The 72,089-nt window shown below is 35.1% G+C and overlaps 1 protein-coding gene and 2 long non-coding RNA genes across 3 annotated transcripts in view; 1 reads left to right on the top strand and 2 right to left on the bottom strand.

Annotated features, from left to right (window-relative positions):
• The first annotated feature begins 31,532 nt into the window (after positions 1-31,532).
• LOC136030224 (uncharacterized) lies at positions 31,533-49,625 on the top strand. The gene is made up of 2 exons (XR_010618214.1): positions 31,533-31,632; positions 49,027-49,625. It is a non-coding gene; the product is annotated as an uncharacterized LOC136030224 (long non-coding RNA).
• LOC136030223 (transcription factor HES-4-like) lies at positions 46,709-51,671 on the bottom strand. Its single transcript, XM_065709038.1, has 3 exons — positions 51,506-51,671; positions 49,360-49,455; positions 46,709-47,663 (listed from the first exon to the last, which is right to left on the bottom strand). Exons 1-3 carry the CDS (start codon positions 51,650-51,652, stop codon positions 47,010-47,012), a joined length of 897 nt encoding a protein of 298 aa, XP_065565110.1. The 5' UTR covers positions 51,653-51,671; the 3' UTR covers positions 46,709-47,009.
• A 20,121-nt stretch (positions 51,672-71,792) lies between these two features.
• The window catches only part of LOC136029820 (uncharacterized), a 12,554-nt gene continuing 12,257 nt past the window's right edge, over positions 71,793-72,089 (bottom strand). Inside the window, exon 3 of the long non-coding RNA XR_010618119.1 lies at positions 71,793-72,089. This exon is cut by the window's right edge and continues 291 nt beyond it. This is a non-coding gene — a long non-coding RNA (uncharacterized LOC136029820).

Raw genomic sequence — 72,089 nt, 5'->3', positions numbered from 1 at the left:
TGCAATCTTGATCACACCCCGTATATGCTATTAAAATACTATAAATGAATAGAAACTATGAAATTAAGAAAATATGAAATTTCCATTTTTCAAAAGCCATTCCGACACGTGGTGTCACCTTCGTTCCTAACCATATTAAGCAAGAACAAAGAATAACATAAAAAGTTAAAACGAACAGAAATTTGAAGTATTTAAGGGAGGCTTCCACTCCTTAACCCCCTTATTGCATGCTAAACTTTCATAGTGCTTTGCTGAAAGCATTTATGAATGCGATAAGTATAGTTAATGGGTAATAGCCAGTGCTTAGTTGCCAATCACCTTCCGAAATATTTAAACTAAAACACTGTTTTTAAAGGGTACACATCAGTAAGCTCTTCCATTGATGAAATATTGTCTGAAATATTCTGTAAAATACCTTGTATCCTATTCGAATCACCTTAGTACCAGAGTAGTCGCTCATAAAGAACCGGGGACAAAAAGCGAAACTTTAGCATAAAGAGAGGACAGTTAAAAAGGAGGGAGTCCCCCTGATAGACGGAATAACTCCTATTCGTTTCAAGTTTTATTGCCACTCTTTATTTTCAATTTAAAAGCTCCTTTTAAAGCTTAATTTCTATCTGTTTTTAATATGACACATAGGGTTGCCCTATTTACGAGGAAGACTGGCAACCTCCCCCCAAACCACACTCTTTAAATTAAATTTTAAATTTTGAAGAACAAAGCTTCGAGAAAGCGCTCATTTGGTGTATTTGTTACCGGGAAGGCTGAAATCTGGTGATTTCTGACATGCATAGGTAAAAGTTCGAAATTAAGGATATTTAACAAATACTTCGGATATACACCAAGCGATTAAGTGTTTGTTGACCATTCAGCTTTGTCAGTCTTATGCACGGTTTGATGGTGATAGGTTAGGTTAGGCTATAAGCCTCGGAAGTGGGTAAGAAATTAGGCTAGAATCTCAGAAACACAAAACTCAGAAATCAATAAACACAGAGTCGCTTGGCATATGTCCGAAATATTTATTAAATGTCCTTGCATTCAGTTCATCTGAAGAGACTCTCGCAGAAAATTTGAAAATATGAATCTGAAATACTTTTTTGGACTTAGTTACCGCCTTCTTCGTAAGAGAATCCGTCAAAACAAAAGTACATAATATACAAGTATGAGGTACTATATAGCCGTTTTGTTTATTGGCGAAACGGTCTACACTAAGGGTTCATTTTTATGGACTGCATTAATGTTTAGGAGCGAATGGTGTTCTGCACATCTATATAGTCTCTGAGACTGGGAGGCTGTATAAATAAACTTTTAATAGTAACAGTTTTCAGAGTTTTTATTGGATGTAATTTTTTGGCCTTATTTGGGCCAAAATGCTGAAATACGGTATTTTTCTGCAGCAATTTCATCGCATAATTTCCGCCAAGACATCACTCCTTTTTGAGGAGTTTAATTCCTTTTTTTACAATTATTTAAGTTTTCATGTGCTAATAGCAATGAGGGGTAACTTCAGAATCAATAATAAATATCAAAAGACAATATGTGCATCTGGTTTGTCAAAAAGATCTACCTGATATATCTCAGGAACGGCTAATAGTATTAGGTTGAAACTGTCAAGGAATGTTAAGAGCGGTGTTGAACTAAATTAAAATACACTAAGTTGTTTTAAATCAAAAGATTCCAGGTTGTCAAAAGGGCGTACCTGCAGTATCTCAGGAACTAAATTAACAATTTTAGAGGTTGATAGGGATATTGAGCTAATCCAAAATGCACCAAGTGCATTCAGGTTGTCCAAATGGCATTTTTTCGGCTAAGCTGAAACGGCTAAGCTGATTAAATTGAAACTTCCTTGAATGTTAAGTAATCAAAAGTCACTATGTGGATCCAGGTTGTAAGAAGGACCTATATCCAATATGTTAGGAGCATCTAACGGTATTGAGATGGAACATCTAGGGAATGTTGAGGCGGATGTTAAACTAAATCAAAAGACTATGTACATCCTGGCTGTCCGAAGTACGTGTCCTTTAACTTTAAGACACTAATAGTTCTTTATACTAAACCAAATCAAAAGAAACTAAGTGTATTCAGGTTTTTAACATCCCACTCAGCATTCTCTGAAAGTTTTGCCTTAATACCCTTAGCCTGAGAAGTAGTAGCAGTAGCAGCATTGGTAATAGTAGTAAGAATAGCTGTATTAGTTTTTTATTAGTAGTAATAGTTGTAGTAATAGTAATAGCATTAGTAGTAGCGGTAGTAGTAGTTGCAGTAGTGTTAGTAGTAGTAGTAGTAGTAATAGTAGTAGTAGCGATAGTAGTAGTAGTAGTAGTAGTAATAGTAGTAGTAGTAGTAGTAGTAATAACAGTAGTAGCAGTATTAGTAGTAGTAGGTGTAGTTGTCGTAGTATTAGCAATAGTAGAAGCAGTAAATAACTTATGAGACTGCACTGGCTAATCATGGCAAGACAAAAAAAAATCGCAAAAAAGAGTGAAACGAGGAGCCAGTGAAAAACAGAAGAAAAATTATGCAAACACTTTGGTCGAGACCTTCACTCTCTAAAGGACGACATAAAAACCAATCCTCAAAATAAACATCGAGCTTTGGACTTTATCTGTGTTTTTTTTTTTCTGCACTGAGGACGGTTGAGCGGAGGTCTAAACCAAAATATTTGCATAATTTTTCTTCTCTTTTCACTGACAGTTATTGTCCTCATTTCACTTTCCTTTGACATTGTTTCGTTTTATCAGTAGTAGTAGTAGTAATGCAGTAGTAGTAGTCGTAGTAGTAGTAGTAGTAGCTGCAGTAGCAGTAGTAGTAGCAATAGTAGTAATAGCATTCAAATTGTGCCAGTTGTTCAGCTAAACCTTTCCCTCAACATGCCTTGAAAGTTTCAACTCAATTCCCTAATCCGCTCTTGAAATATTGCTGATACGGCCTTTTAACAATCTCCATGCATATTGTGTGTTTTCATTAAGTTCAATATACCCATAAACATTCACCTTAATACCCTTTTCTTTTTGGAGACCCAGGATCAAACATGCCCCCCTTCCTGTTAACAAATCCTATGTGTAAACAATGGGTATGTTGCATAGCTTACAGCGCTAACCCCAAGGGTTATTGGGGGGTCAAATCGTCCTTAGAGGCTGGCTATTGAACCTTTCAACTATGCTGAACAAAATGGCTATCTCAAAATCTTGTTCGGATGTTTTTTGGAGGACAGTAGCGAAATGGGACAGGGGAGAAGGGGAATGGCTGCCATCTAATAGCTTTCGACCCACAAAAAAGGCAGTAGGACTTTATTTCCTTTTGACTATTAGAAATCTGTTGAGCCCCTTTTAAATTTATACGATAATTCCTTCCATACGAAGTAGCTCAGTAAAAATAAAATAAAAGACAAATGCTTTGAACCCACTCCACTCTTTATTTTGGTAGCACTGTGACGCTGTCTATGATTTCAAATATGTTGAGAATGGCTCAAATGACTGAGTTGAAACTTTGAGGAGTATTTGATGGTCATAAAGATTCAAATTTCAGACTTGGGGAGGGGTGTTGAGGAAAAAATGACCTTATGTGTATTATTGTGCTTGAAACAGCATGTCTGCAACATCTTGAAAACGCCTTGTGGGATAAAGTCGAAGCTTTCTGGCACTATTAGAGAGAGGATGGGGAGAGTTAAGAAAGTGGATCTGAAGTTTATCCTCGAGGAAGGGGGGATATGGTTGGCCAGGTTTTGTCTCCAATCTATATGTAAATAATGTTTTTGCATTATAGGTTCCAATAAGACTAATTATTTGAACACGGCTAAGCAGCTAGATAGGTCAAAAGACTGCCAGGTTGTTAGTATGATGTATGTACGATATCTCAGTAACGGCTTTGGGTATTAAATTGTAATTTTTAGGAAATGTTGGGGAATGGCAAATGGACACTGAATTTCGGCTTGGTGGAAAAGCTAGAGCTAAAACAAAACACACTATATGAATCCATTTCATCAAAATACCGCGTTTGCAGTATTTGAGGAACGAAAATTAACGGCTTGAAAGACTAAATCGAAACTATCAGGAAACATTTGACGAAGGGGGTCAGATGAATTTTAAATTTTCACTTGAGGTGACAAGGTGAGCTTATCGAGGACAAAAGATTTTCGAAGAAAATTGTGGTTCTTTTGAGTCTTAGCGTGAAATGTTCCTTTTTTATGCTGATCTGCTCTACTTTCAGACCCTGAAGACCCCTCCTACTATCAAAATTTCAGAACCAAGGGAGCCTCAAAGATGCGACAAATGTGGTTGCATCATTCTTGATGTCCTGTGTTTATTTTGATTTTTTTTAAACAACAAATATAATTTTTTAAATAAATTAGCTCAAATGTATTTATTACAACAAACAAGCAGTTAAAACAAAAAAATAATACAAGAAGATTCTTATAATATAATGAATCAAGTTGGTCTATATTCGTGGATGTAACACGATGGGGCTCGGGATGGTGTCAGCCCTATAGAAGGCTGAAAAATTATATAGCAACTCAATCAATTTGAATGGCATACCCCTTCCCATTCCATCCAAATTCTTTTGTAAAACTATTATTAAATGCGTCAAAAACTTTTATTCTAAATATGAATAGCAAGGCAAATCCCCAATTCTTCAGCAGAAAATCCAAAGCAAAGATCCCTTTTTTAAACCAATTCCTTTTCTTTACAAAAACTCATTTAATTAACCAATACGAAGAAAAATTCCTTCTGTCTTTTTTTTCTGTGTTTGTGCTGTTGCATTGGTGATTTCTCTTTTCATGATATAGTAATGGCTATTGGGAAGTGTACAGACGTTTTCAGGGGATTTTATTTTGTTTGGGGGTGGGGCTGAGGGGAGGGGGCTATGTTGGAGGATCTTTCCTTGGAGGAATCTGTCATGGGGGAAGAAAAATTCAATGAAAAGGGCGCAGGATTTTCTAGCATTACTATAAAAAAACAATGAAAAATAAACATGAAAACGTTTTTTCAAATGAAAGGAAGGAGTAGCATTGAAACTTAAAACGAACAGAGATTATTACGCATATGAGGGGTTCTAAAAATACTTTAGCATAAAGAGCGAGGTATTTAGGAGGAGATATATACCTCGCTCTTTATGCTAAAGTATTTTTAGTAATTTCAACTATTTATTCTACGGCCTTTCTGATTCAGGGGTCATTCTTAAAGAATTGGGACAAAACTTACGATTTAGTGTAAAGAGCGAGGTATTAACGAGGGTACAAACCCCCTCGTATACATAATAAAAATATAAGATTATGAAAGTTTGTTACGTAAGTTAATTCTTAAGTTACGTATATTTTTTACTAATAAAAACGTTCGTTAAAAATTAAAAGTTCTAGTTGCCTTTTTAAGTAACCGAAAAATTGGAGGGCAACTAGGCCTCCTTCTCCACCCCTTATTTCTCAAAATCGTCTGATCAAAACTAAGAGAAAGCTATTTAGCCAAAAAAGAATCAATATACAAGTTTCATTTTAATAATTTATGTACGGAGAGCCAAAACCAAAGATGCATTAATTCAAAAACGTTCAGAAATCAAATAAAAAAAACTAATTTTTTTAGCTGAAAGTAAGGAGCGACATTAAAACTTAAAACGAACAGAAATTACTCCGTATATGAAATGGGTTCTCCCCTCCGCAATCCCTCGCTCTTTACGCTAAAGTTTGACTATTTGCCACAATTCTACTTTTTAAAACAATTAAAAGCTTTAGCGTAAAGAGCGAGGGATTGCGGAGGGGACAACCCATTTCATATACGGAGTAATTTCTGTTCGTTTTAATTTTTAATGTCGCTCCTTACTTTCAGCTAAAAAAATTAGTTTTTTTTTATTTAATATATACTAGAGGCATCACACAACTCCCTTTGCATCTTTCTTGAAACTCATTTATTTGTGACTTTGACGTTTTTGTATGATTAGTGAAAAAGGTGTTATTTTGACCACTTGGTCTCAGTATACGTCTTTTGATTGAGTTCAACACACCCTCCCCGTAAAAAACAAAAAAGAATCCTGAAAATTTTAACTGAATACCCTTAACTTTCTGAGATATTACAGATACATCTTTTTGACGACCTGGATGTACATAATGTCTTTTGAGTTGGTTGAGCATCACCCTCAACATTCGTCAAATGTTCCAACTTAACACCCTTAGTCATTTCCGAGGAGTTTTATCTTAATACCTTTAGCCGTCCCTGAGACGTTGATGAAACACCATTTGAACAACCTAAATACATATAGTTTGTTTGGATTTAGTTAATTCTCTTTTTCAAAACTCCATTGAAGTTTCACCTTGATACCCTTAATTATTCTGAAGATATTGCAGCTGCGGCATCTTGACAACCTGGATGTACATAGCGTATGTCGATACATTTTAGTATTCCCCTTTATGTCCTCTGAAAGTTTCAACTTAATACCCTTAGCTATTCCTGGGATATCGGAGACATGCCTTTTTGACAAACTATTTGAACAAAGCATCTTTTCATTTAATTCAACAGCCCTTCAACATTCCCTAGAGTTTTCAGTATAATATCCATAGCGGTTCCTTATTAGTTGTAGTAGCCGCAAGTAGTAGTAATAGTGCCGAGCAGGAGTAGGAGTCGCAAGTAGTAGTAATAGTCCCAAGTAGTAGAAATAGCCTATTCAAAGTGGCAGTAGTAGTCAAAAGTAACAATAGTAGTCGCAAGCGGTAATAGCAGTCGCAAGTTGTAGAAGTAGTAGTACCACTGTGTGATGGTATTATGCAGATAGTTTCTTTTGGTTATTTCAGAATGAAAGTAAATAGGGTATTAAAGGCATTTTCTGTATTTACAAGTTTGAGCCTTTTGCCAGTGAATGTTGATAAAACTAATTTTATGATTTATAGGAGAGTTGGTAAGCCTCTATGTGTTGATAGAAAGATATTTTTTAATGGTAAACATTTGTCACGGGTGCCTGAAGTGCGTTATTTGGGATTTCAGCTTGATTGGAATCTATCTTGGAAGAACCATAGTGATCTTGTTGCAGCTAAAGTTACTAGAGGCTTGGGAATTTTGCATCGATAAAAGCATGTTTTACCATTATCAGTTATTTTATCATTGTATCACACCATTGTTGCGCCTTATACTTCTTATGGTTGGATCCTTTGGTCTAGTAATTTTTATGCAAATTTTAAAAGAATACAGATCCTACAAAATAAAACAGTACGTCTTCTTGGTAATTATGTAGAAAATGTGAATGATACCGCGTCATGTTGTAAGAAATTACGAGTGCTTAACATTGGTCAGATTCGAGATTATCAAGCTGCTGTTCTTGCGTATCGATATAGCGATGATGTATGTCCTCCAGTTTTTACCATTTTTTTTTTCGAGTAAATCGTTCACTCCACAGGTATGAGACTAGAGAGGCGGATAATTTTATTGTTGAGTACCGAGACACCACACGTGCAGCTTTCGGAATTAGGTATTTAGCTCCGGCTACTTGGAATTATATCCCAGCTGGCATTTGGAAGGCGGAACACATTGGGTCATTTAAAGTAAAAATTAAAAAAAAATATTGGGAGCGGGGAGATTTTTTTCTTTCTTATTGTTCTGGTGTTAAGGGGTAGCTGAGGGAAAGTGTTTTTGTCCTTCTTTATTTTTTGTTTTTTAAATAAATAGGTTGAGAATCAGAGGATTGCAGCCGTACAACATCAGGCTGTTTGAGCCTTCCCTGGGCCGTTGTGTGTATGTATAGTTTTTGTAATTTAGTAGTTAATAAAGCATTCATTCATTCAAACATAGTTTCTTTTGGTTATTTCAAAATCTCCCCGACTTATCCTGAAAGTTTCATTGTAATACCCTCAGCAGTTCTATAGATATTGCTGAAACATCCTTTTGGCTACCTGCATGCACATAGTTTTGGGTTGATTTAGTTTTCCCCTCAACATTCCCTGAAAGTTCGACCTGAATACTTTTAGCCTTTCGGAGACCCAGAAACAAACATGCCTCCCTTCCTAACAGCAAGCCTTATACGTAAACAATGGGCAACTTATGTAACATGCAGCCCTTGGCTTAGAGGGTACGGATGGTCGTGTCATCTTCAGAGACATCAGTCAAATCACACATAATTTTCAGTAAAATGTAAATGATATTCAAGCCGTTTTGAGGTTTCGAAAGAGAAGGAAGGTGACAGGTAGCACCATTTTTATGTGTAAACCTTCATTAACCTTGAGATGTAACTTTTTGTTTTTATTGATACCGTGAAAAATAAAAACACACTGCTCGAAATAGAAATTGTTTTCAGTAAAGTGCAAATGACGCTGTCGCCTTTAGAAGCCTTAGAGTGAGTTAGCCCCATTTCTGTCTGTGGTAATGTTTGTTAGTTCTATGTTTGAGTTGATTATTCATGGCAAGTTCGGTTCCTTCGAGTCTTGTTTATTCATTGATAGTTTTCATTTCTTGTTCGTTTTACATTTAAACTTTTATATGACTTTATTTTTGCTAGTATTTTTCTGCTCTTTAAATTAGATTTTGTCTTTTCTTTGAATATTTTTGGTGGGAAAGTTTTTTTTTAGTTCATGAAAAATAAATAGCACACTGTTCAAAATACGAATTGTTTTCAGCAAAGCCCAAATTATACTATGGCTGTTAGAAAGTTTAGGGAATGGTAGCTCTACTTCTATTGTGGTAATCTCTTTTCGTTTTAAGTTTAAGCAAATTATTCACTTTAATTTATATTCGTTTAAGGATTCATTTATTCATACATAGCAGTATCTTATATCTTAATGTTTGATGGGATGATTTTATTTTAAATTCTGTTCATACCGAGAATAATGAGGACTTTTTTTCCCAAGATAGTGAACCAACAAAACCTATTTGAATATTTCGGCCCTATATCTAAGGGCCGTCTTCAGCAAAGAAACTAATAAACAATAAAACACTTACAATAAAAGTTTTCGGTTAAAGATCCATTCTTTTTTAAGATAGCCTTGGCGTCATTACTTCTTAACGAAAAGTTCAGCTAAGACTGTGTGATAAAAGCTAACATTTCTCAAGCTAAAAAGGTTCATTCATTGAACTAACTGTATTTATTAAAAATTGGAATAATTTCTTATTGCGATATTTGCCTTCTCTGCAGCCAATCTTGTAGTTCTTTTGGGATTGGGCTTGTTTTTATTCGCTCCTATTTTTGTTTTATTTTGAATTAGATTATTTTCTGTAATTAATTTTGTGTAAATAGGGTTGAGTGTGTATTCACACAAGTCTCTATTTAGGGATGTATTATTATTTAAGTTTCGTTTGATTACGATTGCCTCGCGGACAGTTTGTTTGATTCCTAGGTCATTGCTAATTAGAATTGTTTCGTCAAAATAATGGTTTGAATTTTCAAAAATATGATTGCTTAAAGCTGAATCGAAAGATATGAAGTTATTTCTAGATTTTAATGCTTTTTCAATACTTTCTTTGTGTTGCTGTAATCTTGTTCCTAAGCTTTGGTGGGTTCGACCAGTTACGTATATTTTTTACTAATGAAAACGTTCGTAAAAATTAAAAGTTCTAGTTGCCTTTTTAAGTAATCAAAAAATTGGAGGGCAACTAAGCCTCCTCCCCCGCTCCTTTTTTTTCATAATCTTCAGATTAAAACTATGAGAAAGCCTTTAAGCCAAAAAAAAATTAATATGCAAATTTAGTTTTAATTATTTATGTGCAGAGAGTCAAAATCAAAACATGCATTAATTCAAAAACGTTCAGAAATTAAATAAAAAAAAAACAAGTTTCTTTTAGCTGAAAGTATGGGGCGACATTAAAATTTAAAACGAACAGAAATTATTCCGTGTAGTAAAGGGGTTGTCCCTTCCTCAACACCTCACTCTTTACGCTAAAGTTTTTTTATGGTTTTAAAAAGTAGAGTTGTAACAAAGAGTCAAACTTTAGCGTAAAGAGTGAGGTGTTGAGGAAGGGACAACCCCTTTACTATACGGAATAATTTCTGTTCGTTTTACGTTTTATGTCGCTCCTTATTTTCAGTTAAAAAAAACTTGTTTTTTTTTTATTTAATAACCAACAAGCTCAGAAAAAGATACATTGGTGAAAATCCACCATTTTTAAAAATACTGAAGTTATTCTTTTAAGGGCTGTCACCCAGAGATTGACAATCATTTTTGCAACGTATAACTAGTGTTTTTGAAATGGGATAAACGAAGTGTGATCTAAGTACTATTTAACTTTTACAGTTAATCAATTAGGACCGTTTCTCAAATAATCCCTCAATGGTCATGAGTCGAAAGTGGCACAACATGTAGATGTATATGAGGTAGCAGTTGCTTTAGCTCTCATAATCTGGGGGGTGGAGCAGGGTACACCTAGGTACACTAAAGTATGTAAAATAAAAGGAATTTAATATAAGATGTCAGAAAAATTGGGAGGCTGCCCTTCCCCCTTTTCCAGGCCTGGGACCGCCACTGGTATGAAGTCAGGATGGGGACGAAGTGTTAAAAAGACCACATGACAACTCTGTTCTCTTTAGTCATACAGATTGAAAATAATTGCAAGTCTCCGATTTCAACAAGTTATAAATTGTCCACCTTTCTACAAATCAAATGTTTTTGAAAAAATAGGTTGCAAAAAAAGTAAAGAGCCTTATTAAAACCCAAGACGAGTGCAAATAAAATACTATAATAATTAAATAATGACGAAGACCACACTGCCTTTCCATAATACAAATACAGAAGAGAGAATATTGAGGACTTTTTCCCAAGACAGTGAACCAACAAAACCTATTTGAATATTTCAGCCCTATATCTAAGGGCCGTCTTCAGCAAAGAAAATAATAAACAATAAAACACTTACAATAAAAGTTTTCGGTTAAAAATCCATTCATTTTTTAAGATAGCCTTGCCATCATTGCTTCTTAACGAAAAGTTCAGCAAAGACTGTGTGATAAAAGCTACCATTTTTCAAGCTAAAAAGGTTCATTCATTGAACTAACTGTATTTATCAAAAATTGGAATAATTTCTTATTGCGATATTTGCCTTCTCTGCAGCTAATCTTGTAGTTCTTTTGGGATTGGGCTTGTTTATTCGTTCCTATTTTTGTTTTATTTTAAATTAGATTATTTTCTGCATTTAATTTTGTGTACATAGGGTTGAGTGTGCATTCACCCAAGTCTCTATTTAGAGATGTATTATTATTTAAGTTTCGTTTGATCTCGATTGCCTCGCAGACAGTTTGTTTGATTCCTAGGTCATTGCTAATTAGAATTAAATATAAAAAAAACAAGTTTTTTAACTGAAAGTAAGGAGCGACATTAAAACTTAAACGAACAGAAATTACTCCGTATATGAAAAGGGCTGCTTCCCCATCAACGCCCCACTCTTTACGCTAATTTTTTTTTACTGTTTTAAAAAGAAGAGCTGAGAGAAAGAGTCAAACTTTAGCGTAAAGAGCTTGGCGTTGATGAGGAAGCAGCCCCTTTCATATACGAAGTAATTTCTGTTCGTTTTAAGTTTTAATGTCGCTCCTTAATTTCAGTTAAAAAACTTGTTTTTTTATATTTAATTTCTGAACGTTTTTGAATCAATGCATGTTTTGATTTTGGCTCTCCGCAGAGGAATAATTAAAACGAAATTTGCATATTTATTTTTGTGGCTAAATGGCTTTCTCATAGTTTTGATTGAAGGATTTTGAGAAAAAAAGGAGCGGGGGAGGAAGCCTAGTTACCCTCCAATTTTTTGGTTACTTAAAAAGTCAACTAGAACTTTTAATTTTTTACGAAAGTTTTTATTAGTTAAAGATATACGTAACTTATCAATTAGCTTACGTAACGAACTTCTACGCACTCTTTGCCACAATTCTACTTTTTAAAACAATTAAAAGCTTTATCGTAAAGATCGAGGGATTGTGGAGGGGACAACCCATTTCATATACGGAGTAATTTCTGTTCGTTTTAAGTTTTAATGTCGCTCCTTACTTTCAGTTAAAAAAACTAGTTTTTTTTTATTTAATGGCTATAGGAAATTATTCCAACTTTTAATAAATACAGTTAGTTTAATGAATGAACCTTTTTAGCTTGAAAAATGTTAGCTTTTATGACACAGTCATGGCTGAACTTTTCGTTAAGAAGTAATGATGGCAGGGCTATCTTAAAAAATGAATGGATTTTTAACCGAAAACTTTTATTGTAAGTTTTTTATTGTTTATTATTGTCTTTGCAGAAGACGGCCCTTAGATATAGGGCCGAAATATTCAAATAGGTTTTGTTGGTTCACTGTCTTTGGAAAAAGTCATCATTATTCTCTCTTCTGTAGTTGTATTATGGAAAGGCAGTGTAGTCTTCGTCATTATTTAATTATTATAGTATTTTATTTGCGCTTGTCTTGGGTTTTAATAAGGCTCTTTACTTTTTTTGCAACCTATTCTTTCAAAAACATTTGATTTGTAGAAAGGGGGACAATTTATAACTTGTTGAAATCGGAGACTTGCAATTATTTTCAATCTGTATGACTAAAGAGAGCAGAGCTGTCATGTGGTCTTTTTAACACTTCGTCCCAACGCCGACTTCATACCAGTGGCGGTCCTAGGCCTGAAAAAGGGGGAAGGGCAGCCTCCCCCAATTTTTCTGACATCTTACATTAAATTCCTTTTATTTTACATACTTTAGTGTACCTAGGTGTACCCTGCTCCACCCCCCAGACTATGAGAGCTAAACCCGCTACTACCTCATATACATCTACATGTTGTGCCACTTTCGACTAATGACCATTGAGGGTTTATTTGAGAAACGGTCCTAATTGATTAACTGTAAAAATTAAATAGTATTTAGATCGCACTTCATTTATCCCATTTAAAAAAAAAAACTAGTTATACGTTGCAAAAATGATTATCAGTCTCTGGGTGACAGCCCTTAAAAGAATAACGTCAATATTTAATAAAAATGATGGATTTTCACCAGTGTATCTATTTCTGAGCTTGTTGGTTTTTGAATAAAAAAGAAGTTTTTTTTAACTGAAAATAAGGAGCAACATTAAAACATAAAACAAACAGAAATTATTCCATATAGTAAAGGGGTTGTCCCCTCCTCAACACCTCACTCTTTACGTTATAGTTTGACTCTTTGTTACAACTCTACCTTTTAAAACAATAAAAAAAAACTTTAGCGTAAAGAGAGAGGTGTTGAGGAGGGGACAACCCCTTTACTATGCGGAATAATTTCGGTTCATTTTAAATATTAATGTCGCTCCTTGCTTTCGGTTAAAAGAAACTTGTTTTTTTTTTTGTATATAATTTTTGAACGTTTTTGAATTAATGCATGTTTTGATTTTGACACTCTGCACATAAATAATTAAAACTAAATTTGCATATAATTTTTTTTTCTTAGTGGCTTTCTCATAGTTTTAATCTGAAGATTATGAGAAAAAAAGCAGCGGGGGAGGAGGCCTAGTTGTCATTCAATTTTTTGATTACTTAAAAAGGCAACTAGAACTTTTAAATTTTTACGAACGTTTTCATAAGTAAAAACTATACGTAACTTACGAATTGACTTACGTAACGAACTTCTATATTCGTTTGTTTTTATTACGTATATGAGGGGGTTCATGCCTTTGTCAATACCTCGCTCTTTACACTAAAGCTTAAATTTTGTCCCGATTCCTAAGGAATGAACCTTGAATCACAAATGCCGTAGAATAAACAAAGACATAGTTAATAGGTTTTTCGACTATGGTGAATGAAATGGTTTTCTCAGAATTTTGATCCGGTGACTTTGGAGAAAAATGAGCGTGGGAGGGGGCCTAGGTGCCCTCTAATTTTTTTGTCACTTAAAAAGGGAACTAGAACTTTTAATTCCCGTTAGAATGAGCTCTCTCATGACATTCTAGGACCACTGAAACGATACGATCACCCCTGGGGAAAAAACAAACAAACAAACAAAAGCAAATAAACACGCATCCGTGATCTGTCTTCTAGCAAAAAAATGTAAAATTCCACACTTTTGTAGATAGGAGCTTGAAACCTCTACAATAGGGTTTTCTGACACGCTGAATCTGGTGGTGTGATTTTCGTTAAGATTGTATGACTTTTAGAGGGTTTCCTACCTATTTTCTAAAATAAGGCAAATTTTCTCAGGCTCGTAACTTTTGGTGGATAAGACTAAACTTGATGAAACTTATTTATTTAAAATCAGCATTAAAATGCGATTCTTTTGATGTAACTATCGGTGTCGAAAATCCGTGTTTTAGAGTTTTGGTTACTATTGAGCCAGGTCACTCCTTACTACAGTTCGTTACCACGAACTGTTTGACAAATTTCAGGCTAACATTGCTATGCTGCCTTCTACAATTAAAATATATTAAGAGAAAAATTTTTCTTCATGAGTCGTGGATTTTTGAATGGTTTTCAATCCGTATGTTTGCACTGGCCAAAGCAGGGAATTTAGCCCTTTAACCCCTGTTTCCCCAACTCCATACACGTAGACATGCTTAGCCTTTTTGACCTATGACCATTCTTTGATTATTTATAAGATGATGCTAAATGAACAATTATAATCATTAAAAATGACTAAGATTGTGATAAGATGATTCACAATCTTAGTCATTCACAACCCATTAAGAACCTATTTCAAAAATGCTGTTTGATTTCGCCCAAAGTTAATGTTTAACAATTTCTGAGCTTGCCGATTAAAACTCTGGGGCTAATAGTACAACAATGACATCTAAGATCATAAGGTGTTAACCATAAACTGATGGAAGGTACACACCGCCTTTACACATATAAATTTGGGAAACGCATTACTTAGGAAATGATCAGAAACGAAATGTTTAAACAGTTCGTGGTAAAGAACTGTAAGTTAGGAGCGACCCGGCTCAATAATAACCGAAACTCTAACGAAAACGAAACTAACGAAACTAAACGAAATTTTGATACCAATAGATACATAAAAAGAATCGCTTATTATGCTGATTACAAATATACAAGTTTCATTAAGTTTAGTTTTACCCGTCAAAGGCTACGAGCCCGAGAACATTTGCCTGATTTTCAAAAAAAGAGGAAAACACCACCCAAAATTAATACAATCTTAATGAAAATCACACTATCAGATTCAGTGTATCAGAGAACCCTATTGTACAGGTATCAAGCTCCTACCCGAAAAATTGTGGAATCTTTGCCAGAAGAAAGATCACGAATGCGTGTTTAATTTTTTTTCTCAGGGTCATATCGGGTCATATCGACACAGTAGTCCTAGGACATCGGGAAAGGACAAACTATAACGGAAAATAAAAGTTCTAGTACCCCTTTAAAGGGACCAAAAAGGTTGGAGGGCAACTAGGCCCCCTTCCACGCTCCTTTTTTCTCAAAATCGTCTGACAAAAATTTTGGGATAGGTATTTTTTTCAGAAAAGTTGAAAAGCAGAATAACTACGTCTCTGGAGATAACATGACCCTCCGGAGCTGCTGGGGAAATGTTTTTAAGTTATAAAATTTGCATATAGTTTATGTATTTGTTATTGGGGAGTATGCATACATGTTTCTGGTGGGGGGGATTTCTTCTGGGATATTTTCCACAGGGATAATTTTTCATGGGTAGAGAAGTTTCTAGGGGGTGGAATTTTCAGCGAAATTTTACACTGGGGAATTTGCCCGGATTCCTATAATATAAGTTCTTTTTCGAATAAAAGTAAGGAGCAACATTAAAACTTACATAAATTATTAAATATATGAGGAAGGTTGATCCCTACTCAACGCCTCGCTCTGTTCGTTAAATTTTCAATTTTGTCCCAATTGTTCAAGAACGACTCCTGAAACACAGTGATCGTTCAATTTGAAAAATTTCAAGCTTTTTAAAAAGTGCTAAAAAGACTTCAGCGTGAAGAGCAAGGTGTTGAGGAGGGGCTAAACCTCCTCATATACGTAATAGTTTCTGTTCGTTTTAAGGTTTAATGTTGCTCCTTACTTTCATTCGGAAAAACTTGTTCTTTATTTAATAACTATTAGGATTTGTATCGAGTGATTGGACGTTATGTTTGAGGAGTCTCAGGATTTTTTATTTATTTCGCTAAACTTTTTTCGTTATTACGAATTACTCTTCTGTCCAACCTTGATGGAAATGAAGTTTCTGAATCATCATGATTGGGACATATTCTTCATAGACAATTTCTTTGAAAACCTGTTTTGAAATTCTGGTTGCTGTAGGCTGCATTTTGCTCTTTAATAGGCTGCATCTACAGCTGTAACTATAATGAAAGGTGTGGGAGTAGGTCAGAAGAAAAGATTCAAAAAACACAAGGACTTTGAGGGGGAGTAAAGAGTAAGGCTATGCACAGACTGGAATGGAGGAGGGGCCTAGGGAGCTGTTTTTGTTTCAAGTGGCTTGCACCGCAATAAGTTATCTAACTTGTGGTAATTTGCTTTATTTTATCTCTAAAAAGCTAACTTGCTCAATCACGCATCGAATGATAATTAACAGAGTAAGAAGCCAACAAGATCATATTTTTTTTAGATATCAACAATTATAGTACATGAGTAAAGAACGTAACAAATTGCATAGCCAGTATAATCAATCGGCGATTTTTCAAGGAAAAGAACGCCTTAACAGGCACTTTAATGTGAGTAGACAAGCTAAAAATAAGGTGCATGGGCAGTTTCTTCAACCGTCCCTTCCATATGTCTTGTTCGATGATTCCCAACACACCACATACAATCCTTTAAGAAGTTTTTTTTTGTAATGCTAATGAGACAACAGGTGGCTCCCACAACTCGGAACTGACCATTCTGAATAAATTAGGAAAATGAGCATTAACTTGACTATGTATTGAGAATCGGTATCTATTGAGGGCTGATTCAATTGTATTATGCTTTGGAATGAGGCGCATCGCGGCTGGTAGGATCATTTAGCGTATGTCAAGGAATATACTCAGCATGCATTTTAACCTCAAGAAAAACCTGAGCGCACTTCTAGTATTGAAACAAACGCTATACATATGCTGTAAATTCTTTAGCATAAACCAGCATCGGCTTCTTTAATAAAACAAAAATGTTCCGAGAGAGTTAGGCAAACAATAGGCAAAGACAAGTTGCGATGAGGTATAATATAAATGAGCCTTTTCACATATATTATTTCTGCACATACAAGTTTGTCGTTTCCTGCTGCATCAACATACGGTAAACTAATATTAAGCTTCAGAAAAACCTTGAACGAACAAACTCTTTGAATTGATTCAAGGCTGGGTGTTTGGTTTGTTCCCTGCCCTCAGCACTAATTCTAATTTTCTTAATGTCGTCAGAGCATGCACTAGAGAAGGGAGGTGTTTAAGCTACCCCCAAATCTCAGGATTTGTACAATTTCATCCAGAAGTCCTTACATTTTTCACGGTGATCGTTAGTCTCCTCATTCAGGACAAGCTACCTATGGTACTGCCCATTCCAGAAGTAGTAAAACTAAGCTTTTAAGACGTCGGCAGGGAGTTTATTAAGCAAAAAGTTTAATTTTTAGTAAAGTGCAAATGTCGTTCTACTCTTATTCTGAGGATCTCAGGGAGTGGTGACAGCCAAACCCATACATAAGGTATTTTATTTCCTATTCTAAATTTGGCTTTATCGTTAATTTTAATTTCTGCTCAATTTAGCTTTTTTTTTCATTAATAGTAAGTTGTGTTCAATTTACTCATTGTATATAACTATTTGTGTTCATTTTAAGGTTTAACAAGCTCTTTAATATTTTTCTCATTTGCTTTTTAATGCCTGTTCAATTTTCGTTCAGTTTTCTCCAGTTCAGTTTTCTTTATTATGCAATATCAGTAGAAATACGTGTAATGTGTGTTGTTTTCAAACAGTTCGTGGTAACGAACTGTAGTAAGGAGCGACCCGGCTCATCAGTAAACGAAACTCTAAAAAACGGAATTTTGATGCTAAAAATACATCAAAAGAACCAGATTTTCATGCTGATTTGAAATATATAAGTTTCATCAAATTTAGTCTTTGTCATCAAAAGTTACGAGCCTGAGAAAATTTGCCTTATTTTAGAAAATAGGGGGAAACACCCCCTAAAAATCACAGATTCTTAACGAAAATCACACCATCGCATTCGACGTATCAGAGAACCCTGTAGTAAAATTTTCAAGCTCCTATCTACAAAAATGTGGAATTTCGTATTTTTTGCCAGAAGACGAATCACGGGTGCGTGTTTATTTGTTTGTTTTTTTTTTTTTCTTTTCCCCAGGGGTCATCGTATCGACCAAGTGGTTCTAGAATGTCGCAAGAGGGCTCATTCTAACAGAAATGAAAAGTTCTAGTGCCCTTTTTAAGTGACCAAAAAAATTGGAGGGCACCTAGGCCCCCTCCCACGCTCATTTTTTCTCCAAAGTCAACAGATCAAAATTTTGGGATAGCCATTTTGTTCCGCTTAGTCAAAAACCATAATAACTATGTCTTTGGGAATGAGTTACTCCCCCAAAGTCCCTGGGGGAGGGACTGCAAGTTACAAACTTCGACCAGTGTTTACATATAATAATGGTTATTGGGAAGTATACAGTCGGTTTCAGGGGATTTTTTGTTTGTTTTAGGGGTGGGGTTGAGGGGAGGGGGCTATTTGGGAGGATCTTTTCATGGAGGAATATGTCATGGGGGAACAGAAATTCAATGAAAAGGGCGCAGGATTTTCTAAAATTACTATAAAAAAACAATGAAAAAATAAACATGGAAAAGTTTTTTTTCAATTGAAAGTAAAGAGTAGCATTGAAACTTAAAACGAACAGAGATTATTACGCATATGAGGGGTTCTAAAAACACTTTAGCATAAAGAGCGAGGTATTTAGGAGGAGATAAATACCTCGCTCTTTATGCTATAGTATTTTTTTGTAATTTCAACTATTTATTCTACGGCCTTTCTGATTCAGGGGTCATTCTTAAAGAATTGGGACAAAACTTACGATTTAGTGTAAAGAACGAGGTATTAACGAGGGTACAAACCCTGTAATTCTTAAGTTACGTATATTTTTTACTAATAGAAAAATTCGTTAAAAATTAAAATTTATAGTTGCCTTTTTATGTAACCGAAAAATTGCATGGCAACTAGGCCTCCTTCCCCATCCCTTATTTCTCAAAATCGTCTGATCAAAACTAAGAGAAAGCCATTTAGCCAAAAAAGGAATTAATATGCAAATTTCATTTTAATAATTTTTGTGTGGAGAGCCAAAATCAAACATGCATTAATTCAAAAACGTTCAGAAATTACATAAAAAAACTAGTTTTTTTTAACTGAAAGTAAGGAGCGACATTAAAACTTAAAACGAACAGAATTAACAGAAAAAACTAGTTTTTTTTATGTAATTTCGCGTAAGAATGAAGGTATTAAATTGCTATTGAGGTTTATGTGAATTTTGAGTTTGCAATTCGAATTCACAATTGCTTATAGCTTTAGTGCAGCAATCTTATAAATTTGTCCGTCACAAAATAGAGATATGTCAATAACAAAAAAATATCTAAATAATAATTTACAACTGAAAATTATCAATCTGTAAAATCACCAGAAAGAACACTATCTATGAATTATGTAAGCTTTGATTTTGGACGGCTGCATCAGTAGTTTATGCTAGTTTCATCAGTTTTAGCATTGCAGAATAGGAATTTGGGAGGAAAGATAAAATGTTGACAGCTTGAAGAAAATCCATCTTTTAAATATCAATATCCTTAAACTTGCTTTAAATTCAGAGTTCCTGCATTAGAACTACATTATGCAGTAAGTCATTCAATCTACAGCACTTAATATTTTCAGAAATCGCAGTGGATACACCTTCGGTGTGTAGTTGCTCATTTAATAGCAGCCGTTTGGACACTCCACTACTTTTCCATTTGACATGCACCTGAGATGGATCGCTAATTGTTCCTTTATAGCAGAACTGTCTTTCCGCTTACAAAATTTTGACTCAATAAAAACCCCTTTTCCAGCAATTTCTGTAGCTCTTAGAGCCCTAATAAAAAATAACTGTCGAGAGAAACCAAAATAGAATCCAAATTTTTTGATTGTTCAAGTCTTAAAGTAATGTATACCGAATTTTCTTTCGTTAGAAGTGGAAGGTGGATAATTCTCGAGAATATATTGAGCTAGTTTGTTGTAACACATCCTATGGATGCGTGAGGTTTTGACTGCTCTGAGAGAAACCTCTGAGAGAGGTTCTGACTGCTCGTCGAATCGGCAATGGGTTCAAGGATGTAAACATAACTTTCATTTTGACCTGGGTTGTTTATTTTCTCTTTGTTTCGAAGAGAATATTACAGGCCAGGGGATCTATTAACTGACAGGCGGGCACTTAGTTCTCGACTGAAGCCCACACAGGGATCACACTTCCATTCACAAAAAGGGTAATAAAACTGTTCTGTTAAAACAATGACGAGGAACCTTTTTAGAAATTTTGAACAAGGATTTTACAAGAGTGGGACCGACGGTCATTTCAAAACAAGTTCATCAAAAAGTAACAGGGCTATTTATCATTTTTGAAAGAACTAATCTCAGGGCCCAGGGGTGATGTATACAATTGGCCAGTTAGCCAGTCCCCCTGATTTAATATATCTCATAGATAAAAAAGAAAACAACTCAGAAACAGGATTAAAAAGGTACCACTGAAAGGAGAGCATGGTTTATCGTATGCAATGTTTACCGAAGGTGGTTGGAGACAAAGTTGACACATTACTTGCCAAAAGTCGTAGAAATAAAGATCCTGCACTGTTGCCCAAAGTAGGTTGCCCAAAGCTCAGCAGACGAAATAGATCAGAGATAGAGCTTCTGCACAGCTGATCAGAGACCTTGGGAAGAAGCGTACGCTGTTATAGCTAATGTACCTGATTATATACTAATAAAGCCAGATTGAAAAAACAAAGCAATCATTAAAATTCAAAAATCGTACTCCTTACTACAGTTCGTTACCCCGAACTGGTTGATTAAATGAAAAACCAAATATTGAAGGTAAAGAGGGACAAAAAATCTTCCTCAATCCCTCACTCAATATGCTACAGTGTTATAATGCTGCGCTGCAAGTATTGATCAGCGCAACAAATGTGTTGACGATGGACTTTTCATTTGAAAAGGTCTGTTTTTTAATACATTTTCAGTCCGTTTTTATCATACACAATGTAACCCTAAATGTCAGGAAAGAGATCATTTGATCTCCAACGAGATTCTTTAAATAAAAGTTCCGCAGAACAGTGCTTCGACAGAAAGAGCTCATTTAACATATTTGGCTTTCGAAGTGAAGCATAATAAATGTCAGATGAATTTTACTCACAGCCACAGGAACAAATAAATAGGGTCCCTGTTAGAAATATGGTATTTTTTCCTGAGGATTTAGGATTAGGTATTTGGAGGAGTAGGAAAAGAAAACAATTATGATTACAAACTGCTACAGTTTTGTAGGTATAGGTATAATTATCCAGTTACAACCAAATGCAGTATCATGGTTGCAGTAGTAGCTGCAACCTAGTTAAGAGCGAACCACAGTCCATAGTAACAAAAAGTTAAGAAACACGTTTTGAAAAAAAAATGCCTTGTGAAATAAATTGCCATCTGACACTGATTCAGGAATAGTAACTATTTTTCAGTTCGTCTTAAAAGTAAAATTTTTTACGAAAAGAAATTTATGGGGATTTTGAAAAGCCAGAAACCCCTCGAACAGGGCGTCAAATTAAAAGGAGAATCGTACCATTAAAATAGCATGGTCGAAAGCTTAATGCTCGGATATCATAGTCGCCCTCCTTGAGCAACAAGGAAAACCCCTTTTTTACATGGGTTGCACTGCTCTGTCTCCCGTTTTTGATTATTTTTTTTTTTCTCCAGGCCTAGCGGGTTACCAGATCATCATAGAGACATGCTTAAGCGCTCATTAAAAATATATTCCTTATATCTAGGTGTTTCTTATAAATTCCGCTATCTGCAAGTACTAAATGGCACCAAAAATGACACTTTTTGTGCCTTTTCTCAAGGGGTGGGGCTAGCTGGCTACCAGAACATTGTAGACAGATATGTAATAGTTTATATAAAAGATTTTCCTCATATCTATGTTCTTCCTATAAATTTTGCCATCTGCAAGCTCCAAAAGATACTAAAAACGGCACTTTTAGTACCATATCTCAAGTGCAAAAGCTGGGGCTAGTGGACTAGAAAACTTTTTCTAGTGATGTTTAATGCCTCATTTGAAAGCTATTGCTCATATCTACGTGCTTATTATCAATTTTATCACCCGTAAGCGTGACATAGCACTGAAAACAACACTTTTGGTGCCACTTCTTAAGTGGAACAGCTCTGAAAAACAAAGCAGGTACCATTCATTCAAAAACCTTTAACTGGAGGTTTTCAAGAACCCCTCCCGTACACTCCCCCTCACAGCTCCCTAAGTAAGTTTCATGAATTGTCTGCTCACCCGTATGTTACAGCGACATTAGCAGGCTACCACACTATCGTAGATAGATGTTTAATGGCTCAGTTAAAAGCTCTTGCTTATATTTACTAGATTATTGCTCTATCGTGTATTAGACTTCACAGGTTTCAATTTTAATTTGTTTTTTGGGAGAATTTGTAATTATCTCTTTGTCAAGGTAGCAGCAGTAGCTGCACCCTAGTAAAGAGCGAACCACAGTCCATAGTACCTAAAATGTGTTTTAATGAAATGTGTTTCGCATAACACATTAAAAAATGTGTTTAATATGTTATGAAAAAAAGAATTGTCGTCTGACACTCGTTCAGGAATGGTAATTATTATTCTGGCTCGTCTTGCAATCAAAAGTTCAGTGCGAAAAGAAATTTGCAGTGATTTCTACGTTCCTCCAAACAAGGAAAATTACTTTTTTGTATGGGTAGTACTGACCTCTCCCGTTCTTCTTTTTTTGCTTTCTTTTTTTCCAGGCCCAACAAATTACTAGAACATCATAGAGACATGCTTAAGAGCTAGTTCAAAATCTATTTCTCATATGCAAGGGGTTTTTATAGATTCCGCCATCTGCAAGTGCCATACGGGACGAAAAAAGGGACTTATTATACCGTTTTTCAAGGGGTGGGGCTAGCGGGCTCTCAGAACATCGTATATTGATTTTTAATAGCTCATGCAAAGATTTTTCTCATATCTAGATTCTTTCTATAAATTCCACCATCTACAAGTTTCAAATGGCACTAAAACGGCACTTTCAGTGCCAAATCTCAAGTAGAAAAGCTGGGGCTAATTGGTTACCAGAACTTTTTCGAGTGATGTTTAATGGCTCATTTGAAAACTATCCCTCATATCTAAGTTCTTTTTATCAATTCTACCAGCCATAAGTGAGATGTAGCACTTAAAAAAGCACTTTTGGTGCCACTTCTTAACTGGATAATCTTGGAAGCATAAACTAGTATCATTCTAATAATTATGGTCCAAAACTCTTAACTGCAGGTTTGTAAGAACATTTCCCGTATGTTCCTGCTCCAAGTCCGCTTAATAAGCTTTGCAATTAAAGTCCTACGAACACTAATATGTTAAAATAGACTATCAGAGGATTCGTTCCTCTAGTCAGTGCTAGACTTTAAATTAGATTATCTTGCTTTCGATTCTTGCTTGTTTTTTATTTTCAGTCACGGTTTTGTCCCTTCTTATTTTTATTTTTTCTATAATCCACTCTTTTTGGAAATGTGATGCACTCATTTTTTAAAGCATATCCCGGGAAGGTTCATTTTAAATATATTGCTCATATCTACATGCTTTTTATCAATTCAAGTGCCATATAGCACTAAAACGGCACTTTTGGTGCCACGTTTTAAGTGGAAATTTTAGCACTTTTTTTATTTAGTAATGCAAAAAGCACGTATATCAGAAAATACAGATTAACTTTAATCCGTAGTATTGTAGCGAATGGGGGGAAGAAGACTGAAGGCTCAAAAGTACCTTTAGGCTCAGGTTATGTTCATAGCGATTTAGAACCAGTGATTAATCTATTATATCCCACTGAAAGGGAAAGTTTAGGGTTAACAGTGCAATATGGGTGCTGTGAGGGGTAGTTCTTCTATTGTAAAAACGTAGATTTTAATGAAGAATGATTGTTTCCAAAATTGATCAATTAAAAGCTGTACTTTATCCTGAAAAGGGGGGATAAACGTCCAATACCAAGGATAATTCTATTTTGCTGTGGAAAGCAAACTCTCTTCACAAAAAAAATAACAGCACAATTGCAAATTACTTAAAAGAGGTTAAATAGTTAGACAGAAAATGGGTTAATAATTTGGCACTAACTTGACCGGATAATTGTATGCTGTAAAATCCGCCAAAAAAGGCTTCACACATGTATCTAGATTTTTAATAAATATCCTACTTTTGCCAGAAATCCCAAGAAACCATGTGGAAATTAAACATTTCAAAAAATTTCAGGAGGGGGGCCCGAAGGCCCCCCATGCGTACGTACCAGGCTGTGTTATATCTGAAGTCTTTGTTATATGAACTTTGGTCTATTTTGAACAGAACTGATATACTATAAAATCAATCGGACAAATTTGGGAAAAGAGGGTTAGTGTGGGGGGCTAGTTGCCATCAGATCACTTTCGACTCTTAAAAAGGGAATTAGAACTTTCAATTTCTAATTATCTGAGTCTCATCCGAGGTTCATACGACTACTTCTTCCATAAAAACTTTATTTGCCCCCAGGGCATAAGTTACAACCCTTCCCCCAGGCTTGTAATTATGGTCCAAAACTCTTAACTGCAGGTTTGTAAGAACACCTCCCGTATGTTCCTGCTCCAAGTCCGCTTAATAAGCTTTGCAATTAAAGTCCTACGAACACTAATATGTTAAAATAGACTATCAGAGGATTCGTTCCTCTAGTCAGTGCTAGACTTTAAATTAGATTATCTTGCTTTCGATTCTTGCTTGTTTTTTATTTTCAATCACGGTTTTGTCCCTTCTTATTTTTATTTTTTCTATAATCCACTCTTTTTGGAAATGTGATGAACTCATTTTTTAAAGCATATCCCGGGAAGGCTCATTTTAAATCCCTTCTATAAGAACCATGTATGCCCCCAGGGAATGACTTACAACGTCTGCCCCCAGGCCTGGGGGGTGTCGACCTCGAATTTTTTGCTATATGATCTTTGAACTATTTTAACAAAATTGTTATCTCAAATTCTATCAGATAAATTTGGGGAAAAGAATGTGGGGGAGAGGGGTCTAGTTGCCCTTTGATCACTTTTGAATCTTAAAAAAGGTATTAGAGCTTCCGATTGCTAATCGAATAAGCCCCCTCTGAAGTTAATACGACGACCCCTTTCATATCAAGTGACTCTGGGCAAAAAAGTAAATATTAACAATAAAAAATTGGGGTTCAATTTAGGGAATAACTCCAAAAGCCTATGGGCGCATTTCTGTCGAGCTAGCGAAATTTGCCACATGCATGCCTAGAGATATAAGGCTGTCCGCTTTGTTAACCTTTTTGTGTCGAAGCTACTCCCAAGGAGCTGCTTTCTTAAGTGCTACTAGATTCAATTTTTTCATTGACTGCCCCCCCCCCCTGAAAAAAACACGATCACAGTGTTGCTTTTACGTTAAATTTAAATTCAAAACGGGCACAGATTAATATGAAAAAACAAAGTTTTTTCTCGAGGGAAGTAAAGAGCGAAGTTGCAACTTAAAACGATTAAAAATGATTGCTTCTCAGCCTTTTAAACCTATATCGATAAAACTAATACAAATAAGCCAACTGGTGGCATTTACTTATGTATTTTGAATTACAGAAAACTAGCACTTTACTGAAAATACAAAACAATATAGAAGTTTTGGTACAGTATAAGTAAACCATTAAAGGACACTTTTAACAATAAAAAAAATAAAACGTTTACAGGATTATTGCTTTATTTTTTTCGTTTAATTTGGCATCACTTCTGTACAATGAGCTCACTTATTAAGATAATATTTAATTTCATGGCTAAGTTCTAAGATATTAAAAGTTAATGATACCACAGCTCGTGTAAGACTATGACAAGTGTTATAGATTAGTTGGTTGTTGTGAGGCTACGTATAAACTCTTGACTCTGAAATCAATATTCTTGTCTTTAAACTTAGCTTTTGTGTTTCAGTAATGCGCTAGTTTTCCATAGTCCTGCAAACATAGAGAAATATCACCAGTTGGTTTATTTACACTGGTTTTATTGATATTGGTTAGATAAGCTGTGAAGTGAATTTTTTTGTTCGTTTTAAGATTTAACTTCGCTCTTTACTTCCCTAGAAAAGACTTTGTTTTTTAAAATTAATTAATAGTCAGAAGACTAAGTCGTTAAGACTAGGAACAAGTGAAGGTGAAGAGATTATTTTAGGTAATGAGAAGATCGAGCAAGTGGACAGCTTCACTTACCTAGGTAGTATTATTAGTAAATACGGCAATTGCAGTGAGGAAGTTGATAGAAGATTAGCGAAGTCAATAATAATAATAATAATAGCCAAGGCCCAGGGTGTTTCCTTCACTTGAAAAAGGTTTGGAAGGATAAGAAATAAGTGTGCGAACCAACGTTGGAATATTGGAAGTTACAGTAATGACCATAGTCATGTGTGGTTCTGAAGCGTGGGCTTTCCAGAGAAAGCGTGGTCTGTGATTTGTTTTTGGGCACCGGACTCACTGACCGTATCTGAGACAGTAGGCTGTAAGAAAATGTGCTTCAATCCCTCTTTCTAGGGCTATAATGAGAGAAAGGATGAGATCGTTAGGACACATTCTACGGAGGAAGGATGACAGATTGCCAATGATTGAATTTATCGGCCAACTATTTTAATAATCCAAGACTGTGGACTGTGAATGGTTGCATTTGACTGTCCTTTCTGGAAAATTTAAAAATTCTATTATTTGTCTATAATGGTTTTAGGTTACTCATACGTTTTGAACGTCTACGACTTTCATCACGTAAACATCCCTTTTGGGGAAGTTAAGCCTCTATTGACAAAATTTATTGAATAATTTCCAGCAAGACAGCACTCCTTTTTGGGAGAAAAATTACTTTTTCTGAAATTGTGCAAATTCTTAGGTGCTTATAGTTTTTGATGAAAAAATTTCAAACATTTTACATGCTTGGAATCAGCTTTAATAATAGATTTCGTCGTTACATATGTTTTAATCAGACCTTTTAGAATTTCGGTTCCTACAGACAAGCACCATTCATCACTTACAGTTTGTTACTACGAACTGTTTGATCCAAGGCTCTCTTAAATGTAGGGAAGATTAATACAATCTCCCACAACTCTAGTTTATTGCATTCAAGTATAATATTCATATACCAAATACATTGGGAGTGATAATAATTGCTGAAAAAGGTCACTCCTCTAAATATTTATTGGGAGGGGTTTAAAATATCAAAACTGAATTAGAAGGTCATCCACGGTTTTCAAGGTGAGTTCTTCAGATAAACCTTATCTTTACAGGGATTTCTCCCGTGGGCACCAGCTTTTGCTGATGACAGCACTCATGGCGCAACTGATAGACCCGAGTCTGATTTTCGTTCAATGATGATAGCCCTTTTTGAGGGCTATCATCAAGTTATGCAGTGGTTTGACGTAAATTATCTTGCCTTAAATGTCGGAAAGTAATTTTTTTTTCTCATTTTCTCCAGAGTCTCAGAGGCTTGTCCTGACTTAAAGAAATAAACGTATCAAGATGTTCTCTAAGTAGACCTAAGAATCGTTACGTTCGATTCCTAGGCATCTTGCTTGACGAAAATCTTTCCTTCAAGCATCATATTGACCTGATTAAAATAAAAGTCTCCAGGAGTCTCAGAATCCTTAGAAAGCTCAAATAAATATTTCCAGGGTCGATTCTTAGAATCTTGTTCTGCAGCCTACTTCAGTCTTATGGCAAAGTTGTTGCTTTCTGCCATGAAAGGCCAAAAAACGCTGCTTTGCAGCGGTACAACTTTTCCGCTACTTGAGAATAGCATTGAAACTTCTAATCTCCATTCAGCCATCTCCCGATTTTCCAGGACCATCGGCTCGATGTGATTATCCATAGGAGAAAAAACAACTAACAAACAAGTAACACACATCAGTGGTCATTCTTTCTGGTAATTAAATTTTTTAGTAATTAAATAGAAAAATCACATTTTTCAACTGAAAGTAAGAAGTAACATTAAAACTTAAAATGAACAGAAATTTTCCACATATGAGGCGTGCTGCCCCTTTCTAAACCCTTGCCCTTCACGCAAGAGTCTTAAAGTTCTCTAACAATACCTCCCATTCAAATTCAACGGTCATTGTGTCTCAGGAGTCGTCCTTGAAGAATTGTGACAAAAGTCAAGCTTTAGTGTAAAGAGCGTGGCCTGAGGAAGGGGCAAGAGCCCCCCCCCCTACAGAATATTTTCCGTTCGTTTTAAATTTTAGTTCTGTTTCCTTACTTTCGGATGACAAAACTGTTTTTTTATTTAGTTTTTGACTGTTTTTTGAATCACTCTAGGAAATCCCCCCTCCCCATTTAAAATTCCCCCGGAAATCTTCGTTCCCTTGGAAAACCTTCTCACCACAAAAAAATCCTCTCCCTCTACAGGAAATCTTCCCCAAAAGAATATGTATATTTCTCAATAACAAATGCAATGCGTCAACAATAGAGTATGAGAGGTCATGTCATCCCCAAAGGTGTGAGTTATCGGAGATATAAACTGTGCTGATTAAAAGGGTTTTCTCGAAGTTTCGATCAAATTTCGGAAAATTTCACAAAAAAATTCGGAATTTCACTTTTTTGCAGATTGAGACCTAGAAATTTTTTCAATGGGATTCTCTGATATGCTGAATTTAATCATGTAATTGTGTTGCGAGAGCAACTATTTGGTTTTGTCCCGTTTTTTTTTTTTTTTTTTTTTTTTGGCTTATCTCTGGAAACTGGTAAGGGTTTAACCTGTGCGATTTTTACGGAAAGTTTGGACCTCAGGCCAGATTGATGAATATGGCATTACATTTTGGAAAGCTCCGCAGAACTCTTGCCTGGGGCCAAAAAGGATGGCTTTTGCTTGTCCACGAGCCAGGGCCTATGGTGTGCAAATGAAGTGGAGTTATGTAGTCTATGTCAGAGAGGTAGTCTATGTCTGAAGTTGTGCAGCCAAGCTTTCGTTTCATCAAACCATGTTTCTGATTTCGAGTGGAAAGCTCCAATCTAGCAGGCAAGCAGGCAGGCGCCACTTTCAAATTGAAGATAGACTAAAATCTATAAGTGTGAAATATATGCGGCAGTTACCCGGCCCCACAGCCAATATATCTTCTTTGAGTGATAAATAGAAAAATTTACAGAAGCAAAAAGTTGCATTTTCCCACGGGTCCGAAAGTGCTGCCGTGATTTTGTCTGAGTTTATCATTTGTTTTTTCGGACTTGGGATTGAGGCACAGAAATGTTATCAGATTTACCTCTTAAACTTTAAAAGTTCTGTCATTGCTAAAGAAATTGGAGCTTATCCTTTGCTCCTTTCTAAGCGGTGACGTTAGAAAGTTGGCCTACGGCAAAAAATCAACTTTTGAACTAAGACTGATATAATTTTTGGACGGCATTCGATAGCTCTTGATAAGCTGATCAAACTATATGTCATCCATTTTTTGGTACAAAAATTCCTTCATGGGATATACTAGTTTGAAAGTTTCAAGGGGTTGACAACTTCAGTAGTAGGGTACACACTGAAACCAAAAATAAGCCGATACCAATTGTGAGACAAATGTAGGGGACTTGTAAGGAAAGATCGGCTGTTAGCTCATAATCATCTTCCGCAGGGAGGGGTTTGCAAATTTTGCTATTTGGTGTACCTATTATTTGTTTCCAGTGTATTTGATGGTTAGACCGAGTTGGTTCCAGTGGTAAAACATGTTGGGGACTTGTAAGTAATAATTGTCTGTTAGGCTACAATCATCTTTAGTGAAGAGGGGTTTGTAACTTTTGCTAGTTGGTGTAGCCTACCCATACTCACTGTAACCTAGAATTAAGCGTTTACGCAACGGGTACAAACGATAACGTGAAACAACGAGGCAGTTTCGTAATAATTAATAGAGTGTGATCTATAGTATTTTGACCCTGAAAAGTTACAGATAGCTTTACAATACCAACTAGATTATATAAGATATTGTTCCAAGTCCTGATCCTTCACGATGTCTACGATTGAAAAGGATAAAGTTCAACTGACTGCAGAGTCAATTTAGTCACTTCTTTCGATATTCTTCTGTTATTGTTGTTTTTTCAACGCTGAGGAATAGCCTTTGATCATGTGATTACTGATCGCGTTCTTCTTTGAACATAACGTTTTAAAAGCTTCGATAGGCTTACAACTTCAGCGTTTAGCCGATGGCAAAGAAACAAAACCAAAGTGTTGCTCTTGCAACACTTTATTCGGCAATGCCGGACAAAGGTTGCCGCAATACTTCACATTGCTCAGGCAACATAGGTCTAATTTTTGTTAAGATCACTTAACTTTTGGGGATGTTTCTTCTCATTTTCGACAATTCAGACAAATTTTTCCAGGCTCGTAGCTTTTAATAGGTAACATTAAACTTAATTAATTTCACTCGTGTAGAATCAGCACAAAAAGGTCATTGTATTAATGTATCAATTTATATCAAAACTCCCTTTTAAGAGTTTCAGTTACTATTGGGCAGAGTCGCTTTTTACTTACAGTAAAAGTTTTACAACGAACTGTTTAAAAAATCTAATTTCACATTATCGTAGATCGTAGACTTGGGACCCTATCAACAAAATGCAAAATTAGTTTGCAATAGCTTTCTATGACAAGAAAAATTGATGGTTTAATTGTCATCACAGTCACTAGCCTTAAAGGGGGTGATTCACCCTTTTTTCTAAAATGAAGCAAATTTTTTCAGGCCTGTAGCTTTGTTTGGTAACGTTAAACTTGAATTTAATATACGTGGAATCAATATAAAAAGCCAAATATTTTTATGGATTAATTTTTATTAAAATTATGTTTAAGAGTTTCATCACCTATTGGTTGAATGACTTTTTACTTACAGTTTGTTACCACGAACTGTTTGAAAAAGCTAATTTCGCATTTTTGTAGATAGGAACTTGAGATTTTATCCGCAAAATTTAAAATTAGAATACGATAGCGCCCTGTGATCTGCTGAATTTGTCGGTGTAGTTTCATCACAATCACTAGCCTTTTTGGGTCTAATTCACTCCTTTTTCTAAAATGAAGCAACTTTTTTCAACCTCGTAACTTTCTTTAGTAAGTTTAAATTGAAATTTTTTTACATATTTGGAATCACCACAAGAAGCCAATTTTTTAGTAAAATATTGATATTAAGCCTCTTTTAGAAGTTTCGGTTACTATTAGCATGCGCCGCTCATACTAACATTCGTCACCAGGAACCGGTTGAAATTCAAAATTATCTAAATGACAATTTGTTCTTGGCGGAAAATGGCTTCGTTTAATTTCTATCAAGGAGTTATGTCTCTGAAAAACGACTCTTCGAGGTGGTCTTAGAAAAATTAAAGCTGAAGGATTGCTAGTTTTACCTTCTTTTTTTCACCAATTGCAAATGTCCATCAAGATCTTGTAATTAAGTTAGTCTTTAGAGCATTACGTTTACGTAAATTAATTCCTTTCGTGTTCATTCTCATGCTCATTGAAACGGTTAAGGATAGATGCACTTCGTGAGAAAAAAAGTATGCGAAGATAGTTTGGGCATAAAGTCACGGAAGGTGAGCAAGAATAACATTGTGAGAACCAATATTTAAAAAAAACTAGTTTTTTCTCTCTGAAAGAAAGCGGGAAGTGTTCACTAGAAACTCTAGTTATTCCCAAATTAAAGAGCTCGTACGATATAATCATTCCCGAAAATAGATTAAATGTTGTTCTCTACCATTGTAATTAAGATTATTTAAACCAAGTACTTACGCATAGATGGGTCTTTGGACCCCTTACCGAGCCTACATCGTCCAAAATCTTAGGATTATAACAATTTTCCCTATAAGCTCCTAGTTTTCTGTAAAAATGTGCCTATTAGCGCAAGTTTTCAATTTTGTAAACCGTTATGTAGACCATGTAACAATAACAATTGTAAACCAACTAACTATTACTTTGTCTGTGAGTGAGGAATTTGCCCTGACTGTCCTTATAAAAGATATTCGAGTCTCTTTTTTTTTCTGCAACCACATGTATCATAGGCTTATCTGATTTGGCAATTAAAACTATCCAAGTTTCCCAAAAATTGACCAAAAAACTTGTATTTAATTGCCCAGGACTACAGAACTCCATATTGTCCAGAAACACCTCAGCCATTGGAGGATTTTGCTTGGTGGTAGCCCTAACTAATTTGTGGTATTTTCTGTTCATTTGAAATTTGTTTTGGTTATTCATTTTAATTTTTTGTCATTTTAAATTTGACTTAATAGTTCATTTAAGCTTCCTCCCGTTTTAAGTTATATTTATTTATTCGTAGTAATATTTATTATTCTAGTTTGTCTCGACCGTTCATTTTAAGTTATGTTTCTTGAAAGTTCCATTTATTCATTCATTGCATTTTCTACTCGTTTTTGTTTTAGTACCCTACTCTCTTTCCTATGAAACTTTTCACATCTTTGAAAACTTATTTTCAGTCAATAAGAAAACAAATGCGTTAGTGATAGCAATGTATGTATATACACTTCAAATGGCTTATAAAACAATGAACAAAAAGTTTTCAAAAAGTTTTTGAACAAAAAGTTTTGAGTTTTGAAAGACAAAACGTGCTTACATAATTAACAAAAAACTATGCAATAGTTTGAAAATCGTTACTAATCAATTATTGAGTTAACTCCTCCATTGAAAGCTCAACATAAAGAATCAATGAAAAAAAAAATATTTCCTAAATAGTGAAAGGCATTCTGGCCTCTACAGCATTTGAGGGGCGGTAGTCCCACTCTTTTTGAAGGTAATTTTGTTCGTTTGTGGTCTGATTTTAAGTTCTATTTGTTTCAGGCTTCATATTTTCATTGATACCAGCATCTGTTATTTTTAACTTTGATTTGATGCCTTTATTCTAAGTTTGATCTTCTTTAATGTTTGATCTTTATTATTGTTTTTGGATTAATAATTTGTAGTTATTCATGGAAACCCTTTTCTACAATAGAGGTTTTTCAAATGAAAGTAAATAGCTACATTAAACAAATATGGACATAATTAAAGTCAGGTAAGTTTTTAAGTGTGAAACTACCATAAACCACAATCAATAAATAAATGAAACCCAAACGAACAAAATTATAATAGTTAATCAAACTCAAAACAAGTAGAAACTACCACAAAGAGGATTAGGGCTTGTTTATGGGAAACTTGAACTAAATCAAAGCATGTTATGGGAATTCTGGTTGTCAAAAGGAGGAAACTAAAAGTGGCTGAGGGTCTTAAGTTAGAACTTTAAGGGAATGGTGAGGGGAATGTTCAATTGACCAAGGGTATGTTGAATTAACAACTAAAAGGCACTCTGTACATATTGCCAATATTGCTACTATTACGACCGATACAACTACTACTTCTACTGAGGCTAGGATATTAAGATGAAAATTTCACGGAACACTCTCTGCATACTGCAACTACTATTACTGCTGCTTCTTCTGTTTCTATTGCTATCATTGCTACGATTTCTACTGCTAAGGGTAGGAAGTTGAAACTTTCAGGGAATGACCATTAAAGAGATGTTTCTCTCTAATGCAAGAACCCCAATTCGTTTATAATATTCCAGCATTATAAAGAGTCAAGGAGGAAGCAATTTGGGATCTTCAGAAGGTTAAAAAAAATTGGGGGTTGCAAAAAACTTTAAAAAACGTATCAAAAATTTGTTTGCATACATTTTTACGAGTCAGACAAACATTTCAGGCGGGAAGGGTTCAGAACTATGCACTAAGTTCAATACTCTGGCTGTGTAATATAACAGCAGTATTATAACGCCTAAATCTCAGGAACAGTTTAAAGTGTTAAGTTGAATCTTTCAGTGCATGCTGAGGGTCAACTTTGAGACTTTTAGTGCATTATTTTGCCGGCCAATTACATCGTGAGATTAACAAATATCTTCTAAATTCATTCATAATTTTAGAATGAAGATGGACACACATATTATGGCCTAACTACCAGGTATTTTGATTCGTGCTCGACTTTTAATTAATTAAGTCAGAAAATTAGATAACCCAAATGGTTATTTTCATATTTGGCCCCTCGGTCCTTCACAGCTTTCAAGTCCAAAAGTGCGTGTTATGTTTAATGTAAATTTTAAGAGCGTCCATCCTTCAAGAAAGACAGTGTTCTCGAATGTAGAAGAATTAAGTGTTGGGCGAAATCTAAATATAGTGAAAGCGCACCCGAGTTGTCAAAATAGCATAAATACCATTTCCTGGGAAAAGTATAAGTTTTATTTTTCAGAAGCACTTCAGAATGTATAAAACTAACTCAAAAAATACTATGTTTATCCTTTCAGAAGGATTTATGCGATTAGAAAATTGTTGAAAAATTTCTCTAACATAAAAATAGTAAGCCAAACTAAAGATTCTTAAAAAAAAAAACTGAAAAGATTAAATATGTTCTTTTCTTTTCCAATGAAAAAGAGAGCGTCAATAAAAAAACAAAAATTAATTTAAAAAGTTTGTTTTACAGAAATGTTTTTCAATAAAAGTAAAGAGCTACATTACCCAAAAAGAAAAGCAGAAATGAAGTAAAATAATTTTCAAAGCGCAAAACTGCCAAAAAACGACCATCAATAAATAAATGAAACCCAAACGAACAAAAACTATAATAAATAACCGAGTCAAACTCAAAACGAGTAAAAAGTAAGATCAGTGGAGCCCCCCAAGTCTTCTAAAAACCAGAACATAATTTGCACTTTATTGAAAACAAATGCATTTTAAATGTTTTTCACTTTTTAAGTTTGATAAATCCCAAATTATTAAGACTTTAAGAAATAAATATAAGTATATATATATATTAAAATGTAAAACCACACTTATTTGCTGTTTTGTTCAATAACCTTGATTATGATTTTTTTTTATGTTTTGTTTTTTCAATAATTCAGCTCGAAATAATGGTTGTTTTCAGTAAACTGCAAATTATGTTCTGGTCTTTAGAAGGCATGGGGCATGTCAGCTCCGCTCATCTTATTTTCTGCTCGTTTCGTGTTCAACTTCGTTATTTATTTTTAATTTCTGTTCGTTTTGGGTTTCATTTATTTATTGATGGTTATATTTTGGTAGTTTTACACTTTGAAAACTATTTTACTTTATTCCTGCTCTTTTTTGGTTTAATCTAGCTCTTTACTTTTTATTTAAAACTTGTTCCATAGGGAAAAAAGTTTCTTTAGTTAAATTATCAAAAGAGCATCTACTCAAATAATGATATATTTTTATTAATTTTGTTTTATTACTCTAGAATATTGCTTTCCCTGCAGCACATAGTATTTTGCTTACGGTATATATTCAAGCTATTGCTCTAAAGGATCTAGTCGTCCGTAGTTATGAACTTTTCATCAAATCAATTTTTCATTTTGTTTTCTAAATGGATTTACTGATTTTGAACTTCGTGCATATAAATAAAGTATATACACATGTAATGAATTGTCTAGAAATAAAGCCGAAAATAACCTAAAAGGCAATCTTTCAGGAAAAGGTAGCATTTCCTCGGTTCTAATGTCGGTTTGATTTTGGAATTTCCCTTCCCCCTCTCTCATGGAGATCTGAATGTTAATGACTAGACTGCTTACTAAAACCATTATTTAATAATAACCAAAAAAACTAGTAAGCTGGGATGGGATAATTTACTTTGAATTTCATTAAAATACATTTGTGACATCCTTCAGAAGCTTTATTATCTTTAACTATATTATGGGAATAAAACTTTTCTATTGTGTTTTCTTTTACACAGATTGACAAAAATTAGTTTTTTATTTTCTGACACATAAAGCTAGCATCATTTTCACATAATTGATTTGGACAAGTTTTAAATTTCACTGTTCAACTGAGACCGCTGTCACGAAGCCTCGACCTCCCAATGTGAAGACAATATTCAGCGTGTGAGGTCAAGAACAAACAAAATAAAACTCCTCCATTTACATAAGCAAGAAAGAGAAACAATCATACGATATCACGTACTCACCATGAACAAGATCTATCCAGTGAGTCAAGCACTTTTTGCAGTTGAAATAAGAACTAATGGATATAATAGGAACTTGCCTAATTTAGTTTCTTTTCTTTAAAACTCTAGAAAATTTCATAAATGAATTGTATTTATATTAGTAAGCCTTTTTTTGCATTATTTCGACTATCAAGAGCAATTCTGCTGAATGTTGCTATTAAGGTAAAAAGCAACATGGGCAAAATTCTTGAGCTAAGTAAACTGGATCAAATATTTTTTACCTAGCAACGGCTAACTACAGGCACAGATGTAGGTGTTTGTTTTGGTGGCAATGGGGGGGGGGCTATAATTTTTTTCGATTAAATTTTCACAAGCTAAAATTAATGAATTCATGAAGGGTAGTACAAGGACCGCTTTAAAAGTTACATAGCTGGTACGTTTTGAAATCTTCCCTGTATTTTTTTTACACAACTGACGTTTTCATTTGGGGGGCAATGGGGCGGGGCTATAATTTTTTCAATTAAATTTATACAAGCTAAAATTAATGAATTCATGAAGGCTAGTACAAGGACCACTTTAAAAGTTACATAGCTGGTACGTTTTGAAATCTTCCCTGTAATTTTTTTTACACATCTGACGTTTTCATTTCCAGCAATGGAAATTCTCGATCTTCGACTAATTTCTCGACGTTGCTGTGAGCTTGAGCGCTTTCCAGTGTCTATCAATACAGGATTGATGGTTCAGAAATAAAATTGACAATAATGCTTGATCGGTGAATTCGCATAACCATATTATTCATGGTCTTGATATCGTATAGGAATTTTCAGATTCCTAGGAGGAGTCGGTTCTCCCAAAATAAATAGCTTTCACCATTTCTATTGCGTAATCCTAATGCAGTTAAAAAAAAAATAAAAGAAAATGAAATGAGATACATCTATATTCAAGGGTGCCCACCGAATGGAGTCAAAATTGCTTCAGCCCCATAAAGGAAACCCTCTCCTGATCCATCATCCCCTCAAATTATTGCAAAACAACTACGACTGGTTGTAAGTTTCGACTAAATAGTCGAATTTTGCCAAAAATCAAAATAACATTGTAATATTGTAGTTCTTAAACAGAAAAGCTTGAGAAAACATCAGTACTGTTTCACCTATTGACACGTAATAAAACTCTGGGGAAAAAGATCAGAAATTAAATAACGACGAAGACCACACTGCCTTTCCATCACAAATATCAAAAACAAGAAGAACAATAGGAAATTTCTCAAGACAGTGGGAAACAAATTAGACTGAATATTTCGGCCCTATGTCCAAGAGCCGTCCTCAAAACGTGTTTTTAAATCATTATCTTTCGTTTCAATGAATTGCCTTATTTCATCACAGTTTATTTATCAGTCCTGGTTGAACTTCCCTGAGGTAAGGATGCTAGGACTATTTTGAAAAAAATTCATTTTAGTTTTATTGATTTTATCCTGTTGTAAGTTTTTTCTTCTTATATATTTTTGTATTGCTGAGGACGGCCCTTGGACATAGGGCCGAGATATTCTTCATTCTAATTTGTTTCCCATTGTCTTGAGGAATTCCCTATTGTTCTTCTTATTTTTGGTGTTTGAAATCAGAAATTAATTTTTAAGACCATTTCTCAAAAAAAAGTAAAGAACGACACTAAAAATTAAATGGATCAGATATCAGCATCTATAATACGTCTGGTACTTGTGCATTATCCCGAACATACACAAGAAGTTTGCTTTGTTTGTTTGGAATAAAACTGGTTTTTCTCTCGCACCCAGTTATAATTAAATTATTCTTTCTGAAATATACTACGATACAGGTGTATTTAATTAAATATTTAATATATAAATGTGATTATCTTAGGTAGTTAATACAGTGCGTTCTGGGTGACCTGATTTCCATAATTCTTTATTGTAGTTTCCATAATTTTCTTACTAAAGTATTATATTTTCATCATACTTTGGTATGTTTCATTATGATTAATCTATCTTCAATTCTTGAGTATGTTTGGGATAATACAAAAGTATCATACGTCCTATTGCAAACGAACACAAAATGATATGAATGAACATAAAATTTCTGAAACGAATAAAATTTAAAATGAATAATCAAGTAAACTTGTTTGATCAGAAATTATGGAGAATGAACAAAAGGGAATGAACTAATGAAACCAAAAATGAACAGAAATTACCACAGATAGGAGTAGTAACGCAGTCCTCTCAAACACCGTTGAGGGCTAAATTGTCCTTTGCCCTTCACTGAAAACCAAGTATGTTTGAAAAGTCATATTTTTTCATTCAGAATATTTGATAGTAAGAATTTGCATGTAAATATTTGTGACAGTATATTTGGGACCACAAATTCATTTTTGTTAATTTAGTACGCTAATTACTTATATAAAATTTCTAAATTACTCCAAATAAAAATCTAGGTACTATTATTTCAGGCAAAAAAAAAAGAACGCAGTAAGTTTTCTCAAATCTTTTCTTCCTTTAAAAAATTTCCTTCCAAATGCATAGAAAATCATTTGCCAAATTACATCATGATTCGCCATTCCAATAGATTATTTCAATAAGATTGCTTCAAAAATCTCATGCTGCGTTTTAAAAGTTTTATTTATGTATTAGTTTTCTAAATTTTGAACGAAATGGAATCAGAACAAAAAAATAGTGACGAAAAAACGTTCCCTTTAAAAATACTGAAACTAAATGGATAGTTACACATATATTTATTCTAAGGAATTTTGTATTCGTTTTTTCTACAGATTCGTATTTTAGTTTCTGTGTGCTATGCATAAGAACCAAACTCAAAGTATATTTTGCTGTCAATAACACACAACTGCCCCTCTAGGCTCTAGGGATTGAGAGAACGGAAGTCCCACAATTTACCTGTAATAACTTTTTTTTTTTCATTTTAGTTCGGTTTGGATATTCATTTTAATGTTTTTCCCTTTTAGGTTTAATTTATTCACTAATGATAATATTGCTTTAGGTTTGACGTGTGACATGACTTGATAGCTCCTCGGTTTAGATTTCAATATATTCCTCTACTTTTCTCTTAAGTATCTTTGGTTATAAAATTTGGTCTTAGGTATCTTTGGTTATAAAATTTGGTTCAAATCAAATTTTGAATAATGTATGTATTTTCATATGATAAAAGAAAGTGCTGAAAATATATTATCTCCAGTTAGGTGCATCGAACCGCTTAAAAGTTGCGAGTAAGAGGTATAGCGATGTGATGACCTCATTTGTTCTGGGGAATTGTGACTAGTTTTAATGATTTAAAACCATGTCTTTTCTAATCAAAATAAAGTTAAACGTTTAGCTTAAAATAAGCAAAAATTATTTTTGTATAAGAGCGTCACCCCCTAAGACCCCCTGCTTATGCCAAAATTCGATGATTTTTCTCAATGGTCCAATAATGAATGTTCTAGCACAAGAGGAATACGATACAAAGTTACACATGTTTGGCACAAAGTTACACTTGTTTGGCACAGTGCAGCGAAATGCAACATAAAAGCTATGTTTGCTTTAAACAGTTCAATTTCTGGTTCCAATGTTTTCTTAATCAAACGGCAAATTAAGGACTTGTACTTACCAACTGGTCGTATTGGTTGTATTAAAGCAGTGAAATCCTCGATTAACTTTAGCGTAAAGAGCGGTGGATTGAGGGGGTAGCACCCTGTCTCATATAAAAAATAACAATTTTATAAAATGCAAGTAATAAACGACTTAAAATTAAACAAGTAACAATTCCTCAGAACGGGAAAGGGGTTGTCACAGCGCTATGTCTCTTACTCGCAACTATTAAGCGGTTCCTTACACTCTACTGGAAATATGGATATATTTCCGGCACTTTCGTTTACCATGCGAAAATACATCCATTCTTTCAAAATTTGGTTTGAAAATTTTTCTATAACTAAAGATATTTAAGAGAAAAGTAGAGGATTATATTGAAATCTAAAACGAAGAGTTATCAAGCCATTTCACACGTCAAACCTAAAGCTATATATATTATCATTAGTTAATAAATGAAACCTGAAAGGTTTCAAAGCCAAAAGAGAAACTTGAAATGAATACCCACACCGAACTAAAATGAACAAAAGTTATCACAGGTAAGTTGTGGGACTACCGTTCTCTCAACCCCATGAAGCCTAGAGCGGCAGATGTATTTTAGTGAAAACTAAATATATTTCGAGTTTGGTTTTTACGAATAGCATACAAAAACTAAAATACGAATCATTACCGAAAATGAATAAATAATTTAGCAGAATAAATATATATGACTGGCAATTAAGTTTCAGTCTTTCAAAGGGAACGTTTTTTCGTCACTATTTTTTGTTCTGATCCCATTTCACTCAAAATATAGAAAATTAACACATAAATAAAACCTTTAAATCGCTGCTAGAGATTTTGAAGCAATCTTATTAGTTTTTTGAAATAATCTTTTGGAACAGAGAATCATTAAGTAATTTGGCATATGATTTTCTATGAATTTGGAAGGGATTGTTTTGAAAGGAAGAAAACATTTATTAAAACTTATCGCTTCTTTTTGCGTAAAATAAGCGTACCTAACTTATTATGGGAAATAATTTTAAGTTTTATATAAGTAATTAGCGTATTAAATTAATAAAATTGATGGTTCCGAATATACTGTCGCAAATATTTGCATGAAAAATGTAAGTATAAAATATTTTAATGCAATGTTATAAGTAAAAAATAAAAACTTTTCAAAACATATTTTGTTTCCTGAGAAGGGTAAAGGACAATGTAGGCTCTTCGGTGTGTGAGGGGACGGCGTTTCTACTCTTATCTGTGGTAATTTCTGTTCGTTTTTAGTTTCATTGGTTCTATCCTTTGGTTCAAGCCCAATAATTTCTGTTCATCGCAAGTTTTACTTGATTATAGATTTTAAATTTATTCGCTTCAGGCCTCTAATATTTATTCATATCAGTTTTTGTTCGTTTGCAATCTATATATATAAAAATAAGTTGTCTGTGGATCTGTGGAGTATAAATGACGACACAGGGAGTATAAATGACGACCAGGACATAAGTAAAAAAAAGCTAAAAAAAACTAAAAAAAGGAAAAAACTACAAAAAAACTAAAAAGAAAAAAAAACTAAAAACTAATAAAAAAAATAAAAAAAACTAAAAAAGAAAAAAAATAAAAAAAGGAAAAAAAAGGAAAAATAAAGGAGAAAAACAAAACTAAAAAAAATAAAAAGAAAAAAAAAATAAAAAGAAAAAAGAAAAAAAACTAAAAAAACTAAAAAAAAGTAAAAACCAAAAAAAAAATAAAAAGAATAAAAGGGGAAAAATACAAAAATTTAATAAAAAAGCCGAAAAACTAAAAAAACTAACGAAACTAAAAAAAGGAAAAAAACTTAAAAAACTAAAAACTAAAAAAAAAAGAAAAAAAAGGAAAAAACTGAAAAATAGAAGAGAAAAAGAAAACTAATAAAATTAAGAATAAAAATAAAAAAAAATAAAAAAGATAAAAACTAAAAAAAAGTAAAAAGAAAAAACGAAAAAAACTAAAAAAGCTAAAAAAAAAAGGTAAAAACCAATAAAAAACTAAAAAGAAAAAAAGGTAAAAAACTAAAAAAAATTTTCATCTAAAAAACTAAAAAAAATTTTCATCTAAAAAACTAAAAAAAAATAAAAAAGGTAAAAACTAAAAGAACTAAAAAAGAAAAAAAAACTAAAAAAAGGAAAAAAACTGAAAAATAAAGGAGAAAAAGAAAACTAAAAAATATAAATAAAAATAAAAAAACTAAAAAGATAAAAACTTCAAAAAAAAACTAAAAAGAAAAAAGAAAAAAAAGAAAAAACCTAAAAAAAGGTCAAAACCAATAAAAAAAAACTAAAAGGAAAAAAAGGGAAAAAATTAAAAATTTATTTCATCATATACCAATTCAAAAACGAATGTATACCGGGATGACGACCGGGACACAGGGAATATAAATGACACAACTACAACGGGGACGCCGGGGGCACAGGGGGATATAAATGACGACCGGGACACCGGGACACAAGGAATATAAATGACGCCCGGGACGCTCAAAGAGAAATCACAGACTGGGACACCGGGACACAAATGACGACCGGGACACAGGGAATATAAATGACGACCGGGACACAGGGACATAACTACAAAGGGGACGCCGGGGTGCACAGGGGGATATATAAATGACGATGGCGACTCAGGGAATGGTCGATTAGCAATCACCATCAACAAAGCTCAAGGGCAATCATTAGAATCATGAGGTATAGATCTGAATACGGATTGTTTTCCCATGGACCATTATATGTTGCATGTTCAAGAGTCGGTAAACCTGACAATCTATTTATATGCACAGACAATGGGACAGCAAAGAATGTTGTATATTCGCAAGTTTTACGTAGTTAAAAACATATATATATATATATATATATATATATATATATATATATATATATATATATATATATATATATATATATATATATATATATATATCTATCTATATTCACAGGTGGGACATAGGGACACAACTACAATGGCGCGTAACTAATATGGCGCGTAACGACTTACGCGCGCGGGGGGGCTTGGGGGGGGGCGCGAAGCGCCCCCAGCAACTAGGTGTTGGGGTGGCGCGAAGCGCCACCCCAACAGCTAGTAGAATATAAGTTGATACTTGATCATTTTATGTTTTAATGTCGCTCTTTACTTTATTTTTAAAAATAGATTTCAAAAGTAATTTATGATTCTTTTATATTAAGTTATATTACGTATCGAATAGTACTAACGTTTTCTCGAGCTTTTCAGCTTAAGAACTAAAATATTACAATGTAATTTACATTTTGGCAAAATTTAATTATTCAGTTGAAACTTACCACTCCTATTTTTGTGCAATAATTTGAGGGGATAATGGATGAGAAGATTGTTTTCAATCAAACAAATCGAAAATTATTGCACGGGTTTGGTCTTCTATGGGGTCGATGCAACTTTGACTCAATTTTCTGGGTAACCTTGAATATATACGCATTTCATTTCATTTGTTTTTGTTAACCGGATTGGGATTCAACAATAGAAATGGTGAAAGCTGTTTAGTATGGAAGAATTGACAACCCTTAGAAATCGCCAAATTCCTACACGATATCAAGACCATGACTAATTTGGTTATGAAAATTCACCAATCGAGCAGTCTTCACCCCCCCCCCCTGCTTATAAATGTAACGACATGTGTTTATATCATATAGCAACCTCTTATACTATTGAACCCTGTCCTCTCCCCAAAAAATCCTGAATATCATCAGAATGGAGAGTCCGAACGTGATTTTTTTTTATCCCTATAGCAATATTTACACACTAATAATACAGGACAAAATAGGCAAAATGTTAAGGTACACAACAGTTCTTAGGGGGTACGCTGCCGGCCAACAAAAGAACAAACCAACCCTTTAACTCTAGGACTGGCAATTGTATTTATATTTCAGCTATAGTTTACTTAATACAAGTTGATAACTGAGAAGGGGTACCTAAAATGTTTTATTGGTAAAAGGGGGTACAGTGTCTAAATAAGTTTGAGAACCTCTGCACTAGGAGATTAAACCTGGTATCGCTAAATCGTACTGGGTATGTTTACTTTGACTTGCATCAATTTTGAAATTGCTCGGTGCTAGGATAGTCATGTGAAGTTTATCAGCAGATTCAGCACCTCTTATTGTTAAAAAATCTTAAATACTTATTTGGTACGAGTATCTTTAATTTGGTGTTTATTAAATTCTAGCAACACTTCCAGGTACTTTTATTTTTGATTAATAGAATAATCCACCCATGTGGTTCAGGCACGTACACCAGAATTTTTGGGGTAGGGGTCAATAATCAAATCAAATTTTATTTTATAATTTGGATCATAACTCCCCCGTGACTAGAGAAAATTTTGGATTGTGGAATCCCAGGCTGAGCCCCCTCCTCCCGCACACCTAATGTGATTATGGTTTTATCTTGGTCTTTTTTCTTTGTTCAACAAATCATTACAAATGACAGAAACACAATTTTACTATATTTATAACAATAGTAGTAGTATTTATGGTAGTCGTAACTCCAATTGCTACTTTCACATTATTGTGACATTCAAATAGTCTTTATCTAGTCCTTGTTCTTATAGCTTGACTCTTCATCGTTCTAGTACAGGGACACCTATTCAGGATAATTTAGGGTGGGGGGAGGGGGGGGGGTAAGAATTATTTTCGAAGATATGAAAAAATCTCAAAAGTGAAGGAGGGGGCACATTTTGACTTTTTTTTAAATTGTTCAATAAAAATACGAAAAGACATTTTGCAAAATCTTTAGGAAAATGTCTTTCTTTCTTCAAATGTTAGATATAGTAGAATATTATCAACCAGTCTATTCAAAAGCCGAAAACTAAAACTTTTGAATTAACACTTAGTCTGCTCTTCAAAACTGTCAATATTAAATTAGGTAGTCCAACATTCAAGTAACTTCTGGGGTGGTTGCCCACTTAGAGATCATGTACAACAGGTAGCGTATACCAAGCATGACAGAACTAATTACACAATTTTTAAGTCGATTTTTTTCAACAAAACCCTCCCCAATCCAAGAATATTAGCAGATTTCGCTAAATTTCAAACATGGCGGAGCTTTACACCACCCGTGGTGTTCCGAGATGTACACCAGGTAGTGGGAAGGGGGCAACCCCTCGCAAACTTCACTTCGTCATTTTCTTGATTAAGAGTCAACTAATTTACACTCCAAAACAGCATCACTCACCAAACGAGGCATATTTTATATTAGCCATGAGACTAAGACGGAAGCGGCTTGTTCAATAGGATTAACAACCATTTGACATCCCTAGATTTTCCCATGAGACAAAACCTTAAGGTTTTACTCTTCTGTCAAATCATTTGTGTTTCAAATGAAAAGGGCCTCACTGCTCGTGCTCCGAAACTAAGCACCTTCAGCTTGAGGAATGTGATGCAGCAGCCTAGACCGGAAGTCCCTCTATTAATGGTAGTAGCAGAATCGGGTTTCATGTGAAGAAGTCGAGCAATTATAGAGCAATCCAAAGATACCACTCCTCCTCCTTACATGTCAAAAGATAATAGTGGCCAGGTATGTTCATTGTGAAAATCCTGTCAACGACATTTTATCCCAGAGCCATTAATCATTAGACAAGTACTTCGCTACTTACCAAATTGATGAAATTAGCGCAACCGAATACCCAGTAAGCCATTTGACAGTTTCATTCAAAGTAACCCGGCTTGCGTAAACGTAATAATGGAAAAGTTCCAAAAATAGCTTTTGCATTATCTCTCTAGTTATTTTGAAAGCGATTTTAAAAGACAATCCTAATGCACAATCAAACAAAAGGCTGTATGTTTTTTCCGACTTGGAAGTTCAAAAGTTATTTATAAATAAATGTTACTGTAACTGTACCACATTTTGTCTGATAAGATGACATTTTTTTTTTCGTTCAATAAAAGGTTTCCTCTTGAATCTTTATACCGTCAAATCAATTGAATCTATGTAAGGAAGGGAATGAGTACAGCAGGCCCACAATCGACTCCCAAAAACTCAAGATTTGTGCAGCATTTCTTATGATTTCTAATTTATTTTAATAATATTTTTCCCCTTTTATCAAGTTAGCCACCCCTCCCAACAAAAATTTTCGATTTCATGACTCAAATATGGGTCAAAAATGGGTAGATTTTAGGCAAATTCAGGGAAGGTTGAGTGGGTAAGTTTCCCTAAATCCAGAAAATTTACGGTTATGTCTCAACGATAAAAATGTTAAAAAATAATATCGATTTCTTTTTTTCGCATTCTTATTTAACTATTTCACGGATGTTAGACGGATAACTGTACTTATTCTCCTTTCACTTACTATACTCATACTAACAAGCAGATCCCCTCTCCATGGATTGAAAATGGCGTTAATATGTGATCAATCTTAAGTTTTACGAATCTGAACAAGACTGGCACGTAGGTACGTACGAAATGATGTGAATCAGACAAGATTGCCCGAGAAGCAGGTGAATTATGTAATAAATACTAGAACTGCTAGATTCCGGTAGAGGGGCCCTGCCATGTATTTCTAACACATTATTAATATTTTTTTCCGACGCTAGCTCTTAAATAAATAGTTTTGCCTGTATGAAAGATTTAGAAACTTCGTATAATTATTGGTAATACTCCCTCTTAATACAAATTTTGTTCAGTTTTCTTATTTTCCTTCAAGTTTTAATCTCACCCTTTACTTCCGTCAAATTTTAGCATTGCATATTCAAGAGATAGACGGCAAAACACAATCTATTCTATTTTTAATTAACTTCCATTAATTTTAACTATGTAAATACCGCTCCCACTTGACAATTATCCAGCACAATTTCATCAGTCCAACATGGATTCTGATTGTCTGGGAACAGGGTCCATTCTTTTTAACTTGATCAGATCTCTGTATACTACCTATGTGAAATCTGATAAATTATGTAGAGCATTTTCGACATTTTTAAGAAGTTGGTTTCATCCTTGAGTTGGCATTGGCCCCTATTCCCTTCGCAAAGTTGGTATCCCACTAGAGTAGACTCTCCCAGAAAGAACAAATAAATAAAGGGTCAAGGCCAGAGCATAATTTATTTCTATACTTTAATAAAGTATTCGGAAGACAGGTATTATTCAAATTTATTTGTCCGACTTCGTTAAAAAAATATTCACAAACATATATACAAAATGGCGAAGATCTAAGTAATTTAAAATTAAATGGAGTCAAAGCGATTATGTCTGGAAGACTTGGTGATTTTGTTGTAGAAGGCACAAACCTGATTGTCAACTAAACACTTCACTGATTAAAAAGGCACGTATTTGATTAAAAATAGAAACGATGAAAGCCCGAAAGTATAAGCACGAATCCACACAAACAAATGACCAGAATAACTATTTACGATCGAATCATAGGTCAAGGTCAAATTACCACGGCCTCCAAGTTTTTACCTCTTCACTAGAATCCTTCACAAGACTTAGGGGTTGTGGAGAATGAGAAAGAGGTCTTGAATATGGATGCAAATTGTGGAGCTTATAGTCCATTGCATAATCTGAGCCATAAGGACTGTGGGGAACAGGGGATCCAATTGAGCTTATAGGACTCTGAGAACAGCCTCTTGAGTTCATGGTCAAGGCTAAAGGTTTATCCTGTTCTAGAAGACTGTTGGAGCTAGCCGAGGAACAGGGTCTTTGATATTGTCCTTGCGTAGCTACATTCTGAGAAAGGACAAACGCAATCTCGCCGGAAGGAAGACGTGTAGGTACAAAAGGAAATGTATTCTGGACTTCTGGTTTTTGTTGTTGAGCTTGAGGCACACTTACAGACTGTTGATTCAATCCAGCTAAACAAGCAGCAAGATGACCCAAAAGACGCTGCTTCATCATTATATCAACATCGTCGCTTCTACCGAGAAACCGTGATACTTCATTAGCACATTCATTAAACCCGGCTCTGTATTTGGAGACGATTGTTGGATTTGCCGCAATATTCAAAGCCACTTGGTGACGATGTACTGTTTGCAGATGTTTCACCGTCATTTCAAGAATATCTGCTTTTTCCAGTTTTGAATGACGAGCAGGCTGCAACAAAATAGAACTAATAAGGAAATGTATAAATACATATATGAATACGTTTCTTGAAAAAAAAAATTAAAATCTAGCTTTTGTGGGCAATAACATTTAAGCTCTTTCCTTTCCAATACAAATACCCATAGTGAAAGCAAAGTCATTCCCCATTTATTTTAAAATAAATTCTCAATTACAGTTACAAACGAGCCAAACAGTAAGCAGGTACCCCACAATATTTCCTGCGAGAGGGGTGGAAAATCAAAGTGCTACAATTTTCGGTTCCTTAGTGCAATATAAAGTTGTAATAAAACAAACAGACAGACACGCACACAGAAGCCTATGTTTCGAAGAATGGGGGGGGGGGCATGTCTAGAGTAGAACGAGTACAAACGAGCCAAACAGTAAGCAGGTACCCCACAATATTTCCTGCGAGAGGGGTGGAAAATCAAAGTACTACAATTTTCGGTTCCTTAGTGCAATATAAAGTTGTAATAAAACAAACAGACAGACACGCACACAGAAGCCTATGTTTCGAAGAATGGGGGGGGGGGCATGTCTATAGTAGAACGAATACAATCGACCCAAACAGTAAGCAGGTACCCCACAATATTTCCTGCGAGAGGGGTGGAAAATCAAAGTGCTACAATTTTCGGTTCCTTAGTGCAATATAAAGTTGTAATAAAACAAACAGACAGACACGCACACAGAAGCCTATGTTTCGAAGAATGGGGGGGGGGGCATGTCTAGGGTAGAACCCAGAACTTGTGATTAAAAGCTAAAAATGTGAGTTAGATGGATAATCGTAGAAAGCTAGGTATTCTTGGCGTGGAGGGCAGCTTGCCCCCGTGAACGTGGAACGTTCACGTATATATATATATATATATATATATATATATATATATATATATATATATATATATATATATATATATATATATATATATATATATATATATATATATATATATATATATATTGGTCACTTAGAAAACAGGTCAACAACAGCAAAATATGTCCGACTGACATATATTTTTTCCAGAATATCAAAACAATTTTAATCTCCTTTTTACTACCAGAAAACACCATTTTTTTCTTATATAGAACAATGTACTTTTGGGGAAGGTTACGTCAAAACATGAGCACTTTTTAGTTTGGGTTCTACTTTCGGTGATTTAGGTTGCTTAAAAAGTACTTTTTACGTTATTTTCCTTGAAAAACATAAATTTAATAAAATCAAATCTCATATATTGGAACTTCTCAATTCCATCTTATTTTTAGATCCAAAGATTCGTTTGCCAAAGAGTAACTCATTGCACATTCTTATTTACACATAGAAACTATACCATGTTTACTAACACATATAATATCATTTCAGTGCGATTTGGATACAGAGGAATGAGTTGAAGGACACTAAAACTGTTCCAAGAGCCATCCGCCAGAAAAGTGCGTTGGAATTCACAAAAATCAGGATGGATCAGCAAAAATGATCTTGTTCTTTAATGACACTCCCCAAGAAAAAACTCCTTAGACCCCTTTAAATCTTATCAGCGATAGCTGGAACGTACGAAAGAATCAAATTGGTGAGGAGGGAGGAATTTTCCCGAAAATAGGAGAATATAAAGTAAATTACAGAATATTGCAGAGGAAATCACAAGCATAATAAAATTTCAGGAAAGTGCAAGCTATTTAGTGAGTTTAACGAACTTACATCTTTTTTTGTTGCATCAAGAATCAAATTCTTCAACTCGTTAAGGCAATTGTTTATCCTTGCTCTTCGTCTTTTCTCCATTATTGGTTTGTTTGTCTGAAAGAAAATGGAAAATGGATTATTAATTCCAGCAGTGAACATTAAAAAACGACTTTGAATTGAAATGTAATATCCATACAGCCTATTTTAGTTCTGTTGGAGAGAAAAATTTGTTTTCAAAATTTGTTCCATTTGGCTAAATCAGTAAATAAAATTATATTATTTAATGCGTCGCATTTGTTGGTGTTTTAGTAAAATTTATTTACCCGTTCTAAATAAACGGAATTTTATGATTCAAAAACAATTGTTAAAGTCAGCGTTCCGCATTTGAGATACTTATCTGAACTTTTTATTTTTCCAACTATTTATACCGATGTCCACGGTCTTTCTATAAAGCATAAATACAATGCAAACATACGCAAACAATGTTTATATTTTCTATTACGTGAGTTTTTAATAAATTTACTATATCTAAATGACTTCTACTTCGAAATTTATTAATTTGTTTCCATTAATTTCACTGTCAATATTAAAGAAAAGTACATAATACACTACTTTTTATCAAAGAAGTTTTACAGCCGTGTATTAGCCTAAATCTTAAAAGGACCCCTTGTTATCTAGAATTATTTCACTATGGTGGCTTTGCCCGGAAAGGAATTGAGGGAATACAGACAAAATGGACTAAAATTAGAAATATGTAAGGAAACAAAATTCACAGTAATTTTTGTTAATGTTATACCATAAAAGGTTCTTCTTCCACTTGGAAGGGGAAAGGGGGGGAGTAAAAATGTCCGTGTTTCTGACCCTGGGGCACCCACATAAGCAGGGAGGAGTTTTTACACTAAACACTTGGAAGCGTATGGAAAAATTAAGAAAATAACATTAAAAGTGATGTATAACCCTCATGCTATTCTAACACTAAAAGTCAATGTTTAAGCGCCCTTTGGATTGCTAAAATTTGAGTTCTTAGACCTATTTTGGATTAAAGCATAAAGCATAATTTTATGATGTGAAATGTAAAGATGGTGCGATATTAAAGCTCTCAATAGGTTAGTTGTTAATTCAATAAACAGAAGAGGATAAAGCTGAAGAGTAGCAATTCTCAAGAAAGACAAAAAGAGAGGCGTTTTTGGAATTCAAATTTTATGCTTATTTGCACGGTTTTGTCACGTTTTCGACAATTTATCCCCAGCCCCTTCCCTCCTAATGGTATCATGTATAGGTTATACAAAAAAAAAACATAAAAATGATGGAATTCTATCTTTAAAGTACGCAATAGGTATCAATTAATCATATTCCCTTGTCTCCCCCTTTTTTATCCTTGGTTTAGTCGGGTAACTCTGGTAACAGATTTGAAAAATGTCATTGTTCGCCCGGCAGAATTGTTTCGTTTGAAAAACATTTACAAATTCACAAAACTTTGGTGGATTGTGTTCTTTAGAGGAAGTCATGGTGAAGGTCTAGAATGGCGGCTGTTCACAATGAGGGATGCCAGAACAAAAAGAGACATTTTATATTCCTAATTTTATATTGATTTTTGTGGTTTCGTCCACGTTACCGTCAATTCATCTACAGTCCCCTGTAACGGTCTTATATACATGAGTGTACGAGGGGGAGGCAGCTTTCCCCCCCTAGAACTTCAAATTTACACTAGATATGCCTGAAAAAGCTGATGGTTGAAAAAGGAGCTGAAAAAAGGTACATGGTTTAATAGCATTTGATAAAAGGTAGATGGTTGAAAAGGCTGGAAATAAGTAGAAATATCCAAATATCAGTTCCGATATCGATATCGTGCGGCGACACGCGCAAAATTGTTTTTACTGTAGCACCAAAAATCGCTGCTTAACACGCAAAATTGGACAATTTAAACATTTTAGGAACTAACCGTTGTGGCAATCCTGTACACATTACTAACTCGTGTTATATCAAATAAATTTGATGAATAGAAGCAGCGTAAGTGTTTAACAAGTTTGACAGTGTGTTTTCTAATCAATGGATATCCGGAAATTTCATTTAGGACGCAAATGAATGTTGTATTTGGAAAAAAGTTAGGGACCATTCAGTTTTTGTTAACCTTAAAATGACGAAAGCCAGAAAATCAACTTACCCTTCGGTTTTCTGAGCTCTTCCTTAGTACATTTTGTGGCTCGCTTGGCATTCTGATATATTTCACACTAAAACACCTTCTTTTCGTTACTGAGGCCAAAACCTGACTACCGTAAAAGAATGCACTTGCTGATAAACCCAATATCATTCTACATGGGAACGTGTCTGAGGTTCATGACGCGTGGGAAATTCGTTTGAGCCAATCAGGAGAAGGATGGCGCCGTGCCACGTGGGAGTAGTAGCTGTGAAGAGTTTGCGGCATGCTTCTACTGAAGCAGACCCGTGTATATCTGGTGAGGTGGCGGATACTCCAGAAAAGAAGAGAAATAAAACTTTCATGAGCTTGGATTTCAGAGCATGTAAAATTCTCTGACTCTACAGCCTACCGAAAAACTGCGATGGTATTAGCGGCTATAAGGCAGAACAAAGATCGATTTTAATCAAAGACTAACCACATTCAATTGGCGTAAATTAAGAGCTAGACGAACATGGCGTTTTTAAAGCTAAAAACGGCCGTATTTATTCGTCACGAGCGTATTTTATTACAGCTTTCAGACTATGATTTTTAATTACGGTAGCGCTCAATTTGATAGTTTTGTTAGGCTAATTTTTAAATTTGAGAAATTTTCTCACTAATCGGAATATTATCAGTATGAGGCTTGTGGAGTTACTCTCTAGCTCACGTAAAATGCTACTTGATGACTCTGAAAATCAAATTACCTTCGTTAGCATAGCCAGTGTTTGGAGTGGCTATGTTTTGGAGATTTAATTTTCAAATAATTTCAAAGAAAGCCACCTTTCTATGAAAAAGCCGGCTTATTTTGTGTACAAGTACGCTCTTAAAACGCTAGACGAAAAAGCAGTGTCGATCCACCGACCTCTTTAATATAGCCTTTGGCGTCGTTTCAGGGGGAGGCAAGGGCACATTTGCCCTCCCATTAATTTGGAGAAAAAATTATTAAATGGCCCATGCGCCTTGACTATTTAGATAGAAACCCCTCTTGCCCCCCCCCACATAAATATACTGGATCTACATCCCTGAATATAGATGCGCTCTAACAAAGAACTTGTCTTCTAATTCTTTTCCAGGAAGAGAAAAAAACATTTTAAAACAAAATCGCTAAAGATTACTAGCCTATAGGCACGACCTTCTTGTGTTGCTACTTTTATATATTTATTTATAGAGCTCATTTCAATTGATAAGGATTACTCAATTCCAAGATCTCTACTGTGCAGGTATTTTAGCGTTGAATCCTATATGGGGTTCAAGGGGATTGAAAAAAGTAGAGTTATGAAGGAAAAAGAAAAATCGACATTGCAATTTTCATTGCACTGTAAGATTATTGCCTTAAGTTTTATTCTGTAATTTTTATTGCCAGAACATAATTGGCATAATTGTGAGAAGGGGGAGGTAACCCTTAAATAATTTAACTTTCACCATTAAATTTCTCATATCTGAAAGCCCATTGGTACAAGTTTTCTGAACCCAGGGCGAGAACAGGCAAAAATCTTATTTTAACAAGCTAGCATTTGGAAATTACCGTTTTTCTTTGTTTTGTTTTTTTTTTCGTCTTTTTTTGGCCGCAATATAGACTGTCTACTGGATTTTCGTAGAAGTTATCAAAAGGCAACAGGAATCCAACGGGAAGTTTTTATAGCTCTAGAAACCTGTGCAAAGAAAATTTTATTCTAGTAAGTTGCTCTGCCATTGTAACTAAAACTAAAATTGCCAGAGTAAAAGAATCCTATTTTGGGTTTTCAGGTTTTATTTTTTTAATCCTTTTATAGGGATTTCCAGCACTTTTTTCCTTTGACTGAGGTGGTTAGGGCCTTTTCCTTTTTACATTCCGGCCGTGTAGTTCCACACCATCTACCATCTACATTTAATACCATCACAATTAATAGAATTTAGCCCTTGTGGTCAGAACCAATTATTTCAAAAAGAGATAAAGATAAAAAAAAGTCAAACGTTCGATTATTATGTGTAACATGTTTGAAACTCGTAACTTAATGGTTTTCAGCTTAAGAAGTTAAAGCCCCTCCTCTTTTCGATTCTGAGTATTTACTCTATATTTTTATTTTTGCAACAAGTAATGTGAATAAAATCGAGCAAGTATTTATTTGAATGTAAATGAAAATTTCTGCGAACTTTCCTCATTAATAGAATAATTGAGAAAAAAAAACATCTATTACAATGTAAGAGTAAGGACTTTGTAGTGACATCTTACTCCTTGCCTTGGGTACTTTCTGTGAATTTTAAATCTGAATTTCACTGTTTAAGTAGGCTATTAGCAAAACGTTTTTTTTCGGAGTACATTGAAGTACACCGTCCGAATCCAGCGCTTCTAACGTTACAGATTTTAAATTATAATATGTAAGTTCTGATTACTTGGAAATCAGAAATATTTTTTTTCGTTTTTATATATCTTCCTTCCTATTTAAAATGTAGCCAATCCTTTTAGTAAGCGGAGTACACGCGAATGAATAATCTATAGGCTTGTGTTAACATGCTGATATCGGGCCTTTTTCAAGACGGAATTTTAAAGATCAGCGACGGGATAAATTAGTAATGCCTAATAGTGGCATTTATTCATGAATCCGACTAGCAGAGAAGGCAACAAAGCAAGACGCATAGTTAATTATGGAACCTTAAAGCAGCTCTGTGTATAATGAGCCGAAGCCTAATTGGTGCTGGGCCATACGCCACGGATGTTTGGTTTTAATGAACTCCAAAAATAACTGAAAATAAAATAAGGGTAGTCTCATACGAAAGGCACGATCCAGGGGGGGGGGTAGGGTGATTGACCCCCCTGACTCAAAGTTTTTTTCGACTTGTAAAAACGTAACAAAAACGAATATAAACAAATTTTGGAGGGACATATTCCCCTCCGCCACAAAAAAATCATTTTACTACACCCCTTGCCTCCCCTGAAAATAGTCCTGGATATGGCCCTGCCCATACGCATGATAATCTTTCAGAGCTAAGGGTTTTCGTAAAAAGGAGATACTACAAGAGCCTCTTTTCTATAAACTATGTTTTTATTATACAAAACAAACACGAGACAAGTATTTGAATGGATTAAGACCAAATCAATGTCTCAGGCCTACCCCGAAAGCCAGATCCAATGGTTGAGTCTGTTGTCAGCAAGGTGGTATTCGGGGGATGGGGTTACAGGGTTTCAGCCTCGCCCTTAAAATTTCTATTCGACTCGTAAAAGTGATAAACACCAATTAGTATGCTCCTTCGTTTTTGAATCATTTGTTATAAATCAGATAAAATATAGAATATACTACAAATATACATAACTTTTAGATATAGATTTAGACTTCTTATAGATAAAATAAGAATCTATTAACAAAAGTCATCAGCAGTACGGTATTTTTCGTATTGCTGAATTGCGTATTACCTAAAAAACTAAATAAATGATGGAGTTGAATAATCATCAGGCTAACGCACTTTAAAAAATAAACTGCTAGGTTTCAAATAATGAATTATCAACAAAGAATGTAAGAGTTTACAGTCCCTCAAGGTAGTTGTAAAAAGTTCAATCTGTGAATTTTCAACATATAATTTTTCAGGGAACAGTAAGCTGCTTTCGTAAACGGAAAAAATATTGGCTCCCTAATGAAGGCTTCACACTGAGGTTACTTTAAAGATAAGTGTATAACGACTATGAGAAAAACTGCTAACATTATGTGAACGTCATTTCAAGGTACGTACTGAAGAAGTAAGGGTGTCCTCTCCAGAGACTCTGTCCCCCCCCCCCCAGTACAGAATCCTGCTTACGTCCTGTGTCCTCTCGTTACCGAATAATAACTATTGTATGTTCCCCTAATGAGTACAGCTATCGTGTTTTAATTCATTGGTTGGTTTAATATTTTAAACGAAATCTGAAAATCTTTTCCAATTCTTTTTTTGCAGTGAGTATTCGAATAAAAAACTTTCGATAATTGTAGTCGAAACATTCTTGATTTATTATAGCGGGCAAAGCGGTTTCCGTTAAAGCCACCAAATGACCAACGAAGCTGATCATATGGTCAGCCTAGATTTAATTATCTACAGGTTGAAAGTGTGGCCGTTCTTTCCGTCCCTAAGTAGAAATTATTGATGAATCATCTGATAGAAAGGTGACGTTAATCTTTCTTTTTTATCCTGATATTCATCATGCTCTATCTGTTATTTTCCTATGTTATAGCGATGAAATTGGTTAAATAAAGAAAAGAAGACCCGAAGAAACCAACTTAATTTGTTTACCACTGAACTGTGTACCTTTGTTTGCTTGCAGGTGTAGCCCCTGTTTGAGAGGCCCTAAATAATGCATATTGCAAACTGATTATGTAGTGCCTACTGCTTAGTAGTAAAAGAAATTTTAAACTGTTTTTTCCAAAACGGAGGCTTAAAAAAAAAAGAAGCGAAAAACCATATCAAAACCAAAGACATGTTGAAATAAAGCAATATAAAGTTCAAATTTGAACAGAAATGATTATCAATGAATAAATGAAACCCAAGACGAAGAGAAATCCAAAAGAATAATATTATTAAACGTAAATAAAACAAATATTGCTACTGATAAATAGATGAATCATTACAGTGACAGAAATTGGACTGAATAGCACATTAAACTTAGAACGACTAGGTATTATCTCGAACAGGAGTAGGGCTACCACTCCCCGAGTCCTCTCAATTCCTGCTCTTTGCTTAAAACAGCATGATTTTTATGCGTCATTAAATAAAAAAAACATACTAGTTTTTTTTTCAACTGAAAGTAAGGAGCAATGTTAACATAATACGGATAGGTAATATTCCACATATTAGGGTGGATGCCCTTCCTCGACCTTCGCTCTTTACACTTAAGTCTTCAAGTTCTTTGATTCTCATCACTTCTCATTCAAATTCAATGGCACATTTGTTTGCACAGTCTTTCTTAAAGCATTGTGTCAAGAAGCCAAACTTTAGTATAAAGAGCGAGCTTCGAGGAGGGGACAGCCCTCTTCATATACAGAATAATTTCTGTTCGTTTTTAGTTTTGACGCTGTTCCTTACTTTCATCTGAAAAAAAAATATGCACTCATCCGTGATCTTTCTTCTGGCAAAAAAATTCTATATTTTAATATAGAATAAAAAAATTAATTAATATTAATTATATTTAATATTAATATATTTTAATATAAAATTCTATATTAAAAACTCTATAAGTAGGAGATTGAAATCTTTATATGGGGTTCTCTGATATGTTAGACCTGATGGTAGGATTTTGATTAGAATCGCTTGATTTTTTGAGTGTCTTTACCCCCTTTTTAGAAAATCAGGCAAATATTCCCAGGCTCATAAGTATGATGGGTGACATTAATCTTCACGATTGTTATAAATTCCAAACGAGCATAAAAGCCAATTCTTTTAATGTATCTATTAATTTCAAAGAGCTGAAGCTATTCAACTTCCAAAATATGGCAGGTACACTATTTTAAAAATATGGAAGCATGACACATGACACGTGTCCTTGGAATTATCTCACTGCTTAACCATAGGTAAATTACAATTCCCCCAAGATCTTATTTTGCAAAAATAGTCTTTTCATGTTGACTTGAGCCACAAAATTTAGCCCATTCCTCCCCCCCAACACTAAATTTCAATTTTCCCTTCCCTCTCTATTTCTTTCTCCAATAGTACCTGAAGGTTTCTATTTTGGCTATTAAGCAGTTCCCAAAATATCGCAGGCATGCTACTCCATCAAAAATTCAGAAAGTCGGTTAAGCCATTCCAAAGATATTGTAAATAATTTGAAAAATCAGGTGTAACCAAGCGAAAGATCTGTAAGAGCTCGCAGGATGTACAACTAATCAGGAACAACAAAATTATTGTCCCTTTCCAGGCCCCTCTTCTCCTAACGAAATTCGTGTTTTTTTTGGCCAAGAAAATGACATGTGAAAGTTTAGAGCAAATCACACGCACAGGATCAAACACCTCTCCCCTATCCGCTAGAAAAAACCATGTGCAAACAATGAGCAGAATGCGTAATCCAAGGTCCTTGCCCCAAGGGCTGTTGGGGTATCCCAACCCCAGCGGCATATTTTTGAACGTTTTGAGAACATCTCATTCAGATATCTTTGGGGTGATGGGAAGAGAGAGAAGCGAAAAAAGGTGCAGGAGGGGGAGGTTGCCTCTACTGACTTTCAACTCTTAAAAAGGGCACTGGAGCTTTCTATTCCCCATTCTAATGTTCCCACGATACTGCAGTATTACTTTGATAACTTGGATGCATATGATGTCTTTGTATTTACCCCTAGCGCTCTTAGATTTAGTCCTTATGTCTTTTATTCATAATTCAATGTTCAATTGCTTTTCCCCTTAACATTCCTTAAGGGTTTCAACTTAATCCCCTTAGCTGTTTCAAATATATAGCAGGTTGCTAATTTGACAACCTGGCAATACACAGTGTCTTTTAATTTATCTCGCCACTTAACCATGCATGAATTATATAGGTCTCCTAGAAGCGTATAGTGCAAAGACGTCATTTTTGCCTGCATTGAAGACAAGTTGTTTTGATAACTCGCGTACAGAAAAAAAAAGCTTTTTCCAACTCTCAACTTTGATGTTTTTTTTAACGTTGTTAAAAATATAATTTGGATCAATTTTATTTGGCTATAACTGGCTAATAAAACCAAGAAAGGGTAAAACTCCTTGCTTTCTTCCTTCGGCTAAGAACCAACTTTAAAAAAGCAATAGAAAGTGGAACAAGAATAAAAGGGATTGGATACTGAAAAAGGACTGGGTTTGGTTCCCATCTACGTCTTCTTATAGTGACACAATAACATAAAGTGAAGACAATCTTCACTTTGACCCCCCTTCCAATTAAAATTCTGCAACTATGCCTCTGTATGGCACTTGTCCCTATCATAACTAAAGAAATCTAGTAAAGTTTCAAAACGCTACATAGCTCCTAAAAGAAATGGTATTCTAGCAGACTGTTCCAAAGTCAGCTATTCGGAGCCGACGAGGCAACTGAACTCAATCATTTCCAAAACATACTTTCCAAATAATGGTAGCAAACTAAAAGGGAAACTTTATCATTAGCAATGTTGCAAAATTACTCTTGATTATTCTTCTTAGACGTTTTGCACAATCGAGAAATTCTAGAACAACGCCAAACCGAGCTAAGTTTCACCATGGGAGGGGTTGTACAAATCAGCTATTCATAGTTCATCAAGCACTAGAGAATATATTTTGAGATGCGATCATGATACTTTCATTATTTATGGATTTTGTCACAGTGCCTTGCTCCCTAGTCAGAAGTGGCTTCTAAATGACGAGGAGAGAGGATACAGTGCCGGAAAATTTACAAAACTATTCCAATGCTATTATATAGAAGTGCTTACAGGAGTCCAAGTTAAGAGTAAGCTGTCTAAGATCTTTTGGATCAACTACGGAATTAAGCATACCAAATGTTGAATGTATATAGTCTTGGCCAGGCGTACCCGAAGCCATGACTCTATGAAAATATACAGCTGAGTCCAAGCGGTAGAATTTCACAAATGAACCAAGGCCTGACTCAGTACATAAAGAAACTGAGTCCTGGTATTGGGGAAAAACAAGGTAACTACTAATTTGGGGTAAAACAATGTATATTTAAGCTGTGGAAAGTTTGGGAAGCAGCGTGAAAACGAGCCAAATACTGAATTTGCACAAAAACAAATTGCCCATCCTGTGGGCAGATTCGCTGTAAAAAATCCAAGTCCTGACTTGGTGCGAAAACCCGTTCATTCATAACTCGGTTCATAAGCGAACTAGGTCCTAATCTAGTGCAACTATGACGAAAATTCAACTTTTTTCCCTCCCCTGTGTCAAAAGTTTCGGCAGAAAATTTGGCAGGTAGCAAATTGACAATGCACCTTGCTTGAACCAGAACAATGCATAAAATTCCACCCTGTGTGATTCGAAAAATGAAGGCGGTCTATGGTCCCTCAAAACTGCCCCCATTGCATAGTAATTTTCGATCGTCTGCTCATTTTATGATTTATACCGCTCTGTACTTTTCTTTGAAAATATTTGGAAGAATTTTTTTTAATTAATCATATAAAAGAAAGAAAATTCACTTGATAGTTAAGCCACAAAGGGAAGACTTGTAATACAATAGAATTCCATGATTTTCAAACTAAAGTTAGCTGCTGTCTAGGAAAAATCCTCCAATCCTATTATGGATTACTAGATCTTTTTTTCCAAATGGAACAACCGTTCGGAAGTTGTCGGAAGTGGTTCAAAGAGGCCCAACTGAGGTATCCTGCTGAGTGTAAAATCACTCCTGGCTCCAATTTCAAATCATACGCATGCATCTTCTAGAAAACAAATCCGGAAGTTTATCCTTACCCAAAGATAACTAAGGATAATACAGTTCTTCAAAGCCAAGCATCCTTCCGAAACACGATCTGGTAAATCCTAACGTTGGCATTCATATGAATCAACGGTGTGTAAAGAAGTTGTACCGAAAGATAGTACTCATCTTTCACTATTCCTACTCCACAAATAAAATAATAGAATCAGGCACTTCCTATCTAATTTATTGGCATCTGGATTTGATCTCCAGTTTTGACAAACGCAAAAACAAAATCTGTCCAGTTCGTGGAATTCTGTCTCAAATCGTATAAAACATCACACTAAATATTTAACGTTTTTATGTTAATATTCAAATTGGAAATATAGGTACTCGTATGATATACCCCAGACCTAATATTTTTCATCAAAGTAGAACCTGTTTCGCTAACGCTCAATCTTAATGGAATATACCTAAGTATGATGAAAATTTAATGCTTCAGAAACAAATTAGTACTATATGTTTGCACATTAGGTGGTGGGGGGGGGGGGGGTTAAGAATAGCAGGTCTGCATGCCTAGTTTGTTAGGTGCAATTATTCTGCATATTATGTAGTAAGATTTGTTTTTTAAATTCACACTCCCCAAATGCTTTACCCTCTAACCCCCCCTCACCCTAATGTGCAAATATATAGCCACATTATATATTTTCCATCTATTTTGTCACTTATCTTTGTATTGTCTCGCGCTAAGCTGAAAGAAACTAACAAAAACACGTGCGTCAATGAATGAACAACTTGAGTGGTCGGGGGTATATCATATAAGTACAGAAATATACGTAGATGATAAGTTTAAAACAGTTGCAATAGCTCTACTTCTACTACTACTACTAACAACAGCTCACCGTAGCACCAAGCCCTCCGAGGCCAACATAGCTACGCACGTTCCTCCTCCACCCCAATCTATTCATAGTTGTTGAATAGTTGATTGAAAAGTAGGGTAATTTAAAATTTGCTGAAAGAGCAATTATTGTGCAGAAAATCTGTCAAACAGCCGTTTTTATTTTTAAATAAAGAAAAAAATAAAAAAAATAATTAGAATACAAACAAATGCTACAGGGGAGTAAAATTTTAGATGATGGTTATCCATAAAAGATACATTAGCAAAATCGAATAAAGTATCTCAGAAAAGCTAAACGATAAGGAAAGGCAGGGTGAATACAACTTGGTAAAAAAAAACAATTAGAGCAGAGAGTAAAGAAATTGGGTTGACTATTCATCTGCTTAGCAATGAATTCACTGAAACCTTTTTTATGGCACTTGGTATTAACCAAGTGACATATAGCAATCGCCAATTCTGTCGGTCTGTCTGTCTGTCGGTCTGTCTGTCGGTCCCGGCTTTGCTACTTTAGGCACTTCCAGGTAAGCTAGGACGATGAAATTTGGCAAGCGTATCAGGGACCGGACCAGATTAAATTAGAAATAGAAATATTTTCCCGGTTTGACCATCTGGGGGGGAGTGGGGGGCCGGTTAATTCGCAAAAAATAGAAACAATGAAGTATTTTTAACTTATGAGCAGGTGATTGGATCTTAATGAAATTTGATGTTTGGAATGATATTGTGTCTCACAGCTCTTATTTTAATTCCCGACCAGATCTGATGACATTGGGGGGAGTTGGAAGGGGGGAAACCTATAGTCCCGGTTTTGCTACTTTAGGCACTTCCAGGTAAGCTAGGACGATGAAATTTGGCAAGCGTATCAGGGACCGGACCAGATTAAATTAGAAATAGTCTTTTTTCCGATTTGACCATCTGGGGGGGGAGTGGGGGCCGGTTAATTCGGAAAGATTAGAAAAAATGAAGTATTTTTAACTTATGAGCGGGTGATTGGATATTAATGAAATTTGATGTTTGGAATGATATTGTGTCTCAGAGCTCTTATTTTAAATCCCGACCGGATCTGATGACATTGGGGGGAGTTGGGGGGGGACCTAAAATCTTGGAAAACACTTAGAGTGGAGAGATCGGGATGAAACTTGATGGGAAAAATTAGCGCAAGTCCCAGATACATGATTGACATAATCGGAACTGATTCGCTCTCTTTGGGTTAGTTGGAGGGGGAGTAATTCTTAAAAATTAGAAAAAATGAGGTATTTTCAACTTACGAACAGGTGATCGGATCTCAATGAAATTTGATGTTTAGAAGGATATCGTTTCTTAGAGCTCTTATTTTAAATCTCGACCGGATCTGGTGACGGGGGTGGGGAGTTGGGAGGGGGAAACCTAAAACTTGGAAAACACTTAGAGTGGAGGGATCGGGATGAAACATGGTGGGAAAAATAAACACAAGTCCTAGATAGATGATTGACATAAACGGAACAGATCCGCTCTCTTTGGGGTAGTTGGGGGGGGGGGGGGTATTTCGGAAAAATAAAAAAAATGAAGTATTTTTAACTTACGAACGGGTGATCGGATCTCAATGAAATTTGATATTTAGAAGGATATTGTGGCTCAGAGCTCTTATTTTAAACCTGACCGGATCTGGTGACATTGGGGGGGGGGAGTTGGGAGGGGGAAACCTAAAACTTGGAAAACACTTAGAGTGGAGGGATCGGGATGAAACTTGGTAGAAAAAAAACACGAGTCCTAGATACATGATTGACATAACCAGAACGGATCCGCTCTCTTTGGGGTAGTTGGGGTGGTGGGGGTAATTCTGAAAAATTAGAAAAAATGAGGTATTTTTAACTTACGAACGGGTGATTGGATCTCCATTAAATTTGATATTTAGAAGGATATCGTGTCTCAAAGCTCTTATTTTAAATCCTGACCGGATCTGGTGACATTGAGGGAATTTTGGGGTGGGGAAACCTAAAATGATAGAAAACGCTTAGATTGGAGGGATTGGGAGGAAACTTGGTTGGAAAAATAAGCAGAAGTCTTGCATACGTGATTTACATAATTGGAACGGATCCGCTCAAATGGGGGGGGGGGGGTAATTCTGAAAAATAAGAAAAAATGACGTATTTTTAACTTACGAAGGAGTGATCGGATCTTCATGAAACTTCATATTTAGAAGGATCTCGTAACTCAGATATCTTATTTTAAATCTCAACCGGATCAAGCGTAATTGGGGGGGGGGCAGTTGGGAGGACCGGAAATCTTAGAAAATACTTAAAGCAGTGAGATCAGGATGAAACTGGATGGGAAGAATAGAAACCTGTCTAAGATACGTGACTGACATAACTGGACTGGATCTGCTCTCTTTGGTGGAACTGGGTGGGGGGTAAATTTGAAAATTGAGGTATTTGTAACTTACGAAAGGGTGACCAGATCTTAATGAAATTTGATATTTAGAAGGATCTTTTGCTTTAAAGTTCTAATTTCAAATTCCGATCAGATCCTGTGACATTCGGGGGAGTTGGAGGGGGAAACCTGAATTCTTGGAAACGATGAAAATTGGGGTATTTTTATCTTACGAATAGATGATCGGATCGTAATGAAATTTGATTTTTAGAAGGAATTCATGTCTCTGAGCTCTTATTTCAAATCCCGACCAGATCTTTTGACATTGGGGGGAGTTGGAGGGGGAAATCTTGGAAAAACACTTGGAGTGGAGGAATCAGGATGAAGCTTGGTGGATAGAATAAACAAATGTCCTTGATACGTGATTGACAGAATCGTACTGGATTCGCTCTCTTTGGGGGAGTTGGGGGGAGGGGTTCAGTGATTTGGCGAGTTCGGTGCTTCTGGACGTGCTAGGGCGATGAAAATTGGTAGGCTTGTCAAGGAGCTGCACAATTTGACTTGATAAAGTCGTTTTCCCAGATTCGACCATCTGGGGGGCAAAAGGGAGAGGAAAAACTAGAAAAAATTAGGTATTTATAACTTACGAGTGGGTGATCGGATCTTAATGAATTTTGATATTTAGAAGGACTTTGTGACTCAGAGCTCTTATTTTAAATCTTGACCGGCATTAAGCCTCTTATTTTCCTTTTTAAATCAATCTGTTGATTCATAGAATTTTGTTAGAGCTCATACCATATGATCTCTTGGCTCTTAGCTCTTCTCGCCTCGTCACAAGTGCCATATGAGCTCTTAGCTCTAGTTGTCTATATCTTCTGATACAAGTGAAAAGCTTGGGCGAAATTTGTAGATTTTGAATCCGAAAATCTTTTACTGGAAACAATTTGGTACTCTAAGTAAAAGAAAACAGATTTAGTAACCCAAAACAAGACAAAGAGGTAAGTATTTGGTTTTTTAAATAACTAAAAATATTAATTCTTTACTAATAATGGTAACGTGCCAGGTTCTGTCATAGAAAAATTTCAGAATCAAATCTACTTTAAAATGAGTTTTTTAAGTCAAACTGGAAATTTTATTGTTGATTTGTGCAAGACGTATGCCTAGTCTGAACGCAAATATTGACTGCTCAATGCCATGATAAAATAAAATACAGAGCTTTTGTTCCTTGACTGTCTCTCTTGAAGAGCAATGTTTTTAGACCCTAAATTCCTTTTATTTGTAACTAAAGCTGCAGCATCCAACTTTCTATCTAGTTTTGTGTTTGTCATACAAGGAGTTGAAACAAGCATAATTTAGGTTTTGCCATGTTGCTTTTTTCTCCTTTTTTCCAATTATTTAAGCTTACAAATGGTATGTTTGATAGTGAATCTTAATCAGCACATATTTTTCTGTAAGAATCACCAGTGTTTATATCACGTTTTTTATCTTTAACGGTTTTTATCGAGTTTAATGATTCTATCATTGTGTGACAGAGATGCTTTATGTTCAGTGACGTCGTTCAGAGGAAGGGGGGTAAGGGGGGCAGTTGCTCCCACCAATAATTTGAAAAAACTATAATCTATTAAGTAATTTTAAAACCCTTGCTCGTTTACGTGTTAACTTTGGTCCTTACTTTGAGCAGATAATTTTTTTTTAATTAATCCATGCTCGTTTTTAATATAAGGAAAACACAAAAAACAGGGTCAATTACGCTTCATAATATGTTCCACAATAAATATATTGGAAAAAAAATGTTCTATACTTTCTTTTCGCCAAATTTACCTGATCAAAATTGTTTCTCTGATATTTAAGGTGCTTTTAATTCCTAACATTTTTCAGTTCAAGATTAGATTTTCTTCTTTTAAAACTTTCAAAAGTGGCAACGAATGCACTCTCTACATCTGAAAATAGGACAGATATGAAATCATTGAAGAATAAGAAGGTACATATACAGTTAATATAATTTCATGAATGAAAAAGAAATCAAAAAGTTCGTGGTAGCGAACTATAGTAAGGAGCGACCCGGCTCAATAGTAACCGAAACTCTAAAAAATGGATTTTTTATACCAATAGCTACATCAAAAGAATCATATTTTGATGCTAATTTTAAATATATAAGGTTCACCAAGATTAGTCTTACCCATCAAAACTTACGAGCCTGAGAAAATTTGCCTCATTTCAGAAAATAGGGGGAAACACCCCCTAAAAGTCATACAATCTTAACCAAAATCTCACCATCCGATTCGGCATATCAGAGAGCCATATTGTAGAAGTTTCAAGTTCCTATTTACAACAAGAGCTAAGAGCTCAAATGGCACTTTTGACGAGGCAAGAAGAGCTAAGAGCCACGAGCTCATATGGTATGAGCTCTAACAGAATTCTATGAATCAATAGATTGATTTAAAAAGAAAATCAGAGGCATAATGCCGGCCAGGATTTAAAATAAGAGCTCTGAGTCACGATGTCCTTCTAAATATCAAAATTCATTAAGATCAGATCACCCACTCGTAAGTTATAAATAACTCATTTTTTCTAATTTTTTCTCTCCCTTTAGCCCCCCAGATGGTCGAATTTGGGAAAAAGACTTTATCGAGTCAATTTGTGCAGCTCCCTGACTCGCCAACCAATTTTCATCGTCCTAGCACGTCCAGAAGCACCAAACTCGCCAAATCACTGAACCCCTCCCCCAACTCCCCCAAAGAGAGCGAATCCAGTACGGTTACGTCAATCACGTATCAAGGACATTTGCTTATTCTATCCACCTAGCTTCATCCCGATTCCTCCACTCCAAGCGTTTTCCAAGATTTCCCCCTCCAACTTCCTCCAATGTCAACAGATCTGGTCGGGATTTGAAATAAAAGCTCTGAGACATGAATTCCTTCTAAATATAAAATTTCATTAAGATCCGGTCACCCGTTCTTAAGTTAAAAATACCTCAATTTTTCTAATTTTTCCAAATTAATCCCCCCAGCTCCTCCAAAGAGAACGGATCCGTTTCAATTATGTCAATCACTTATCTAGAGCTTTTGCTTATTCTTCCCATCAAGTTTCATCCCGATCTCTTCACTCTAAGCGTTTTCCAAGATTTCTGTTTCCCTCCTCCAACCCCCTATGTCCCCGGATCCAATTCGAGTCGAAAATGGAGCATCTGAGACATAAGATCCTTCTATATATATCAAGTTTCATTAAGATCCGATGACCTATTCATAAGATAAAAAAAAAATTCACGTTGTCCAAGAATTTCGGTTTTCCCCTCCAACTCCCCCCAATGTCACAGGATCTGGTCGGAATTTAAAATTAGAGCTTTAAAGCACAATATTCTTCGAAATATTAAATTTTATTAAGTTCTGGTGACCCGTTCGTAAGTTACAAATACCTCATTTTTCCAAATACCCCCCCCCAACTCCACCAAAGAGAGCAGATCCGTTCCAGTTATTTCAGTCACGTATCTTAGACAGGTTTTTATTCTTCCCATCCAGTTCCATCCTGATCTCTCCTCTTTAAGTATTTTCTAAGATTTCCGGTCCCCCCCCCCCCCCAACTGCCCCCCACAATGACGCTGGATCCAGTTGAGATTTAAAATAAGAGATCTGAGTTACGAGGTCCTTCTAAATATGAAGTTTCATGAAGATCCGATCGCTCCTTCGTAAGTTAAAAATACGTCATTTTTTCTAATTTTCAGAATTAAACCTCCCCCCCCCCCAATAGAGCAGATCCGTTCAAATTATGTCAATCACGTATCTAAAACTTCTGCTTATTTTTCCCACCAAATTTCATCTCGATCCCTCCAATATAAGCGTTTTCCATGATTTTAGGTCCCCCTCAAACTCCCCCCCCCCCCCAATGTAACCAGATCCGGTCGAGATTTAAAATAAGAGCTTTGAGACACGATATCCTTCTAAATATCAAATTTCATTGAGATCCGATCACCCGTTCGTAAGTTAAAAATACCTCATTTTTCTAATTTTTCAGAATTAACCCCCTCCCCCCTAACAACCCCAAAGAGAGCGGATCCGTTCCAGTTAGGTCAGTCATGTATCTAGGACTAGTGTTTGTTTTTCCCACCAAGTTTCATCCGGATCCCTTCACTCTAAATATTTTCCAAAATTTTAGGTTTTCCCCTCCCAACTCCCCCTCACAATGTCACCAGATCCGGTCGGGATTTAAAATAATAGCTCTGAGACACGATATCCTTCCAAACATCAAATTTCATTAGGATCTGATCAACCGTTCGTAAGTTAAAAATACTTCATTTTTTCTATTTTTCCGAATTAACCGGCCCCTCACTCCCCCCAGATGGTCAAATCGGGAAAACGGCTATTTCTAATTTAATCTGGTCCGGTGCCTGATACGCCTGCCAAATTTTATCGTCCTAGCTTACATCTAAGCTAGCATCCTAGCTCGTCCTAGCTGGAAGTGCCTAAAGTAGCAAAACCGGGACCGACAGACCGACAGAATTTGCGATTGCTGTATGTCACTTGATTAATACCAAGTGCCATAAAAATGTGAAATTTCGCATTGTTTGCCAGAAGACAGATCACGGATGTGTGTTTATTTGTTTTTATGGCACTTGGTATTAAAACTTAAACGACATTAAAACTTAAAACGAACAGAAATTACTTCGTATATGAAAGGGGCTTTTCCTCCTCAACACCCCGCTTTTTACGCTAAAGTTTTTTACTGTCTTAAAAAGTAGAGTTAAGATAAAGAGTCAAACTTTAGAGTAAAGAGTTGGGCGTTGAGGAGGAAAAGCCCCTTTCATATACGAAGTAATTTCTGTTCGTTATAAGTTTGAATGTTGCTCCTTACTTTCAGTTAAAAAACCAGTTTTTTTATTTAATCAATGAAAAAGATCGTAAGACTTTTTATGGTAATATTCGTACTATAGCTAGATATGTCAATTTGGTTTTAGGGATTCGCTCCAGACAACATTTAATGGTTTTAGTTTTTATTTCCAGTATTTAATTGAAACTCCAATATAGCTCAAAATTCTCTTATTTGAAATTTACATGCCCAATAAACGCTGATAACGTCCTATTCCTTAAATTTCGGATTCACATACTAACCCATATATATAGAACTGCCTCTACGTTTAATACCATGCTGACTTCTTGTTATTTTCGTTTTTCTAAATATTTCTTTTAACCGGCTCCAAAAAAAGAATTGACATAAATGTACTAATGATTATTAAAGCTATTAATCGCATTTCACGGAACACCAGAGCTAATTGTGGGAGATCTATCTCTGCACCAGCGTGATGTTGTCTGCTGAGAATAGGATAAAGTGAGTTTAAACAAAATATATATATTTTTCTCACAATTTAGAAATTTTGTGCGCACGTGTAAACGGTACCAACCCATTCTCTTTTTGTATTGCTATCAGCTATACCGTGCAGCACTAGGAAACCGAGCTCCGCTTGTGAAGGGAGTTTTAGACATAAAAACAGTATTCAGTGTAACCCCCCTCTGGAAATGTATACCATACATACCCTATTTACAAAAGAAAAACTCTTGTGTAATTTTTATAGATTTCGTTTTAAAAAAACAAAGATACAAAGGGGAAGGTAATTTTCAAACTCTAGCAGTCAGTTTTTCCCTTCCGATTGTTATTCCTGGCAAATTTTGGTCAATTTAAGGTTTCTGCCGCAATGATGCCAATAATTATTAAGATTTTCTGGACATTTTTTTTATCAAACAAAGCCCAACGGGTAAGTTAATGATTTTAACTTTATTTTTCGAATACTCTCAAATTAAAAATACGGTCGCTATTTAAATGCGGGAAATAGTCACAATATAAAATTACACAATCTGTGATAATACTTTAACTTATCCTGTATCTTTACTTAGACATCGCTTTTGCACTGCCTATGATTTCAGTTTTAGTTTTATGTGGCCCGCTGACATCAATGCTATTTAATAGCATAAATCAGCGAACCCACTACCAAACAAATTTGATAAGAAATCAAAAATCATAAATAAATAAATCACGAATACCAAAAGCGCAACAAAATAAATCTAATAGAGCAAAAATATATTCACAATTACGTGCAAATGAATAGCGCGATACCCAGGGCTGTTAGAATACCACTTGGTTCAACTATAATATTGAGCATCCTGTGCTGAGCATGGGGGTCAGGGGAAACGGAGGGGGGTAGGTACTGCAGCATTGGTAGTGAATCTGGCTGAAAAAATGCTGTGTGTACACGACATTCACATTCGCCCATCCGATTGCTTGTTTATACTATACTGCTGTCGTCTGCAGCAGCTCATTGACAATTTTAATAAAAGCCAAGCACCAGAACTCAATTTTATGTTTGTTTAATGTATGTTAATTGTTTATTATGTATTGCGTAATGTTTTTAATTTAACCAAGTGGTTTATTTGTTCAATAGTTACTTATCTTCACTACTGCTGGAAGAAAAATGTGCTATTGAAGACTTAGGGCAAGCACATGCCACCTTTACTTTTTTTTCCAATGGGTGATTAGTATTCATTATAAAATATTTTCCCATAACAAGTTTTCACTCATCTTGAAATCCCATTTAGGCTTTTCTTTTTAACGAATGTTCTATCACTCCTTTCCTCTTAAGGATATCCCATGCGCCTTGACTCCCCAGATGTGTATCCCCTCTTGCCTCCCAATAAAAATACTGTAGCTACGCCCTTGTCCACGTCTCTTAAATTTGTAATTCTTTAGAATATGTTTTGGGCAAGGGGCATTTAGAGGCGCAAATTCAAAGAAAATATGATGTGATGTAGTTTTCAAAATCTTAGTGGGGGGGATCATAGTTGTCTTTTTAAATGATATTAATGGAAAAGGCCTTTTTTTAAGGAAAATATCCCGGAAAAGGTTTTTCGGATATTTTTTATACCGCCCTTAAGTTTAGAAAAGTACCTTTTAGGGGTATATTCAGTGGAAAAAGCGAATTTTGGTATTTTGAAGGAAGATTTGAAATAAAAACAAAACCCTCCCTTGGACTCCGAAAAATCCATTTTGACTCCCCTTCTTAAGTTTTCGTCAATTGTATTCCCCCCCCCCTCCTAAATTTTCACCAATTGTCTCCACTGCTCAGTAATGCTCTAAATAAAAATTTAGCACATTGCGGGCAATTTCTTTTTCACAACATTTTGGAGCATATACCCTCTCACTTCAGGCTCAGACATAAATTAGACTTTTTTTTCTCCGAATTATTATGAGTAAGAATTTGCCTGTGTTCCACTGCATTCTATGTGAAAAAAATTGCCCTACTTTTTAAGTAGAAACAGTCAATCATTTTATTTCCAAGACAAAGTGTAGATTACGTGTTTGCTTACTGCCATTTTTCATAAAAGTAATTAAGATTTTAGAGGCTTGTACTTTCATGACAAAACAGGGTTAATCATTAGCTGCTGGTGCTTTTAATATACAAGTCATTTTCTACTTTGAAGACTCTTAGGTTGCTTAATGGACAGCTTCCTGTTACACTAACCACAAAAGGTGGAATGTCAGATTGGTCGTGTGTCCTTTGTAGCCTTTCGGATTATTTTTGACTTTTTGACCCATAATGTTGTATTTCCTTCTGTTGTATATGAAGAATCGCTGCTATTGAAAGAAAGGCATTTTAGACATTTAGTAATAATAGGTGCTGGAAGCTTGTCCTCGGTGACTTGTAGAAGTAATACACTTCTAATTAGAAACGTCTGTTTTGGCTGCCTTGTTTCAATAGAACAGGCCCTTTTGGTATTCTGTTTATATTACAGGCAAGCAGCCACCCATATCGTAAATAAAGTATTTATATAGCTAGTTGTATATTTGAGCTTTATTTTAGAAACTGCGGATCCCTCCAGAGTTGCTTGTGGACTCCCAAGGGGTTTGTGGACTACAGTCTAAAAGTTCCGATTTATTCCAACTGAATACTGGAGCTTTGTATGGTTTACAGATTCCTCCAGAGCTGCTTGGAGACTCCTCAAGAGGGTTGTGGACTGCAGTCTACAAATTCCAATTTCTACCAACAGAATTCTTAAGCTACGTATGGTTTGCGGGTCCCTCCAGAGCTGTTTGGAGACTCCTCAAGGGGCTTATTTATTACAATCTACAAATTCCAATTTATGCCAACTAAATGCTTAAGCTATGTATGGTTTGCGGATCCCTCCAGAGCTGCTTGGGTACACTTCAATGGGTTTGCGGACTACAGTCTACAAACTCCAATTTCTACCAACTGAATACTTAAGCAATGTATGGTTTGCGGATTCCTCCAGAGCTGCTTGAGGACTCCTCAATGGGTTCGCCGACTGCAGTCTACAAATTCCAATTCTTACATACTGAATGTTTGAGCTTTGTATGATTTGCGGATCCTTTCAGAGCTGCTAGGGGATTCCCAAGGGGTTTGAAGACTATAGTCTCTAGATTCCAATTTATTCTAACTCAATATTTGAACTTTGTATGGTTTGCAGATTCCTCCAGAACTGTTTGCCTCAAGGAGTTTGCGGACTACATTCTCCAAATCCAAATTTCTACCAACTGAATGTTTAAGCTATATATGGTTTGTGAATCCTTCCAGAGTTTCTTGTGGACTACTCATGGTGTTTGTGGAATACAGTTTCCAACTTCCAAGTTTGTTCCAACTTAATCAGGACATCAAATACAAGCTAATAATGCACATATTACTGGAAATGATGGGAGAGTACGAAATTATTAGATTGTCTATTTAACGGAAAAGGAAATAAAAAAAGACTGAAATAAATAAGTTTTGGTTATAGAATAAGTAAAATCACCAAAAATCAGAAATGTAAATTTTGGGGACAAATATACCTACCACTGTATGGCATTATCATCTCTTGAATTGAGAGGCTATATATATGGGAGTCTATAGCTTTTCCTTGGTTATAAGCTAACTGGCAATTTCAAAATTTTCTCTGGGTAACCTTTTGGCCATATTGCAGTCAAAAGTGGCACGAATTAATGCTTGAAGGCTATACACGTAATTCGATAGTTCGATAGAAATTTTGTTAGTT

This window comes from Artemia franciscana, chromosome 8 (assembly GCF_032884065.1).
Source record: "Artemia franciscana chromosome 8, ASM3288406v1, whole genome shotgun sequence".
NCBI lineage: Eukaryota > Metazoa > Arthropoda > Branchiopoda > Anostraca > Artemiidae > Artemia > Artemia franciscana.
This window is presented reverse-complemented; position numbering and strand designations above follow the sequence as displayed.

What these genes read in the sequence shown, in the direction of transcription:
- LOC136030223 (XM_065709038.1), bottom strand. Translation starts at nt 51,652, where the DNA reads ATGATATTGGGTTTATCAGCAAGTGCATTCTTTTACGGTAGTCAGGTT. An exon ending in AGAGCTCAGAAAACCGAAGG is followed by an intron (nt 49,456 to 51,505) that starts GTAAGTTGATTT and finishes ATTTTCTTTCAG; the next exon opens with ACAAACAAACCAATAATGGA. An exon ending in TTGATGCAACAAAAAAAGAT is followed by an intron (nt 47,664 to 49,359) that starts GTAAGTTCGTTA and finishes ATTTTGTTGCAG; the next exon opens with CCTGCTCGTCATTCAAAACT.